Source organism: Cyclopterus lumpus, chromosome 21 (assembly GCF_009769545.1).
Source record: "Cyclopterus lumpus isolate fCycLum1 chromosome 21, fCycLum1.pri, whole genome shotgun sequence".
Classification (NCBI taxonomy): Eukaryota; Metazoa; Chordata; class Actinopteri; order Perciformes; family Cyclopteridae; genus Cyclopterus; species Cyclopterus lumpus.
Genome location: NC_046986.1, coordinates 6,926,145 through 6,998,233, shown reverse-complemented (window position 1 = coordinate 6,998,233; position 72,089 = coordinate 6,926,145). Strand labels below are relative to the sequence as shown.

Below are 72,089 nucleotides of genomic sequence, written 5' to 3'. Positions count from 1 at the left end.
TCCATGGTGACCTCAACCGGAGACCTCAGGACTCTTACTGGTTCATTCCCTATGAGTAACCTCGAGAGCAGATGATCTTAACACACAGCATTGGCTACATCGGTGACTAGGAATGCATTGTATTGAATGTGTTGCTATGGTAGTTGTTGCTGTCTTGCAAGTCTTTATTTTTTAAGATAATGTTTCCTGTGGGCTGCACGGTGGTGTAGTGGCTAGCACTGTCGCCTCACAGCAAGAGGGCCGCGGGTTCGATTCCCGGTCGGAGCGGTCCTTCTGTGTGGAGTTTGCATGTTCTCCCCGTGGCAGCGTGGGTTCTCTCCGGGCTCTCCGGCTTCCTCCCACAGTCCAAAGACATGCTGCAGGTTAATTGATCTCTAAATGTCCCATAGGTGTGAATGTGAGAGTGAATGGTTGTATGTCCCTACATGTGCCCTCGATGGACTGGCGGCCTGTCCAGGGTGTCCCCTGCCTTCGCCCTATGTCAGCTGGGATAGGCTCCAGCGCCCCGCGACCCTAATGAGGATAAGCGGTATTGAAAATGGATGGATGGATGGATGGATGTTTCCTGTTTCTGGGAGTAAAATGTGTGCACTAACCACCATCTCCACTGGGGGGCAGTATAGGGCACACATAAGTGCAAATCACTCCCCTATAAATCACTGTTTTCCTTCTCCCTGTCTTTTGGAGAGATTGTAGCTGTGGGTTTAAGTTAAGGTTCATCACAGAAACAATTTTTTTTAGGGTAAATGGATTTGACATGGATGTGCATGTGTGTTTGTGTTTGTGATCTCGTTTTATCCATCTTGTGGGGACATACATCTGATCACACAGTCGCATCGTGGGGACTCGCCTTCTTTTTGGGGACAAAGTGCATGTCCCCATTACGTAAATAATTACATTTTAGGGACGATGACTTGGTTTAAGGTCAGAGTTACTATATCTATTTTAGATACACATGATATGATATATGAAATCATATCAAATGTGGCATACAGATAGTAAAAATGTTTTCCAATGTTTTTTTTTTACCTCAGGCATGTTCAATAGCTTTGCTTATACAGACAGTAGAAGCGCGCGCGCGCGCGTGTGTGTGTGTGTGTGTGTGTGTGTGTGTGTGTGTGTGTCAGTCAGTGACTGAATCAGCAAGTGCTTTCCATCCATGTAACTATGTTTGTGTGTATGTGTCTGGGCATATACACAAGAGCATGTGAGTTATGTGTCACCCTCCATCCATCATCACAGGAGTTTAAGTATCTGAGGCTCTGCAGGTTTAAGCCGTGTGGAAGGAAACAAGGTTTTCTAGCTACCGGTTTTGTTCCGTTTTGTTTTGTTTCTTTAAATAAACAACCCGTGACTTGATAAGTCAGTCTCAATATCCTCCCCTATGGGGCCTTATGGGAAGACCGTGGCTGGTGGTCCACCGCCCTGTAACCATTAACCGCAGTGTCTGTCCTCACCTCAGCACCCTCCAGTGGTGGACAGTCGACGTATGTACACGCCTTACACACCCCGCTTCCTACATACCTCCTCACACAGATGGACAGTTTACGCAAGACATGCAGCATTTTTGCAGTAGTTTTCAACGGGAGCTTTTGGGAACAAGCTCTTTTTTTGTTAATCTGAAGACTAAATAATCAGAAGTGGACCCTCCAAACTCGGGGGGGGGGGGGTAACTGTAACTGTAAATGACGGGTGTCATTTTGCCTCAACTCTGGGATTCATCTGCACTGGGAACACGCACCAATAAACACCTGGACAAGGAGCTCATTCTACAAGCGCTCGCAAGAACACAAAGAAGTGAGAGTGATGACGACGATTAAAAAAAACACTCAAGCCGGTGAGAAAATGTTCAAAGCTGAAATATAAGCGGTTTAGTGGTCTCCTGTTTGCATTAAATGAAGGACTTTCACATCTTTCTCCTCTTTTTCTCATTCTTCACAGTGTTCACAGTATCTAGTATCTCTTGTGTTCATCAGGGTTATACACACAAGTACCTTTTCAGCTCAGGAATACCAAAGAATGTACATCCATCATTCAAAACACACACACACACACACACACACACACACACAAATCAGCTGCTTCAACCATAGTTAGTAGAATTAATTGCATTGTAGATCATAGATCGGGACCTCTTGTCTCGCTCAGTGTTTAATTACTCTGATTGAAGAGGAATGTGTGCCACATGTCATACACATACACACTTGTACACACACACACACACACACACACACAGAACCATGCAGCTTTAGTTAATCGATCAGTCGTTTGCAACTAATCAGCAACCGTTATGACAATAAATTAAACATTTCAGTCAATTATCAAATTTGAGGAGTTGCTACTTTTTTTCTGTTGTAGATTATTGTTAATTAAATATTTTTTAAACTATATTTTTATATTGTTGGCTGAAGCCGATTAACAATGTGAAGCTCTTTGGAAACTGTGACAGACATTTTTAAATATGTATTTCTAAGACCAAACATTTCATCCATTAATCAAACTAATAATTAGATCAATCAATAATGAAAGTCATTGTTAGTTTCAGCCCTCATTTGTATTGTTTAAATGCCCCCGAGCCACCAACTATTAATGTGTAAATGTCACTATGAATATATCTGCACATTGATTTTAATTGTAGTGGGAGTTGATGGTAACATTTGGAGATCAGTATATCTTCAAATCAGTAACAGTTTATATTGTTGTAACACTTAATAAAACATATAAACAAAACAATGCATGCTATCATTTTTAATAGTTGTTAGCGCATTAAGAAGTGTTGTAATAACTTCATAGTGATCCCCTGAAGCTGTAGTTAGTGTCGCTTTGGTGGATTACATCACAAAGTGCACATGTATTTATTCACTCAGTGTGCAAATTGAGGTTTAGGATTCACAAAGTGTGGTTTCTGGTTGGAATCTGGGGAAGTTGAGTTGAGTTTTAAAGCGTTTTCTCTCCGTCCCGCGATGTCTCGTCTTGGTTCGAAGCCCAGAAGATGTTCTGGTGGCTGAGATACTTGAACCTGAGCTGCCGCCTGACGTCTTGGCTCTCTGGACGCATTCCTTGTCCAGGTGCTGTGTATTTTCTTTTTCATTCTGCACGAACCATGTAAACCCTTTCCGGGGCCAAATTCACTCTTTTATTTTTTTTTTCAAACACAATAAAAAGGTTTCATCTCCGCTGGCGAGCAGCTCGAGACATCTTCATTCTTCATTCTTCTTCCTCCCCTTTAAAAAGAATATATATATACTCCGGTTCAACCTTTAACCTTTAACTCAGGGAACGAGCTTTACGAGAAGAATAGAATACATTTTAATTTCTTAACTCAAATATTAAACTAGGGAGGCCATACCATGGTGTTATTGGTTCATAGCAGCATCTTTTATGGGGGGAGAGAGGCATTTTTTGTATGGGTGATTCATCTTCCAAGACAGAGCAAATATACTACGCTATCTATACTTTTCTCAGGTTCAAAGGTCAACTTGTAGGAGGTCCGTCTGTTCACACAAACCTGTACTGTATATGGAACATGTTTGCATGTGTGTGTGTGTGTGTGGTCTAATGTTTTCATATGCGTTTTACTGAACCTCTGCTACACACTGTTTCCAAAGCGAGGTTTATTGTAAAGTCGCCCACGTAGCAACACCAAGAATACACAAGTGATTAAGAGGGAATGACAAAAACAGACATCTGAACAGTGACTCTGTTGCTGCTGGTATCGTACTATCTATCGTATATATATATATATACATATATATATATATATATATATATATGTATATATATGCAGTATTGTTTTTTATAACTTACTGTATCTTTTTTCGATGGGGAAAACGTTGTATATGGAAAACTTGTAAAGACCAACATTATAAACCAATTGTTCTGTACAATGTTTTTTTTCTATCTTTAAAAAACAAAAAGAGCCTCCCTCACGCGTCCTCACAACAACAACAACAACAACAATGTCATTTAACAATGAACGGTATAACTAAATAAATAAGAAATGCGTTCATTTTCTTGACTGATTTGCTTTTGAGATCTTCAAGGAGACCGATCGTCCTCTTCAGGCACACACATATATTCTCGTATTTGGGGATTCTACTCAAACGTCTTCTGTTACTACTTCCACACGAGGAGTGAGACAGAGTGAGACGGTTTGGGTTTCGGTGGTGAGACTTCACTCCAACTGAGAAGAGGACGCTTACAACTGTTTACAGAACCCGAGAACTGGAGAGGGCCCTTTGGCATCAGTTGGTTCCCCACTTGTACTTGTACTTCCATTGTATGCCACTTCATTCTTCTACTCCACTAAATTGGCGGCATATATTGTAATTTTATAATAAATAACATCATTTGATAGTTTACTTTTGCAGCGGCAGTGTATGGTACGTTGTTTAAAATGCAAAACAAACAAAAACAAAAAAAAACGTTTGGAGAACACATCATGGCGCTGCATTTCATCCACACTCATGTTATGCACGGCATGCGTTACCGGGCCGAGTCCCTCGGTTCGACATTAATGATGGAATAGAAAAAGAAAAAGGGCCTAATATGCAGCGTGTGCTACACACCCTGTGCATTAACTGTTCTCTCCCCCGGCTACCAGGAGTGCCAACATGTGTACGGTCATCATACAGATCATTCACAAGGCAGACATTATTAAATAGTGCTTTTGTGCGAACGCACCAGTTGTGCGTGCGGCACTCTTTCAGACTCTGAGAATACAAAAAAAAGTCAAAAGAGGAATCATTAAAGTGTTGTGCCGTGAATTTCATTTTAAAAAATCAACGTAGAGTTGTTGTTTTTTTTGGGTGGTTCTTCAGGTAGTTCCCTCACTCTCTCAGACAAGCTGATGGTCTTTAAATGTGCCGATGAGGGAGACCGGTCCCCATGTGCTGCATCCCAGCATGCTATCTGTTTATCCCGGGTCAACACCCGAGTCCTATGAACATTCCACACATACTTAACACCTCGCTGCAGAATACCCTACCCACAATGCCTTTCACCAAGCACCTGTATTTATGACTCAATACCTTACCCTTTCACCCAGTGGGGAGTACGGCTTTCATTATTGGTTAAAGGACTTTGTTAAAGTCATGAGATGAGGAGCTGGGATGAAAACATAGCCAGAACCCAGTCGTTATGCTTATGGAGCAGACATCTCTATCGGTGGATTTAAAAACGAGATTATAGCTTTCATTTCTCGAAGAGAACCCGAAACGCCACATTTCAATTGTGTTTCCCCCGTCGTTTTGATATTTGACCGGCGCTCTTATAATGACGTCGTCTCGTCTCCCGTTACGGCTTAAAGACCACCATCTGGCAATACATAGCATCACAGTTATTGATGGGAAATGTGGCGGATTTTATATCGCACTATCCGTTACGAGCCCAAATCAAAGAAAGCAGATTCGCCGTGTTTAATGGAGTGTTATTACAAGCAAACACCAGCAGGCAGAGAGATGATAAACCAATATCAGATGACAGGAACATCAATTAGTCTGCAGACTGTCTGTCTGCCTCTGACATGTCTCACAACATATATATATATATATATATACCCATATGTCTTATGGGTCTGTTTATGAATGAGCCGGTAGTACCATGGTGTGATGAGGGAGCCTGGGAGGTTCTGTACATATGTGTGTGACTCGTAGGGTTGTTTTGGATTATCCAGCATGTGTGACTTTTTACATTCCCACAAAGATTCCCTCCAACAAATAAAAATGTGCACATTTTGAGAAATATGCTTAATTGCCTTTTTTTTTAGAGAGAGATGTGTCAAAAAACCAATTGGGCCATGTCACGATTTATATAGGAGCACTTATAATGTTATAGAGAGAGTTGAGGACAGATTTTGATTTTGATCTGCAGATTTAATGGTAGAAAACCTGGCAACTTCACATGCCTTTTTGAGATGCTGCGTACAGTCAGCGTGGGTAAAAGATAGAGAGGTAAAATGTGATAATAAAGTCAACTTACAGAGGTATCGGTAGGTGTCATCTCTCACGGTCCCCTCGGACAGGGAGAAACCTGACAAAGCCACTCTGTTTGTTTTTGTTCAATTTGGTTTAGTTTTGGATAAACAGCCTTTTTTTTTTATATATATATATATATATGAGAGAAGAGAGCTTTTCGAATCGGGCTCGAACCACCGAGCCGACCCCGTACCTTTGTAAACGGACGTGGCCCCGTCTCTCTCGGTGCAGTGATGTCATCGCCGGACAGCCCTGGGTGAGAGACAGGAATGTTACAGCCTGTTGACTGAGGCAGAGGATCGGAGGCCGGAAGAGAGACCGTGCACACGTTTGTGCATGCGTACGCCCATGTGCATGTATTGGGGGGGGGGCTTTGCTGCAACACTGCTGTGTGAAGACCGTGTCTCAGTGCAGGCCAGCTGTGAGCGGGGGAGTGTGTGTGCCGGCTGTACATTCACAGCAAACTCCCAAAGCTAAATAAGCCCACGGGAACAGATACATGTACAGTAGACTGCAGCCAGATCCTCACTGGGTAGACTGAGTGGAGACTGAGGGGTTTGGGGGTCACGGGGACTGGTCATGGGGGGGGGGGGGGGTTGGCCTGAACCAATGGGAGCCTCCGGTGCGGGATACATCACGCATTTAATTCCACTTCCATCTAAATAGCACAAAATATATGATCGTGTATTTTTTTGCGTTGTCCTTAACCTAAATGATGTCGATACAAATAGCGTACGCATGACAGGCGGACGATTATTATTATTATTATTATTATTAAAGTAAAGGTTGTGGGATCTTCACCTCGTTGGAACCACAGTGTGCATTTGTTTCATGGGGTGGAGGTCTGCGATGGAGGAGGGGAGGTGGTGGTGGTGGTGGCACAAGTCCTGGTTGAGCCCCGCTGTGTGAGTAACACGCTTGTTTTCTCTAAAAAACTGAATAACAAACCTCTGGCCTTGTTGGTGGTGAGAGGGACTTTTTTTTTTGGGACACAGGGGACTCTTAAAAGCCTGTGATTTATTACTCCACCCATTGGTAGCAGGGGGCGAGGAGCGAGAAGTACCCACCCTGCAGTGTAGTAGGTGTGGGCTGAAGGGCTGCGACAGTGTGGTCATCACAACCTACGAGGAAGAGGGCGGGACTTAACAAAGTAAAACCTGTTCAGCTTGCAAAAGGATGTAGAATACACATCATACCGCATGTTGAGCCGCCTGAATATATCCACTTTTTTGTATTTTTAAAGAAATATCCAATTGTAGCAAAAAAGGCACTTGAAATGTAGAAATTAGCATTGCAATCTTGAAAGGAAGCAGAATTAGGCAAATCGTGGCATTTACACCACAAAATCGTTTAAATTATCAAATTATTTGTGGATATTATTCTCACACCACTGGCATAATTAATGCAGGTATCCGCAGCATTGAGTTTACTGAGGCGTCAAAAATATTTTTGTTGACACTACGCTTGTAAAGATGAGGTTGATGCCCAATTAAAAAAGGAACAGGATAACTGGATCTTTGTTTTAGAGTAAGCGAGATGAGGAATTTAAATGAATTCAAAAATGAAAAAGTTTGAGCTGCCGGTGGGGGAAAAAAAAAGCGTGATTTGTGCAATAGAGATATTCTCTTGATGTAGTTTGGCGTTTACTGCACCTCCATTGTTCACGTGTGGGGTCAGTGTGACCTTTAGGGTCAGCGGAGGAAGGTCAAGGTTCACCGCTCTGGGCACCGGGGCAAAAGTTCAAAATAGTAAAAGTCTTAAAAGAAAGAAAGCCTGACTACACCACTTGTTTCAAAAGCATTGTAGGTCTAACCCTGATTTACTCGCTCTCACATGCAGCTGGATGGCCGCGGGTGACATCATGCAGAGGTAAATATTGACCGAGTGTGAGATCAGAATCTGGCAAGAGGGACTCAAATATTTTCTATTATGTTGAGGTAATTAGGCAGTATGGGGACACACTTCTCTTCTCCTTTTTTTTTTTTAAGAAAAGAAAGCACTGGTTCAGTAGCATAAAGCACGTGTTGCTGAGAGGTCGTGTAACGGATCAACAGGATTTTTTTTCCGGTGCTTTTTTCCCCCGCAGGTCTAAATTCCACAGCTTCTCCGTCCCAAACGGACGAGGTGACACGGACACTTTTTTCTGATGTTTACTCCTGTTTGCACTGCAAATTCCAAGATGGCCTCGTGGCGAAAAGAGAGAGAGAGAGAGAGAGGGGTCGAGGAATGCAGCGCGCCCGCCTCACAAACTCGGATCCCCGTAAATACTGTCCAATACGGATCGGAAACCTCCGCGTTATGACTGTAAAATGTAAACGCAACAGCTGTGCAAATGTTTCCAAAAACAAAAAGAAGAGTCATCTACAGATGACCCCGATGACCCCCCCCCCCCCCCATAAAACACATCCGATGAGCAACATTTCCACACACTGCGTCACCCGTCTGAATGCCGCCATTTACTGCTTCTGACTATTAATAAGCAGCGTTTATTGTACGCGACCAAAATGAGTGTTTTCCTTCAGCCTCTTAAGCGGTCGAGTATACGGCGTGCAATTCTGTGTTTTTGGGTTAAGTGCACGCAAAATATATGCGTCCGATTGCTTCTGTTTGTAGATGGACTCTGGGTTACTTGTGCTCACTGTGTGTGTTCAGGATGAAATAATATATTGTATTCTTATAGCAGTGGAGAGCATCGTATGAACGCCCGCCTGCTTCTCATGAGCTGCACCGCAAACCTTACAACTGTCTTTATACTTGCTGTGTATTCTAAAGTAGGGAATTTAACACTTAAAGATATGTATCGTGTGTTTTATGCTCCCTGTGACATACAAAACATACTGTATAATGTACAACGTCTGTATACAAGTGGATATCACAATTAGAATTGTTATAAGGGCATGATTCGTGCTCCCTATGGCACAAATAAATAATTCCTCCTGTCGCTAATGGAATAATGTCGATTAGTGCAGCTTTAAGTCGACTCCGCAGAGCACTGGTCTGAGCACATGGGTCTACTTTCTCACGCAGCAGCATACGGGTGCAGGCCGGATGGAGAGAGGCAGTTGTGAGGCAAGGGTAAACACACACACACACACACACACACACACACACACACACACACACAACTCATTACCCCCTGGTTATCGTGTACCTTTCACACCACGACTCTAAGTGTGTGTGTTTGCGCGCGCGCGCGTGTGTGTGTGGTGCATTAATTGCATTTATATGAGTTGTGCGTTTGAGTGGGCGGGGTTGGGGAACAATTTACAAGCTCTCAAGAGATGAAAACTTCATTACAGTACGTGATCTTTGGGGTTACATTAGACACACACACATTATAGCAATAAAGCGAAAACAGAAAGTCTTATTAGCCTTTTAGATCGTTTTTTTTTTCCACCCAGGACAATGCAAACAAAAAAGGAATAATGTTTTAATACCGTATAGAAACAAACTTCTTCTTTTTTTTTTTTTATAAAGAGAGCATCATCACCTCGTCACAAAAGACTGACAGTCCTCCAGGGAGCAGAAAGCTGACTAAGCTGACACTTGGCTGTCGGAGGTGCAGCGGGACATCCACCCTTTTACACCACTGTGCCACTTTGGAACCGCACGCACACACACACACACACACACAAAGCCACCCTTAACCAGGACACACTGCTGGCCTCTGTTCTGTATCTGAGTGATTGACGTAAAGGAAATAAAAGAGAAAACACCGAGTCACGGCTGAGGTGCGGTGCACAGGGTCTCGCTGTGTGTGCACACGCCGTTTTTAATAGTTAGTGGCTGAACACGTCAGAGTTACTCAGCTGTTGTAGACAGGTGTCAAACCTGCCTTGGAAAGTGTCTGTCGTCACCGACTCACAAAGACCCTCTGAGGGAGACATTTTTAGTCCACACGGCTTCGACTGAATGCTTCTAAGTGCTCATCGGGCAGCTTTTCACCACGTTTCATGCAGAATAAATCTGTCGCCATGACAGGTGCTCGTGCAAAGATTAGAAGTCTTTTTTTCTTCTTCTTCTGCTTCCAGACAGATTCAGACATCGAGCTTTCCCCCAGGTGGAAGATGGTCCTCATATGACTGAAACTAAAAACTAAAAACGTCCTAATGAAAACAATGCTGTTTGTAGTCACAGCCCCCTTTTATTCAAACTTTACCCGAAGTAATATCACAGAAGTAAATGTGCTTGAACGCAACACTCTTGAGGCATTAACAAGGTTTAATTACGGCAATGCATTCGGTTTCATGTGTTTACTTCATCCTCTCCTGGGACGACGGCGGTCAGAAAAAAAAGGGAGTTATAATAATATAATGAAGTTGAGTATAAAGTATAAACTAAAATGTTTGAATGATAACTTTCTGTCATTGCCCCAAAAAGATAAATACATTTGGTCACCTCTGAATGTATATTTACCTATTTCTAATGTGCAGTGTGTGTGTGTGCATGTGTGTGTGTGTGTGTGTGTGTGTGTGTGTGTGTGTGTGTGTGTGTGTGCGTGTGTGTGTGTGTGTGTGAATCCTTGGTTGTTTTACAGTTCCCCAGGTGTGTGCCTGGACAGGTGATCTTTAACATAACAATACTTACATACTTTTCACAACATTAATGAATGAATCTGGGAGGTTATACATTTACTCTCGGACCAGTCTCCATCTCTCCCTTCCTCTCTCCCTCTCTCTCTCCCTTCCTCTCTCTCTCTCTCTCTCCCCCACCCATCCGAGTGGCTCCACCCTCCAGCAGATATAAGTTGTGTCCTCAAGGTGTGCGTCTGTTATGAGCACATATCCCGGGGTTCCCTCTGTGTGGTTGTCTGTCCGCCTGCTATTCTGCCCGTTAGTCCGACTGCATTGATTATTTCCCCATAAACGGCCACTCACAAAGGTAAGCACTGTCCTCTTCTCATTATATATACATATATATATATATGTATATATATATGATTCAAAGCTCTATTTGCATTACGTTTGTATGATTAATGTTAAGTATTTTCTTGTGATGTTGATGTTGTTTTACTGCTTTTTATTATTTATGATGTTAGTGTTCTTGTTCCGCTAAATTATATGGATCCAATACATGAGTTCACTTAAAGTTGGTTTTCATAAACATTGTAAATTTGGCAGGATATGCATGGTGAACATATTTTATCTGGCGAATACTATCCTCTTTTGTTCACTCTTTTTAAAATGGGATGATATATTTTGACGTATTTAAGCTTTTTAAGCTTTTAAACTGAAGCTCTGATTTAGACGTAACACAATAAAATACCAGGCACAATAGATATATATTTTCTCATGTCTATTAGTGAATTGAAAGGCCTCATAAATGGGACCCTTAGCCATGGAGTCATCATCATCATCATCATCATCATCATCATCATCATCGTCGTCGTCTCCTGAGCTAGAGGGTGTTTCCCTGACTTTGTTACTTACTTGAAGCCAAACTGTCAGATGTTTGTGACGGGCTAAGAGCAGCAGTGTGGTGAGAAGAGGCCGCCGAGCAAACACCGTCGTCTCCGGCTTTGAGCGGGCCTCTGTCTCTCCGACGTTACTCGTCGGTTCTATGTATTCAGAAGGTTTATGCTCAGGCCTATTAGTGTGACGCTATACAGCCGAAGTGTGTTTTATTTTACTGGTATAAAAACACATCTTTATTTGTGTTTTCAGGGCCGTCTCCGGCCGTTCAAACAGATCAAAAGCCTTTTTAGTGAGACCGCAGTTATTTCACAGCATGACGTTGAAAGAAAAGTTAATATATAATAAATATATATATTGGATCCACTTTCATTGACTTGTGGAATCAACACAGGTCGGCCCTCAAAAAAACTACCATCAATTCTTTCTTCTTCTCTTCTTTGATCAGATTAGATTCTCTTGTTTAAATATCACTATGTAGTTGTGTCTTTATAGTTGTTCAGAGGCCTAAAAATAAAAAGAAACACACACATTACATTGTGGGAAAATCAAACTATTCACTGCCCCTCGACCTAACGACGAGTCGTTCATCTTTTATCGTTTCTCGTGAAGCTTCTCCCTATGCTTCTCCCTTCCTTTCTCGACTTGCTGATCTTTGCGTCGCGTCACAGTATAAAACCTTGCGTGTTCTTAGCGCGTGAAAAAATGCTACAGAAGCCGGTCCCGTGCACAATAAGTTAACCTTTTCGAACGCCGTGCGCGCCTCCTGTACACATTACGCAGCCGACTTCAGGAATGCGTTGGACAAAAGGACCCAATGAAAAGCCAGAATAATGGTTTGGTGGAGGAGAGGAGTCAGAGGTAAACACTTTGCTCATTGAGCTGCACAGCTGTGGCAATCTGTGTGTGTGCGCGTGTGTGTGTGTGTGTGTGTATGTGTGTGTGTGTGTGGAGCAGCTCTATTCCTCTGGTTTGTGGACGAGGTTTTGTTTGAATGAGGACGTTTTGAGGTGTTCCTTTTTTTACATTTTTTTTTTCACTGAGAAAAACCGCATCGTCAGCGCACTCGCCGAGATATTGAGTGTGAGGTGTACCGCCGCCTCGTGTACAAACGTGTAAATGGTTTGCGGTGCGAGGGAGGAAAAGCGGCCGTGGTTTGCTCAGTGATTTAAACACTAGCTTTTGGTCAGAAGGAGGAACTCGAAGACCTAAATTGGCTGAATGAATGAATAGTTTAGGTGCTAAATGCTTCTGTAATTCCTCCTTTCAAAATACGCCCACATGGATTGTTAAATGTCTCTCACGGCTCATCACCACTGGCTTGGTCCCCTGTTCTGTGGGTTTTCAAGAGACACTCTCCAGGGGTCACCGAGTGGCTTCAGGTCAATGAACCTGGATGTTTCCCCCCAAAAAGCCCCCCGACGAGGGCAAACAGATAGAGAAATGAGGCGGAGGGCGAAGACGGTGTGTGCCGAAAAACAGGCTTCGCTCTTGTTCTGCACACGGAGACGGCGGGGGAAGAGAGTCGGTCGGTATCCGACAGAGGAGAGAGGAGAGACAGATGTGTCTGGAGACGAGAGCATAGGAGACGCAGAGCGGATATTTCCATATTGTGATATATAGAGGAGAGATTAAAAGGTGCTTTTGAGGAAGAATATGGCCTTCCCCGATATGATTGCAGCCTTTGTTAGTCTTTGTTAGCCTGTGTTAGCCTTTCTTAACCTTTCTTAACCTTTCTTAGCCTTTGTTAGCCTTTGTTAGCCTTTGTTAGTCTTTGTTAGGCTTTGTTAGCCTTTATTAGTCTTTGTTAGCCCTTGTTAGTCTTTGTTAGCCTTTGTTAGCCTTTGTTAGTCTTTGTTAGCCCTTGTTAGTCTTTGTTAGCCTTTGTTATTCTTTATTAGCCTTTGTTAGCCTGTGTTAGCCTTTGTTAGCCTTTCTTAGTCTTTGTTAGCCTTTGTTAGCTTTACCAGTTGACCGGTTTTTTTGTGCACACAAACACCATAGCTAAAGAAGTTGGAAAGTACTGTTTTCACGACAGATTTAACAACACAAATGAGACAGAAGTGCTGACAACCCAATGTTACCGCAGCGCTGTTTTTTTGTGTGACTTTTGGGCGTTCCATCCAGTTCCCCTTTTTTTATCGACCGGGAACTCGGATGCTCCGACAACCCGGTTCAGGTGGAACGCAGCATTAATTTTTAAAAAATCCACACTTCGGCGATTGGTGTTACACAGACGAAGTATAGTGCGTTTGAAGTTGTGCTGCTTTATATTTGAACTCCAATTCTGACTCAAAATTTCAAGATCGCTTCTTAACACTTAAACCTCTGTCGTAATATATCTGTCATATCTGTCTCATTGAATATGTCATACATACAGGACTGTCCAACTTCTAGCTGCGGACATGTTGCATGTATGAATGTGCAAAAAATAAGATTTTGACAACTGGTTTTGCTAACAATCGATAACTCAACTGCACCAAACCAATAAAGGGGAAACAGGGGTGGACGCACACGTTTACGTACAATGTAGACTACTTTGAGGTGGGTTTTTTTGTAGTCAGTCTGGGCCAGGCGGTGACATGCTGAGAGCTCAGCGGTGGATGACCACGCTACACGTCATGTTGGCCAGCAGATGTCAAAAAAAATCAAGAGTGCGACGATATTTGTACTCCCCCCCCCCTCCTTTTCGTCCCCTCTGGACGGTTTCCTCATACCTGATGTGTCGGCTCAACCTTGAGTGACGGGAACCTGATGGATTTGCTTCACTATTTGTTTACGATCTATATAGTGACATGAGAATATACTGTGAAATGGAAATTATATATCATAGCGTTCGTAGCCTGAGCCAATGTGCGATGACCCGCAGGATGACCCCTGATGATTTAGGTAATAGAAATATCAATCTTTGGATGGATTGAATATTGCACAAGCATACAGACTCCGCTCTCACTTTTCCTCTGCCCAGCATCATCAGGTCACAATACTTAGTTTTATGGCCAAATATCAATAAAACTACTGACAATCCCATCAGCCTCCGCTGTGTTCAGTACTCATTGGCTTCACGCTTCATAGGAATATATATACCTGCATCTCATTGTGACATTGTCCTCGTGAGCATATTGGACATATTAACGTGTCATTTCCCCCCCCCCCCCCCCTCTCCGGCTTGTGGACAAACCGGTACGGAGAGTGAGACTTCGTGGGTGACGTCTGAACCGTCTGAGGTCACGTGCTTTTTTTGGAAATAAAAAGCTCACGGGCACAACAGACTTCTTTATGGTCACTTTTTTTGTTGCAGTCTGAGAGTGGCCCTGCTGTATGAACACTCGTGTAGATCAATGTGTTTTGGGAGAAGCACTCCACGGTAAAGGAAGAGGGTGTTTCCATTACTCTGCTGGTCGCTGTGACGACGTCACGGTGTTGCCATATGACACTGAACAGACCCTCGTTGTGCGGTGCAGCTGATCTGTGGCTCGCAAGTTTTGTCAAGAGTATTTCCAACCCTTTAAAACCACCCAGGCGCACACACACACACGCGCACGCGCGCACTCACGCGCATACTGACACCGTGCCGAGATGTTCCTAAAAGGCAGTAAAACGGTCTTATTTATTTTTCTTAAACCGTTTTATGTATATATAAATAAATGGTCATATCATAATATACATATATTGCGCTGCTATGCCTGGCCCTGTCTTCTCTCAACTTAAAAAAAAAAAAAAGCATGTTTATTTGAACTGTTTGACATTTTTATAAAGTTTACAATTTCTGTAAACGATGTTAATTAAATGTATGCAAGTCGAGAGGAGAAAACACGATCAATACTCATTTCGTTTTGTAAAGTGATCTTTTATGAAAATGGGTCGAAAGTGCACTTCCTGCTGTTTGTCATCATAATGAATCACATTTAAATAAAATATATTAATGTACAAAGCTTTTTTTTTTTTTTTTGAAAAATGACACAATGTGCAATAATTTCATATCCCCCCCCCCAAAAAAAACATTAAAAAAAATGATTTAAAAAAATTAAGTCATTCTGCTTTACGTTTGGACACTTTTGTGCCGTAAAAAACCTTCTCTATCATGTTGTGGAAAGCATAGAATAGTGACAATCAATAAATGGTGAAAAAGAATTTATAGTTATATGTATTTATGAAGTTAGACGTTATCCGTTTTCATAATATAATGATTAGTCTCCTTATTAGTAGAAACCTGGGAACCCTTGAGGTAACAGAAAAGGTTCAACGCTCAAGTCGTCATACCTTTTAGAGATCAATTATTATCTTCTCCATTTCCTTTACTTACGTGTATTTTCTTTTAGACCTCCCATTTTTTATTATTTTTTATGAGGATACTGGGAACAGACCACAGCTTCCAATAAAGCAGGTAAAAATAGGCCGGGCATTCCTCCCGAACTCTTTGGCATGTTGGGCTTCTGCCGCCGGGGGGGGGGGGGGGGGGGGGCACTAGGTGGGCTTCTTTCAAAGAACCGCTCTCATGGGGAGAGACAGTGGCACCGGCGTGTCAAAGTTACCATTCGACTGGGAAAAAGGTCAGAGGGCAGAAAAGATCCAAGGAGCCAGTGGACCCTAAGGGCCGGGGTTTAGGATGTGAATTAGAAATAATAATTAAAGTGCGGCGCTGGGATGGAAACTGGAAACTGGAGACTGACACTTGAAAAGAAAAGTAGACACCCAGAAGAGGGTTCTACTTGTTAAGTTATTGTTCATGGTTAAGTTATTGGTCTGCTTTGGGAGCGAGGGAATCCCATTGCCTTCGTTACTGACCATTTAAAGCGGAGAGCTTTGGGGTTAAATAATGTCTTTGAAACATTAATATATATACGGTTTGAAGGTGCACATGGAGCGCAACTCAGTTGTGTCTCTTGTTGGATCAGACATCATCTGACAGGCAGCTGCAGGCGGCTTTAGATATTTCCTCACTGATCTTTGTGGTAAATCTCTAGACTTTTTTTTGTGGGTGTCAAATGGTGCCCACGAATGCTCTGACTCAAAGACCTTTTTTTTCCTTTCACGGTTGTAAAAGTAGACAAAACGGGTTCCAATCCCTCTCGGTGCAGTGTGTGTGTGTGTGTGTGTGTGCGTGTGAACGGAAGTGAACACGAACCCAGGCTGTTGCCCGGGCAATGCAATTCAGTCAAAACAACTCCCAACTCATCAAATATCGAGCAACGACGAGTCTGATACCAACGTACGGCAACTAACTCCATTGTAAACGCGCCCCGATCGCCATGAGGCGGGGAGGGGGGGATCAAACAAACACAGGACTTTCACCTAGGAGACCGCTGTTTGTGTCCAGGGCAAAAACTCAAAGTAAACATTGACATGTTGTCACAATGGTCTCTTTGAGTTGTCAGTGATTGGTTTTTCACTTGTTCGTCAAGTCAACCAAGCTCTCTATTCCTAAAGCTGACTGGGTGGTGGTACGGCCTAAAATCTAACTTCCTGTGAAGACGGACGGGGGGGGGGGGGGGGGGGGGGGGGGGTTGATCAAGTGTCGGTATTTGACCTGTTGGAAAACGAGAATGTGTTGGTTGAATCGGTCGATACCAGCAGGAGCGGCGAGGAGGACGCCATGTGAGTTAACGGGGAGGTCGCAGAAATACTTCACACACTTGTAAAAAGAAGAGGAGAAAAAAAAAAAAGCTTTAGTGTCAGGCAACGAATGAATGTCACCAGCAGGATGTCACCACACATCTCAGACAGTGGGACTGATTCATTATGGGACTGATATAATAATAATAATAATAATAATAATAATAATAATAATAATAATAATAATAATACTTCGAATTCATGTAGCCCTTTTCTAGACACTCAAAGACGCTTAAATGTATATAATAATAATACTTCCAATTTATACAGCGTTTTTCTAGACACTCAAAGACACTTAAATATATATATATAATAATAATAATAATACTTCCAATTTATACAGCATTTTTCTAGACACTCAAAGACGCTTAAATATATATATAATAATAATAATAATAATAATAATAATAATAATAATACTTCGAATTTATACAGCGTTTTTCTAGACACACAAAGACACTTAAATATATATATATATAATAATAATAATACTTCAAATGTATACAGTGTTTTTCTAGACACTCAAAGACGCTTAAATATATATATATATATATATATATATATATATATATATATATATTATAATAATAATAATAATGTAAGGTTCTTCAGCCTATGGGCATCACATGTTCACATTACATCAGGTTTGCATACATGGAAAGTTGGAAAAATTTGAAAAAAAGATTTGATGTGACATTAAATGTTGCTCCCTCTTGTGGACAACTATAGTAAATGCAGTTTATCCCCACCTCCTGTATCCTATTGTATTGTATTATTTGTTGCAGATCACCATATTAAAAGCCTAAGCCGTATCACCACAGAGCATCTCCACTCACAGAGTGCACTTTCATAACAGCTTCTTCTCAGCCGCAGTAAGATACTAGCAAAGGAAATTAAAGGTTGATTTAAATACCACGCACAGCAGTGGACACTTGGCACATACCCTGGCACTAAATGGACTGAGTTACACTGTGCAATCTTTTGTAAATGTTCAGCTTGTAGGGAAATCACTCTTATTATATGGACTGGCACTGTGCAATATGTTACACTTCTGTACATAGTGTCCGTAGTTTTTTTTACACTTGATATGTGTCATGTCTATGCGGGGTGTATGTATATATTTATTGTGGTATAACTGCTGCTATTTGAATCTATCTAATTAATAAGTGTTTTTTATTACCTCTGTGCCTTTTTCTTGTTTTCCTTTTAAACTGACTCATTGATCATAATGCTCAAATACTTATTATTTCCTTTTTTAAGGTGCAAATAGAAAATAAATCTCCTCAATCTTTAATCTTAAAGGGGTCATATTTAAACTAAAGGCAATTCAAGACATAGTTATATGAGAATCAAACTGTGCAAAATAGTATTCTGAAAGTAGGACTTTGGAGGACTTACTTTTTAATTGAAGTATGGGTGCTTTTCCTAATTAGAAATATACAGCTAAGTCTGCATTGTTCAGTCCAAAATATATTAGATTGAAACGGTTATGGCCGACAAATAAATGTTGTTTAGGCATAAGTGACAGTTTTGTTTCATGGAAAATGGTATAGTAATAATTTCCCAGTGGGTGATACTATTTATGGTGGTCTTATAGAATAATAGCATACATATTCAATAGGTAGAGATGGCTACTTTAGCTAATTGCAAATGGCCCACATTTAACCCGCTTATTTATTGCAAAATCCAATATTACATAAACACACCTTCACACACACAAGTGCAACTCACTGAAAATAGTGACAAGACCATTGTGTAGCTCAAATGTCTATCCAGCAGAGGGAGCGTAACCTCCTGTAGCTGCATTTTGCAAATGAGGTTGTTATGACTCGTCTCGTGAACTTGAAGGTTCATCATATTCCATGAAAATACTAAAGCGCTAACATACCAATGTGTGATCTACTCACTAATGTACAGATCCCTCCCTCATATCTGGTCCTCTCTATCTTCCATACAGGCCTTGGCCATGCGTCCCCTTCCTATCCCACTGTTGCTGACACTTTTACAGATTGCAGTACTTACTTATGTGAGTTCTGGGGCATACTACGGACACAAGCAACACCCTCAGCCATACCAGCCGATGCAGCACCTCCAACACATGGGCAGAGAAAACTTTCCCCAACAACAGTACATTGGCAAGGAGGTACCCTATATGCAGTATCCCCACTACCGGAAGGAGCTACCCCAGATGCCTATGCACAAGGGCAAAGAAAACCCTCGTAAAGGGGGCGGATATAATGGTGGCCAAGACAAAGGTGAGTCATCAACAATCTTCCATGAACGTATATATTCACATCTTGAACACATGTGCTCAAACCCAACAAGGGCTCAGTCATTTTTCAATCGAGGCATATATTAGTAATTTTCTGTTTCTTCAAGAACCAGAAAAGGAATATTAAAGGCAAGTACCCAACTGAGTGGGGATTACATGTGTGTGTGTGCGTGTGTGTGTGTGTGTGTGTGTTTGTGTGTGTGTGTGTGTGCTCAATTGATAATCAAAATGTTGTCTGTGTATCTCATTCCTCACAGGTCTGACAATCCCTAGTGGGGCTGAAGGTATTCCCCAAGGAGAGCAAGGCCCAGCTGGACCACCAGGACCAGAGGGACCTGCGGGACCTCCAGGGAATGGACAGCCTGGACCTGCGGGACAACCTGGATCTCCTGGTCCACCAGGAGGGCCCGGAATGGGAAAAACAGGTTTGCCAGGACTGTCAGGCAAGCCAGGAGGAAATGGTGAGGCTGGACCACAAGGAGAAATGGGTCCTAGGGGTGAAGAAGGGCCAGCTGGGCAGTCAGGGCCTCAGGGTCCCCCAGGACCACCTGGGCTGCCAGGAATAGGTAAACCAGGGGTACAGGGATTACCGGGCCAACCAGGGTCCAAAGGAGAGCCAGGTCACAAAGGTCTGCCAGGACTACCGGGATTACCTGGACCCAAAGGTGATAAAGGAATAGGGCTGCCCGGACAACCTGGTCACAAAGGGCTCCCAGGGCCCCCAGGACCTGCTGGCCCACGAGGGCTGCCTGGTTTTGGAAAACCTGGCTTGAATGGGGCACCAGGGCCACTAGGACCACCAGGACATAAAGGATATCCTGGAGAGCTAGGACCAGCTGGGCCACCTGGTGAAGGAGGACAGCCTGGCCCACCAGGTCAACCTGGTCATGGAAAACCAGGTCAAAATGGCCTGCCAGGACAGCCAGGTATGCCAGGTGGGAAAGGCCATTCAGGACCACCAGGTTTGCCAGGAAAGCCAGGGCTTCCTGGATTTGGTAAACCAGGACTCCCAGGACCAAAGGGTGATAAAGGTATGGGTGGGTCCCCTGGACTTCCTGGACCAAAAGGAGATAAGGGCCACGGAGGACTGCCTGGCATGCTTGGACCCCTTGGACCAAATGGTCCACCAGGTCTTCCAGGCCCTACGGGAACCCCAGGAGGTTTAGGTGCACCTGGTCCTAAAGGTGACTGTGGAGAAGGAGGACATAAAGGGCTTAATGGAGCTCAGGGTGACCCTGGTACCTCTGGGTTACCTGGTAACGATGGTCTGCCTGGAGAGAATGGAGAGCCAGGACAAAGAGGTCCACCAGGACCGAGTGGTGCAAAAGGAGACAGTGGACATAAAGGTCTACCTGGTACCCTTGGTACTCCAGGACTTCCCGGGCCAAAAGGACAAAGTGGATTTACTGGCGAGGTCGGTCCTCAAGGTCCGAAAGGAATCCCTGGAATGGATGGCACAGCTGGACCAATCGGGCCTCCTGGTGTTCATGGGCCCAAAGGAGATAGCGGTCTACCAGGTCAACCAGGCATTGCAGGTCAGGGGAATCCGGGGATTTCAGGACCCATAGGACCCCAAGGGAAAGAGGGCTCACCAGGAACCCCTGGACAACCAGGTACACCTGGCCTTCCTGGACCTCCAGGCCCACCTGGAGTGTCTGGGCAGTCTCCCGACATGGCAGGAGTGCTCTCTGAGATGGGCCCTGAACTCGATGGTGTTAAGGCCAGTGGCTATGGTAAGAAGGGCAAGTATGGAGGCAATGAGGCTGAAGTAATGGGTGCCAGTGGATTGGAAATGCCAGCTTTCACAGCAATAGTGACAACTCCCTTTCCACCTGTGGGCACTCCAGTCATCTTTGACAAGCTCTTGTACAATGGTCGCCAAAACTACAACCCCGAGACAGGAGTTTTCACCTGTGACATGCCTGGCATTTATTATTTTGCCTACCACGTTCATTGCAAAGGAGCTAATGTGTGGGTGGCTTTGATGAGGAACAATGAGCCAGTGATGTATACATACGATGAATACAAAAAGGGATTCCTCGATCAAGCGTCAGGGAGTGCAGTACTACCTCTACAACCTGGGGACACTGTGTATATTCAGCTGCCCTCAGATCAGGCCTCAGGACTTTACGCTGGGCAGTACGTGCACTCCTCCTTTTCTGGGTATTTGTTATATCCGATGTAAAACCACAAAATGCAGGGGGAGAGATCAGCTTCAGTGAAAACAAAGTGGGAGCATATTTTTGTATGATATAAAACATGATCAGAAATCAACTTGGACTCAGCAGTCTTTGTAAAGTAAAGTCAACAAAATATTGATCTTGTCAGCTGCGGCGAGGGAGAAACCGGAAGAATGCCGGTCTGTATGTACAGCAGCTTTGATACTGTAGTCTTATAGTCACATGATTGGAAGAGCAAAGATTGTTTTCTAACAGCTTAGCGTATATATAAAAAGGCATTGAAAGAAAGGGTCCTCAGAAGTGTTTGCATGCCAAAAACCCATAAGAATACACATTTAACCAAACATATAAAGGCAACATGTTAAGTTTATGCCAAAGAGGATGAAACAAACTGTACAATTCTGGTTACACAAAGGCACATTTTGTTCCTGCACCTCCCCAAAACTGGCAGCTACCCCATGCAGCAAAGAATGTGAAATACAGTAGATAATCAAAAAGGCATATTCATTTTTAACTGTATGTTGTTGTTGTTTTTGCATGCATGCATGCATTTGTATTAATACAGTTTCTGTCCCTTGATTTATAGTGGCAAGCATGTAAAATGACCTTAAGGATGGCAATGCATTGGAAAGCTTTGCCTTACAACAATTTGCATACGTCTAAAAGTTAACACGTATCTGATTATTTAACCTGCAATGTCTAAATATCTCAAGCTCCCACATTGATAACCGTAAAAATGATTAAAATGTTAGCAAAATACAGTGTGAGAGCAACCTAAAGGACCTTTACAAGGCCTTGTGTATACACAGGTAACTGTTATTGGCGGTGAACTATTATGGGGCGAATTGTAAGAGCACAACAAAATTTGAGGGTCAGAATTTAAATAAAGAGTATGAATGTAATTAATTGGATGCTTTAACGTTTGCTTGTCAGAGTGCAGATAAGTGCAGAGGTCAAACAAACACACCACATTGCCCTGAACTATAAACACTACTAGCATTAGTATGAGTGACACATACTGAATATCATAAAGCATAAAGCCTGTAAACATATGTAGTTATACAGTTTTAACTACAATATAATACTCAACAGGGATTAAGCAGCGTTTCAGTCAAATACTCTAATGTAAGAAAAGATCCAATGACTCTGCATTTAGCTTCATTTCAAAGCAAAACATTATTTAGAAACCAATTTAAATTAAATGTATTCTTACTTACTCTATTAATCTAAAGTTCAACTGACTATATTGTTTAACTGTTTTGTAGGCTTAATACATGTTTAGTTGTAATAGCAGTATGATTATTCATAAGAGGGTGTTCTTTGGAAAGGATGTACGTTAACGGGAGGACCCGGTCATTCAGTCCCCCTCTGGTGTGATTTGCGATAAAATAAATAAATAATTAAGTTCCACAGCATCCTTGGTGAGCTACACGCAGTATGTTTTGCAAGTATTGAATGTTGCAGCAATTCATAACAACAGTTATGTAAATAATTTATTATTTTATGTGCTGGTGGCTGATCACCTACATGCAATGACGAGGTCATAAAGCATGACGACCTCTGAAGGAAAATAAATGTTTTTTTGTTTTTGTTTTTTTAACTACGGTGCTAATGTTGTCGATGTTTTTCACGTTTGTCGTTGTTATTTCTAAAGTTGTTTTTTCTAAATAAAAATTGTTTAATTGAAAAACACATACTTATATTGTTGACATCTCTATTTCTACGCCGGTAGAAAGCAAAACAAACCAATTTGACTGATATATCAACCCAAAAACAGCAGTTCTGTTTGGTAACGTTTATTCGTGAATGTATAGAAGTCATCCTGATAACCACGTTATCATTCATAAGCTCATAGCTCAGTCTAAATGCATGACCCAAGTTACTGGGCGAGATCGAGTCTTCTGTCTCTCCGCTGCAGAGGCGGATACTGTGCACGCCCATTTCCATAAGTAAAAGAAAAAGATAAGATGAAAATGTAGCTGTGGTAATAAAAATGTTCCCATGGTGAGTCATAATTATGAGGTAGAAAGCCTAAATTATGAGATACTTAACCACAACATTCAGCCGCGGCTCTTTGGCAGAGTTAAACCTCTATTGTGAGTACATTGAAGACGACTAAAAATAATGTTAGGGGCCGGTCGGGCTTAATTGAGGATTAGGGACACCTATGATTCATTTGGGTTCAACCATCACACCACTGTCCTGGCGCTCCCTTGAGATATGGAAACCTTCAGCACTATGATGTCGACAGGTAAGCAAGTACAAACACACCTACAGGAAGTGGGAGAAGCAAGTCACACACGCTGAAGATGTACCTTCATTTTTGTACAATTAACCCTTTACAGGGCACTTATTTTCACAATACACTTACATACATTCACACAGGGCACATACAGTATAATACATACATACATGTATATATATATATATATATATATATATATGTATATATATGTATGTGTATATATGTATGTATATATGTATGTATACATGTATGTATATGTGTATATATACACGTATATGTATATGTGTATATATACACGTATATGTATGTGTATATATATGTGTATATATGTATGTGTATATATATATACACATACATATATATGTGTATACATATGTATGTATATATGTATGTATACATATACAGTATATATGTGTATATGTGTATATGTATGTGTATATATGTGTGTATATATATATACTGTATGTGTATATAATATTTATTTATTTTTATAATTATAATATTTATTATTTTTAATTAATAAATATATTATAATATATCATTTTAATTATAATATAATAATAATATAATAATATAAGTGATAGTGTCACTGAAAAAAAAAAAATATGTTTTTAACTAAAGACAATTAATTAGTAAGAAAATTAGTTTAACTTTGCATGGACGTATTCATTCGCTTTCACTGACAACGATGCTGGCTTACCTGTATAGTTGATATGTGGCGAAAACATAATTTAGCAAACAACAACATATTTAATGTCGAAAGACACTTCTGGAACAAACACAAAAACATGCTCAGGCCCTAAGTAGGCGTTCTATTACTATAAATGTTTACACATTTATGAATCTTTTTCATTAGTGGTGTGAATTATTGGCAAACCCTATTTAACCTCAAGCTACCTACCTTGCCATCTGGTTGAATCTGCCTTCTCTTGTTTCAGCTCTGTGTGCGTACAGAGGTCATGCATTCAGCGGCCTTTGAGAGAGATGGCTGTTAGGTAAACAACGCGCCACTGAATAGTGGGTGAGAGAGGCATTTAAAAGCAGGGTGTGTGTGTGACCGGGGGTGTGTGTGCGCGTGTGTGTGTGTGCGTGTGTGAGATCATTAGATGGAAGGGTAAAACTGTACTCTTTCCACTGCACGAGCACTAAGAAGTTGAAAATCGAAACGATGTGCTGGACATTCGTCCACCTGCTGACCCTGACGACACTCAGCTGTCTGTCTGAGGCGAAGGTTCCCGTGGGCTGCCCGGACTACCAGAGGGCCTTTGGGGGCTCCTGCTACGAGTTTGTGGATCTCCAGCACAGTTTCGTCAGTGCGCAGGCTTGGTGCGAGCAGCGCGGCGGACACCTCGCATTCATCCCCGATGAAGAAACTCAATATTTCCTTCAGGGACTCTCAGACCCCGAGAAGGACGTGTGGCTCGGACTGGCACCTCATACCGATCCAAACTTGCAATATTCTGCAACCCTTAAAGGTGAGAAAACCGTGTGGAAAATGTGTGTTAAATTACATTACTGCTCTCATGCAGATGCCCATCGGTGTTTATCCACCTGAGATGCATGAGTTTAATTCTGATTGTAACAAAATGGTCATGAGCAAGTCTATGACTATTAGATTTTACATTATATTTATGGTAAAAGTCTTGTAAATTATGGCTAATTCTGTACAATTGTGTCCAACTTCTTCTCTGCTTGGACTGTGCCCGATGAAACACTAAGTTTCATGTTGTTAATTGTGAGTTAACCGTGTGGAATTGTTGTCTTTTATCTTTGTTTTAACAGAAGAGCAAACTGGCCATTCGATATCAAATTTATTTAAGAGTAGTTGAGAAATAAAGATCAAAATAAAGATCCCTGAACATAGTTTTGTGTCTGGTGTCATATCAAATTTCACCAGCCTCCATATTTAAAAAAGTTATCTCTCTCTCTATATATATATATATATATATATATATATATATATATATATATATATATATATATATATATATATATATATATATATATATATATATATTTAAAAATATATATATATATAAAAAATATATAGATATATATGTGTGTGAGAGCAGTAAACCCCAACAGTGTGAACTGACCTGCAGTAAAAGCGGTGAATTCTATATATATAATAATATATATAATATAATGTCAGACAAAATACGACTTCCTGCTTGCCACAGGTCAAGTCATCCTACATCCAGCCACTTCAGTTCAAACCGTGCACACACATTCGTACTGTATATGTTTAGTCGCCGTGTGTTCCATCCTCAGGTGCTCTCTCTTGGCTGGATGGTTCACCTGTCACCTATTCAAACTGGGTGAGCCGCCCACCGCCAGGAGCAGCTTGTGGACACGCGCAGAGACAGTCGGGCTTCCAATGGGAAGCCACGCGAGACTGCAACCAAAAACTGCACTTTATCTGTCAGTTTGGTAGGTATTCTGACTCGCACATATACAAAAAGAAAAAAAACACACCTCGATGATGAATTACCACTTTGCATTGCTTTGGTACCTTGTCCCCCCTCAGACGCTGGGAGATCCATCGTGTGCGCGGGTCGAAACCCGTCTCTGCAGTGTGGTTCTGGTCAAGTCTTGATGATCGATGGCGGCTTCTACGGTCGTGAGAACATCCATTACTGCCGATCCGCGCTCTCCCCACCGGCAACGTCCGCAGGACACCGGTGTGGCTGGGTGGATGTGGTAGAATCATTAACAGGTAAGACGTGCTGAAATTTAGAATTATTTCCATGTCACGTAGTTGTTCATATGATGATAATAATAATAATAATAATAATAATAATAATAATAAATACTTCGAATTTATATAGCGAAAAATATAATAATTATTATAATAAATAAACATTATAATAATAATAATGGTCGACATACAAGTATGTGTTGTAAAAAGTGGCTAATTCGGACCTGTTAAAGGATCTGAACTACACAATAACCACTCTCAGCTTCATAATAGTTCCTTTTATTCTATATGCTGAGCTCAATAGGAAAATAAATCTGAATAGGAAAACAAACACTCATGAAAAGGTTCTGCATGGATGAAAACTGTGATGACACTCAATCCATGTTTGAGGGAAGCGATTGCCAGATGTCACATATTGTCGCTAAAGACCTTTATTTGCCCATTAGGTAATAAACCAACACAATGATAACTTAAAAGCCTTAAAGATAAATCAATGATATCCATCCAGTAAATATTGACTTGTGTATTTAACTAATGGCAAAAGCAGACTTTCCATCCATTCATTGTCCAAACATGCTGTTCGGGTTCTTGGGACACAGAAGCTTTTCCCAGCATGCATCGGGTCAGAGGGAGTGCACATGCTGTACAAGTCAGATTTTAAATTTGAATTAATCTGACTATCCTGTGCTTGAAGAAGCAGGAACGAATTTCAAACTGCTGCATTGCACGCTCAATTATAGTGGTTACATGTGCAAAAGACTTTTTTATGACAATAGTCATCAATACTGTTCATTGTCTGGCACTTACGCAACTTGTTACTATACTATGTTTTCAGTATTTTATAATGACCTTAAAACCTAACTCTTTTCAGTTGGATGCAATCTGCAACTTCACCACTAGGTGCCGCTAGATCCTACATACACACTGCTCCTTTAAACGCAGGCTAAAGGTCATTAGTTGAGGAACACATGTTGTTATTAGAGTTCTCACTGCTAAATATCAAGTATTGATTTGTAAGACTTTCAATAATGCCATCCTCATTGCCGTGTGTTAACAATCGTAGCTGATTATCAGCGGTATTGGAACAAAGTAGAAATACTTTGTTACTGTCCCTGTAGCTGTGTCTACAGTGTATGAATGTAACATGATTATAAGTCGCTTTGCATAAAAGTGTCAGCTAAATGACCTGTATTGTATTGTATTGTACTTAAGTAGTTGTTTTGGATATCTGTACTTTACTTTACTATTTATATTTCTGTTTACTTTTACTTCACTAGATTTTGCAAAGAAAACTGATACTTTAGCTCCGATACAATTCCCCTGAAACCTTCGTTACTCGCTACAAAATCAAATCTATCTTTAGAAAATAAATGAATAATCATGAGACCAACGTCGGGGACTGCGGTGGAACTCAGAGTCCAAGCAAGCAGGTTTGGCAAAGGGCAGAGGTGGGGGGGGAAACAGGTGTCTGATCTTCTAATTGAGCAAGCTATACACGGTGTATGCTAGGCTAACATTGCTAGGCTAACGTTCGCTAGCTATCGTAAATCAAATGAGACAATTAACGATAGTGTAGTAGACAGACCGCTAGCGAGTTAGTGAGCTGAGGAAGTGTTGACAGTTGTGAGATTGTGAGTCTTCTTAGCTATAATCATTGCAGCACTAACTAGTTGGCTAACGTTAGCTAACTTAACAACAGCTAGCTTTAGCCAACTAGCGCTGCAATGCTAGTGTTAGCTAGCTAGCGCTAGTTGGCTAACGCTAGCTAATTTAACGATAGCTAGCGTTAGCCAACTAGCGCTGCAATGCTAGCGTTAGCTAACGTAACTTAACGTTAGCCACCACACCACAGGATTGTTAGGAGCCGCGAGAGCGCAGCATTACGATTTGATAAGTCGTTGTGCGCAGTCTGTGCGCACACAGCTGTCTGTGAAGCTGAACACACCTCTACCTGCGGCAGCGGCCCATGAAAGGCTATTTAGCATCGCAGGACGAGTCTTCAGCCCAAGAAGAGCGAGACTGAATTCTTGCACTTTTGAAAACCAACTTATTTTGCAGATGAACAGGACATTTTTGAGTTTCAAGTAATGACTGGGTTGTTACTGTCAGTGCTGCTTTAGTGGGGTACTGTATACGCCACTGCTGATTATGTTCTCCTTGTGTTAAACCAGCTCACTGCCACGGCCGGCAGGTCTGCCAGATTGCTGAAGTAGTGGATTCCCTTGTTGAACCCTGTCCTCAGCGGGGGAGCTACCTGTCTGTGGACCACCACTGCAAAGATGGTAGGTCACAGCAAATGTAACAATGTTCTATATCTTTAAAAAAAAAAAAAAAAACACATCTGATTTGACCTATTCCACCCTTTATTCACTTGTCAATCTAGATTTAAAAAGCTGAAACAAGTCCTGTGTTGTATTTTTAGATCTCTTCTTGGGTCCAAAGTAGTTTCAGCAACCAACTAAACTATGACTTTAAGTTAGTGCTCATTCACACAGAAATATAAAAAAGGAAGACGGAAATAAATGATGTATTAAATCTGTTTATTTCATAGTGTAATATCGTGTGAATCGGCAAAGCGGCAACAAAACAAAAACATCCCGATACATTGATGGTCTCCGATGTCGCCTTGTTGATGCTGTATTAGATATTACATATTTGTAAAAATGGTTGATTTCATGGACTTTGCCTTTTTTACATTTCTGCTCATTATCTCCATCCAGGACTCACGCTGTCAGTGAGCACCGTGGCGGCTGTTCTTGACAACGTCGCCATCAGCGTGGAGTGGCTCTTACGTGCGCCTCAGGGAAAGCCCAGCTGCAAGCTGAGCACAGGAGACGGACGAGTTATTCACCTGCATAGTCCAGAGGGGTGAGTGGTGACGATTACTGAGGGGCTGAGACTGCGTGGGTTTCAAATAAATAACACTCGGCCTGTAAAAAAAACAGTTGTATGATGTCCCACATGGATGCTTTAGGGGAGGGACACATGTACGCAAACAGTCCATAAAGAACTTGAAAAGAAAAGTAAACGTTCCACTCAAATGCTGCTTCAAAGCCATACATTATGTTAGAAGTGTTGGTCAGTCCTTGCCAATGTACTTACTGTACAAGCCCATCACATCCTTACTTCCTACAGCTTTGCATCAATAGGGTTCAAATGTAGGCATTTACGTTCCAGCCCTATAGCCAGAGGTCCTAACAGATGTGCTCTAAGTTTACATGTTGTTCTTCTTTTCAGCACTGGGTCATAGTGTTTGTTACCGCACACTGGTTCTTTGTTTTCATAATAATACTTGCTATAATACATACTGCATAAGAATACTTCCCCCCCCCCCACCCACAGAATGACCATTTGTGTATGAATTACTCACTCTGAGTCAGAGATTCTTGAACAAAGCTATTGTTTTTTACGCATGTCTCCACAACGAACGGAGAAAAGTATCGATGAAATTAAGAAAATAGGGTCCGCAACAATAGCACAACCATATCAAAACATCCGTTTAATATCTACGATGGTGTGGATTCCTGTCCAGTGTGTGTATACAGCGTATTTTCTTCTCCATTATTCCAGTCTTTAAGTATGAATGTGAACACATCTTGGCAGGTTTGTGAGTGACCTATGTGTCAACCTGTACTGTGTATGCCTTTTTTTCTCAGGTTGGAGAGCAGCGAGGTGCACAAGTACACTCGTCCAGGCACATTCGTTGTGGCGGTTGAATGCACCAGCAGCGGCGTTCACGTAACGGCTCGGAGCGCAGTTGACATTCAAGAACCCGTCACAGTGTTCGGTGCCGTCAGGTGCTTCGCCGGGCGACGCTCTTTTCACGCAAACGGCTGTAAAACCCTTCGCAGGGAGACGTTTCTCCTTCAGATGGTGGTAAAGGCAGGTGGGTGTCATCATTTATCCTGTCCAATTGGAAATCACTGCATCAAGTTTCTTTAGTTATTTTTGCTTCCCATTATATTGACATCTCTGCGGCCGACATCTCCAAAACTAGGCAACTCACACCAAAACATAAAGTTGAAAAAGAGTTTGTATTTTTGACTTCGGGGTGAATTATCCCTTTAAATGCAATCCCTTTGTTTTCTCGTTTCTTTCTGAAGGTTCACATGTGACCTACAGAATCCAGAGTGGTGACACATTGTTGCTGCGGTCATCCGTATTTAGAGGAAACGTCCCACAGAACGTCACAGTGACTCCAGAAATGACGGAGCATTTTGGGCCCGGCTGCCACCGGCTGACCCTCTATGCATCGAACATGGTTACGTACCATGAGGTGTGCACACACCTGCAGGTACATTAACATCAACCGAGTGACGGGTCATTTTCTATCAATGAAACAATAAGCAACATGATGCTTCAATCCTTTATGTTTATGTCCTGATTGTGAAAGAGGGGTTATGAATATGAGAGTTAAAGTTGACATTTTGATCATTTGATTAAGGAGTTGATTGTCAAGTAAAGGCCTCTCTAAATTAGAAATGTTATAAACCTTTAAATAAAGCATCACCTAATATTGCTTTTTCACTTGCGTCTTTGAGCGCATGTCTAAAAGAAAACAATACTGGAACACACTAATAAAGAAACATAGCTCTCTACTGCTACTAGTGGTAAAAAAATGAAATGCTTCAATATCAGTATTTTTGAATTAACAATAGCCCAATAAGAAAATACCCCAAAAACTTGAGAGATTGCTATTGTTGATAATAATAAAAAATAAATATTAATAGCAGTGATAATAATAATAATAAAATAGTAATAATTAAAATAATAATATTAATAGCAGGGATAATAAATAGTTGATTAATAGTTGACTATTTACCAAGAATAGGTTTTCTGCATATATTTTGGGTTGTGAGTCTTCATCCTTCACTACACTGCAGTGAAAGATGACAACCCTTGTGATAGTAATAGCAGGGATAATAAAAAAAATAATAATACAAATAAAATAGTAATAATTAAAATAATAATAGCAGCGATAATAATAAATAGTTGTATTTACCAATAATAGGTTTTCTGCATATATTTTGGGTTGTGAGTCACACCAGTTACACCAGTAACTATTTAATAATAACTTACATCAATAACAACAACTGAACAGGCTGGCAGAGCCCTGCGCGTGGATGAGTTCAGGTGCAGCAAGGAGGGGAAGTTGACGTGTTTCTCCTTTTTCTAATTCTTCGTGCACTGCAGATGTGCGTGTTGGAGAAAATAGGCGGGCTCCAGGCCTCTGTGTTGACAGACGGGGGTGATTATCTACGCTCTCCAGGTCTCACTGTTGGTGTTTCCCTGGAACGAGGAGCGCCGGTGCTGCTCCTCTTCTCTCTGACCGGAGACAACAGCTCACACCACGAGACCAGAGAAATGAACACAAGCAAGGACGTCTTTCGTATCGCGAATCCAATTCAAGGTACGAAAAACACACTCAAAACGGTCTGAAAAAAAGCACCATTAGGAGTATTTGATTCTGATTTATTTTTTGAACGTATGCTTTTCTACAGGACCCGTACATGTGAAACTCAGAGCATGGAACGACTTCTCCTCTTTGGAAGTGGAAGTGTTTGCTTTCTGTGGCAAAGATTCAGTCACTAAACCAAATGGCCGCGGTTACTTGAGACCGGTCATTCTTTTTCTTCTTTTTATACTCAAAATATTTTATATACTTGCTCCTCCAACTCTCAAAATCGTGCTCATAATAATTGTTGATTATTTTCTTGTACTGCATTTTAATATAAATCCTTTTATTTTTTTTTCCAGAGAAAGAAACGCATTAGAGTGGCCAGATCTCCAAGGGACATCATTGCAACGCCTTCAAATTCAGTAGCTACCAAAGATCAAATCATTACGCTTTCGTTAAAGGATGCATCCAAACAAAATGACCCCAAAATGAAATACGAGTGGGCATGCAGTAAGAATTGTGCTTTTTAATACTCTTTCTCAACCCAAAGATTAAGTTTTAAATGTTTTGTAAGTTTCATATTTAATTATTCTAAGTTTCATAGGGTAACATATTTTGATGTGTTGTTTACGTTGATTGTCTGAGTCGCAGATGAAGCCACAACATTATATTATTATTATTATTATAAGTATAAGTAAGTTTGTTAAACCCAACTACCCTTGTTAGTGTAGACACCTTTTAAAGCTTTCCATTTATGGCAATAATGATGGCAAATTTAACTGTAGCAAGTTTAACTAACTTTACGATGTGAATTGTTGAAAAACTGGTTCAGGCTGACTTTTTAACATTGACTCATATTAGAAGAATCTTGTTAAATAAATGTTAAAAAAGGGACATAAACATGATTTTGTGCGAAAAAAACTGACCATCCTCACCATATTGATGTAGATCACATGGAAACTAACAGCTTTGTTCATGCATTTTAATATTAAGTATTGTATTATTGATTTAGTACTCGTAGCATGTGTGATAAGGATACTTCTAATGTAATGTAATGTACGGTGGACATTACAAGTGCACGCACCACCAGGATGGACTTACTCCGCCCACCGATCGCACGTTTCAGCACCATGGACAGCGTTTTAGCACCATGGACAGCGTCTCAGACACCAAGACCATTATCTGCCATTTATTGTATATTTCTACCTGACCATCTTAATATCTTTTATATTATTACATTACATATAACAATTTCTTCTTCTGCTCCATGAACACACTTTAGGTGGGGGGTTCAGCTAATCTCCTGGCCTATATAGTGCTCATGTTTTGTTTAAGATAATTAGTAAATATAAGATCTGCTTAGCCAAAGGTAACATGTGTACATACATTTTATATTTCCAAAAATATCCCCAAAGAAAAGCTTTATTCTTAGCCAGAATAAGCTTTTCTTTATTCTAGAAGAGACAAACTCATCACAGGCCGACGTGTATAGAAAGAAATTAGATGGGGTTTTTTAACAATATTAGTATCTTCAGAAGTTCACATGAAAGATATGTCATACCTTTCGATTATGCCAAAAAAAGACGTGACAAAATATACTTTTAGTTTTAAAGCAATACGGTTCATATTTTCAGGTCCAAATCTGAAACAAGTCATTAATCACAATGAATGGATACAGTCTATATACACACACACTCACACACACACACACACACACACACACACACACACACACACATAACGATCATAATTAGTCCTGCATGTTTTATATAAGCGTGTCAATCGGTTATTGCAGTAGAATAAATGACTTCTTCCTTGTCCATTTACAGAGAATCCATGCAGATGCCAAGGAACTTTTCCGGGACTGGATTACACCATTATTGAAAGCTGCCTACCAGAGCCATTTCAATTTTATAAATATGATTTTAATGTGATAAGAAAAGATAACAATCGTGTGGAGGAAACAAAATCTATATGCGTCACCGTTACCCCTGAGGAGAATTTGCCAATACGGTAATTGAATTGTTTTTATTAACATGGAGTTTAAGCTGATATGTTTTTTTTTTTACCAGACAGCTTTTGTTTATTAGAAGTAAACACTCTTTTCTATGTGCTTGTTGTTCCACAGTCTCACTTGCACTGAAGGCTGTGACCCCATAAAGACGAACACGGCTGCAACAATTAAAATGGATTGTGTCCTACCACAGTGTCCAGTAATTGTGTGGAACATTGAGGACTTGAGAGAGGAAAGGGATTGGCCGGTAGGTCCGATGGCTGAAAGATCAGATAATAGTAAATATATGAAGAAAAAAAAAAATAATAATAATTTTTATTGCATTTTAATTTATTACAGGATGAGACAAAAGACTGCTACAAAAAGGCAAAGACAAAGCCACTCTTAAAGAAACAGGATGGTGGGGCTCATTACTCTGTGGATTATGACACTCTCAAACATGCCAAGCATCACGTCGTCGTGGTGATAACGTCCGGTAGGTGCACCTGAAATAATGTTAACGCTGCTCCGTGAATTATCTTGCGTTTGGTCTCTGAACCATTTTTTTGTGTGTGTTTATGACGTTTAAATCATGCACTAAGATGAGTTCCACTTCATGGCAGAGCCACCGGTAATATTTTGATTATGAAGGATTTAAATGTTGGTCTGAAACGTTGACTCTCTGATCAACTCTAGCCAACCTGTGTTTGCAAAAGAGCACCTGTGTTTCTTGGAAAATAATACACTACACCTTTTTTCCTTTTTTAAAGTGGGCGTCGTACCACTTTACAAAAAATTCACCATAGATGCATCAAAACCTAAAAAAGAAAAAGAAAATAGTGACACCAGCAACTCAAAATCACCTGGAACCAGTGACACCACTACCACCCCCACCTCAAAATCATCTGGAACCAGTGACACCACCGGCAACTCAAAATCACCTGGAACCAGTGACACCACCCGCAACTCAAAATCACCTGGAACCAGTGACACCACCCGCAACTCAAAATCACCTGGAACCAGCGACACCACCCCCACCTCAAAATCACCTGGAACCAGCGACACCACCCCCACCTCAAAATCACCTGGAACCAGTGACACCACCCGCAACTCAAAATCACCTGGAACCAGTGACACCACCCGCAACTCAAAATCACCTGGAACCAGTGACACCACCCGCAACTCAAAATCACCTGGAACCAGCGACACCACCCCCACCTCAAAATCACCTGGAACCAGTGACACCACCCGCAACTCAAAATCACCTGGAACCAGTGACACCACCCGCAACTCAAAATCACCTGGAACCAGCGACACCACCCCCACCTCAAAATCACCTGGAACCAGCGACACCACCCCCACCTCAAAATCACCTGGAACCAGTGACACCACCCGCAACTCAAAATCACCTGGAACCAGTGACACCACCCGCAACTCAAAATCACCTGGAACCAGCGACACCACCCCCACCTCAAAATCACCTGGAACCAGCGACACCACCCCCACCTCAAAATCACCTGGAACCAGTGACACCACCCGCAACTCAAAATCACCTGGAACCAGTGACACCACCCGCAACTCAAAATCACCTGGAACCAGCGACACCACCCCCACCTCAAAATCACCTGGAACCAGTGACACCACTACCACCCCCACCTCAAAATCACCTGGAACCAGCGACACCACTACCACCCCCACCTCAAAATCACCTGGAACCAGTGACACCACCCCCACCTCAAAATCACCTGGAACCAGCGACACCACTACCACCCCCACCTCAAAATCACCTGGAACCAGCGACACCACTACCACCCCCACCTCAAAATCACCTGGAACCAGCGACACCACCCCCACCTCAAAATCACCTGGATCCAGTGACACCACCCCCACCTCAAAATCACCTGGAACCAGTGACACCACTCCCACTGCTAAAACCAGTGCTGCGTCTCCACCATCAACCCGCAACAACGTCGGTGGCCTCGAGTGCAGCATATCGCCGCGGAGTGGAACCACCATTGACATTTTCACTCTGACTTGCAAAACTGAACCCCCTTGCACTAACTGTCAGTATTGTTTTAAGACCGATGAAGGTGAGACACCTGTGAGAAGAGAGCAGACGTTATCATACAATAACTTTCAGAGTGCGTGAATCTATTGTTTTGCTTTACCGCGGCCAGGTGGCCGTCTGCGTTGCAGTAACAACGACGAAGTGAAGTCTGTCTTCCTTCCTCTCGGAGACGGCAGTTCCAACTACGACCTGATTATCACGGCAACGGCACAGAATGGCAGCTTTGTGTCTAGCGCCACCATAACTGCAACGGTTCGTCAAAAAAAAGATGATTTTTTTTTTCCAATGGAAACGATTACATTTGTTTTTCCTTTTTTTTTTACGCTGCGGTAAGAAAATTTCTTTTTTTTCTCTCCTCAGGTGCTGGATTTCACGGCGACCTCAGATTCTTCAGTCAAGGACGTTAAGGCTTCTGTGGAGAACACCGTGGCTCAGCTAAAGAAACAAAGTCTACTGTCGGCAGAAACCGTGGGACAGCTCGTCAGCTCTGTGTCCGATAAACTGAACGCTCAATCCGAGGAATCGAGCCGAGCTGCTAGGCAAAAGGTGCGTGCCTATTAAAAATGGTGTAAACAGTCGAAGACTGCAGAGGTTCAACAGGATTATACCCAGGGATGGTTTAGCCTGGCCTAGTTCTCAGGGTAGATGCAGGGCAACAGGGAAGAACTCAAACTTACACAGTCAGGTAGACATCCAGGAAGGTTGTTTTCCATGTTGTCTACTTTACTTTTTTTTGTGGAACTTTTAAAAGCAAGTGGAAGCAATGTTTCTATTTCAGTCCGCTTCCCAACGCGGGTCACGCGGGTCTAGCGAGGCCTGGACATGTTAGTCGGCTCCCGAGTCTCCATGAGTGGCTTCGGGCTCAATGTAGAGCGCAACGATTTGGCTGAAAACCCTTATTTATTTATGTAATTTGGCTTTCAACTGATGTCATTCTGCACATTATTACTGTTTTTACAAATATCTGTATTTTCTCATTTTAATTATCCTTATCCGCCACTTTACACTTCTTATTTTCAACTTTTTTTGGAAAAAGAACTTTGAACTCTTGTGTGAAAAGTCTTAAAAATAATAACAATATGTATTATTGTACATGTTTTAATGCGTTTGTGTGTTGAAGCTTCGGGAGAGGTTGCTGGACATCATGATCGACGCAGTAAAAGAAGCTCCGTCCAGCACTCCAGAAGAAGTTCGCGTGATAGCAAGAGGACTCGCTGCTGTCGTCCAGAAGGGCACTGAGCTCAGCTCCTCTGCTCAGGTACTGACCTTTGACCTCCACACTGACACTATATATATATATATATATATATATATATATATATATATATATATATATATTGTGTATTTGAGGCAGGATATTAGAGGTGAGATATCTTAACGGTTACGTCTGGCATGAACCTCAAAGAAATGTGTTTTGTGATCCCAATAATTGGTTCCCGTCTCCAGGAAGAGGCTTCTTTACTGTTCGTCGACCTGAGCTCGCATCTCCTGCTCATGGATGTGAACAAAAGCGAAGACAACATGAATGTAGTTCACGCCGCAGCCAGCAGCATTGTGGAGGGAGCAAGCGCCATCCTGGACTATTCTTCCAATGTGAGTGTTGAACCGTAGAGACCATGTTGATGGGATGTACTTCTCCGCCACCTTTTTTAAGAGCCCTTAAAAAAATGGATTAATCTGTAGCCCCTAATAGTACAATCAGACCATATCCCTCTGAAATATGATTGTCTATTACCAAGAACCTGGTGTCATCGTGTACCAGGGGCATAGTCCCTAAATATCCTTATTGTCTGAATGGCTAAATTAGCGACGTCGTTATCCTTTGCAGAAACTCGTCTCCGATGCCCTTCTCCTTTCTCTGAGCAACACGCAGAGTGCACTGTTGGCGTATAACAATGCCGACAAAGCGCCAATCATCATCCAACAAGCTCACGTGTCTGTGTTTGTAAATAGGTATGTTATTTTTTTCATTTATAGTCAAACATTTGAATAAATGAAAAAAAAAATGCTTTGAATTGCTTTCTGGTGGAGATGTTAGATGACGAGATATCCCTTGAATGTCTATGTGGTAAATATAAGACTACAGCCAGCGGCAGGTTAGCATTGGTTAGCCTGGCTCTCCAGGAAAGGAGCAACATCTGCCTACCAGCTCCTCTAAAATGGTTTATGTGCAGATATATTTTGTGGCCTGGAATCTGTTCTTCACCCGGCCGACACTATTCAGGCACACTAAAACACTCGTTGGTGTTACAAATAGCCTGTTAATTAGTAAGCTACCTGTTTGCTTTATTTATGCTAAGCTAACCATTTGTAACCACTGCCTAAATGTATTTCCCTGGGAATATACTGTGTGTGTGCATTTGGATTAACGGGGAGGAACTAATCATCCAGCTTTTAAGTAAAAATCACGACTGACTAATAACTATCTAATTAACCAACTAACGTATTTGAGTGTGTGTGTATATCTTCTCCCTCAGAGTGACACCGGGACGCTTACACACACAGATTATAAATATTCCCAACCGTTCCAGCTTCACATTTTCTCTCCCAACTCTACCCTCCGATATACTACCTTCAGAAGAACCAGTGGATATACGAGTGAGTGATGTTAATATATCAATTTTAATTGTTGTTGTTGGGTTTTTTTTTATACAGCCCAATATCACAAATCAATTTGCCTTGAGGGACTTCATTGGTTCATGCCTTTTTTTTTTTATCTATATTTTTCGTGTTTATAAAAATGTAATTGTATTACTGATGTGTTTTCCTGTTTTTTTAAAGCACCTCCTACCTAAAAACAAACAAACACACGTTATTCACTCCATGCCCAGTCGGCATGAATTCAGCTCAACTGCAGAGCTGCTGCCTCCCAGACTTACATGTTTTACTCAAATTTATGATGTGCAAATGTCAGATTTCCACACAGTCAGAGAAAGTAACACTACCTGGTGAATAATGAGTAATTAAAGCGTGTTAGATGAATGTTAGATCCCATGTTTTTTGACCTGTTTATGGAGATTGAAACCTACTTTTTGAATACATTTGCAGATGCTGAGTTTAGGCAAAAACCCATTTTCCTGGAATGAGAGAGGGAACATCAGTGGCCCAATAGGTGCTCTCTCCCTCTCGAGAACAGATGGCTCCAGTATCCCTGTGGAGAACCTGAGCGAGGACATTAAGGTGAGTGTCGGTTACAAGGTCACAAGGTGTGTTTATTGACATTGTACAAAACAGGGTCGCACAGGGTCGTCGTGACATATTACATCAGAAATGTGCGTGCAGGAAGGTGCCGAGGTCTGTTTATTGCTTAAATGCGATCTGTACCTGGTATCATGGCAACAACTGTGTAGATGTTATTGGAATTATATATTTATTTGTTACTCCTTGTCCACAGATTCTTATGCCAAGGCCTGTTGGAGAGCAGGTGAACACCTCTTTTTTGGATCTGGGGAACTACAGCACGACGGCCATAAACGTTCCTTCAGGCAACACTACACTGGTGTTAAAGGTCCAGTAACAATACATTTTAATTTCCACCTTCCGAGATGTGTCATGAGCACTTTAAAATAATGGTGTTGGTCTACGTTGACACTATGAAGTAGTTTTAGCACTTTGGATGTCTACTAGCAAAACAATGAGAGTGCAACCGGCCCAATTGCTGAAGCGATACATTATTCTACTGTTACTAATGATATTTTTGGATTTAAAGATGGCGCCTTCAAAAGAGCCTTTGCCCTTCAAGCTGTTCCTCGGTCACATGGACTACCCCACTGAAACAAATCATGTTGCTATGACAGAGATGCCTCACCAGGGCGCAACACAAGGTAATAAGCGTGTTTACCTCCATGTTTTTTTTTTTTAAAAAGGTGATTTTTTTCGATACATTACTTGTGTGTTTGACTCATATAGAGGAGCGATACACTTGGCTACTCGACCCTGAGGATTTAAAGGGAAACAATGGAGTGCACTATCTTGTCGTGAGGCCCATTGTAGGTCCGGGTATAAAATCCATCAACGCCACACTATCAATAACCTCCTTCGCCGCCGCGTGTAAATTCTGGGATGAATCGGCATTGGAGTGGAGCACTTTTGGCTGCAGGGTAAGTACAGTCGTTTTTTAATCCTCCTGCCGCGCGTCTCCCGCGCGACGATGACGGTTATTTGTCGTTCTCCACACCTGAACAAGGTCGGTGTTCATACCACACACTCAGTCACCCAGTGCCTCTGCAACCACCTCACCTTCTTCGGGGGCTCTTTCTTCGTCACTCCAAACCTCGTCGACGCGTCACGCACCGCCGAGCTCTTTGGGACTTTCACCGAAAACCCCGTGGTGGTCTGCTTTGTGGGGTCCCTCTTTGTGGCCTATCTCTTGGTGGTCGTGTGGGCACGACGGAAAGACATCCACGACACCGCCAAGGTAATGTGTCCAGCACATAAATATAATTAATTTACCCCAAAATGTAATCCTATTTATTCATTTATTGTTGTTGGCAGGTGAAGGTAACTGTGCTGGAGGACAACGACCCCTTAGACGAGCACCGCTACCTGTTGAGTGTCAGCACTGGGCATCGGAGAGGAGCCTCCACCTCCTCCCAGGTTTAATGTGTTGTCAGTTCAGAGATGCATTTCATTTCTATTAGGTTTTGCTTTAATTTCTTTATAAGTAGATCATTCACGTTTTTTTTCTTTCTATTTTGCTTTGGTTTTGGCTCGGTTCTCTTCTATAAAAATATCTTGAATGTCGTCAATTTAATATTAGAAAATATAGCAAAACATTTTTTGTAACATTGTATGTTGCATCACTCATTTTCATCACATTACCAACAGTTTAACAATTACTCTTATATGGGATTTTCAATTGTGTGCAATTCAAATAAATTGACATTTCATGCAACTTAATGTTTTTATTCTTAATTATTTGTCGATTCCACGATGTTTTATTTAAATGCGCTACGTGACTGTGTTACGATATTTGTTCAGGCTTCCCGATGTTTGTTAGTTAAAGTGGAGGTCTTGTTACAGATGTATGTAAAGTGGTTTTGTTTACGTTTTTTTAGAACTGTCCATTAAAACCGTTTCAGGTGACGATCACTCTGCTGGGTGCCGAGGGAACCAGTGAACCGCATCATCTGGAGGACCCGAAGAAATGTGTGTTTGAGAGGGGCGCGGTGGATGTGTTCCTGCTAACGGCACCCTTCTCCCTGGGAGACCTGCAGGGCATCAGACTGTGGCACAACAACTCAGGAGGCCACCCTGCCTGGTAGGCAGTTACAGAAATCTAACGAAAAGTCTATCTTTTGTCTCATTAGAAGCTATTAAACATAAGCCATGGCATTTCCTCTAATATAATGAATATAATATGTCTTGTTTCACTATATTTCTGAGGGTGAGGATGATTACTTTCTTTTCAAGCGAACACAGCCTTCAAATATGATTCAGTTCAGTTGCCTCATGCTTCTTTTTTGTTCTTTCTCAGGTATGTTGGCAACGTCGTGGTTCACGATGTACAGACGGGGCAGAAATGGCATTTTCTATGCAACTCCTGGCTGGCCATAGACATCGGCGACGGTTCCCTCGATAAGGTCGTTCCTGTTTCCACGGAGATGGATTTGAAGAGGTTCAGGTACAAGATTGTAGTCGCAAGCACACCATTGAAGCCTGAACGTGATACCCGAAACAGGGATGTTAATAATCAGAGATGAAAAATCAAATACAGTACGGCAATATTTGTTCAAAGCAAACCGTAACTCAGGCTGTCCTGAGATTCATTTGAATAAATCAACTGTAAATGAGCCGTTGAAGTAAAGAATACTTAATACACTCACCGAGCTGAGTGGGCCCCAGTACAGTGTGTTCTGTGTTTTATGTTTTATATATGGTTGCAGAAAGGTGAATCGTTCATTTGAATCGAACGACATAGACGACTAAAACTTTTTTTTTAAAAGTTGTGATCCCATTCCCTCACTAATTGGTTGCTCGTGACGGTTTTGACGTTTTTTTTTGTTTTTTTTGTTCCTCCCTTGCACGCTTTTGTCTCTCAGTAACTTGTTCTTCATGAAGACCGCAAAGGATTTCAGCGACGGACACCTCTGGTACTCTGTGATCAGTCGACCCCCGAGCAGCTCCTTCACGTGTGTTCAGAGGGTTTCCTGCTGCTTCGCACTGCTGCTCTGCACCATGCTGACCAGCATCATGTTTTATGGCATCCCGACGGATCCCTCGGAGCAGACCATGGACCTGGGTACACAAAAAGAACTTGTGTGTTCATGTTAACTCATTAATTAATATTTAATAAAAACGTGGGTTTTTATTTAAAATACATACATGTATCAAAATACATATCTTTTATCTCGCACTCTTTTTTAGGTCACTTTGAGTTTACCTGGCAACAGTTCATGGTCGGAGTTCAGAGTTCCCTCATCATGTTTCCCATAAACATCCTCATCGTTAGCATCTTTCGAAACGCTCGTCCTCGAGAGACATCTTGTTGCAAGCGAAAAGCCAAAAAGACGGATGAGAATTCTTCCTCACAGGCGACCAGCGCCAGAAACGTTAATGTCACTGTAGATACCGTCGTTAAGGTAGGGGCTTCATGTGGTAGGTAGATATTTAAAGTGTATGACCTGAATATTCAAGCACAGAAATTATATATAAATCTTCTATATCACCACATGCGCATGTTCCAAAAAGTGATGGATACGTAAATAATTCAAAATTATATTATATAGTTGGTATATTTTTAAAAAAAAGAAAAAAAAAAAATATATATATATATATATATATATATATATATATATATATATATATATAATCCTTGGTATTTGAACATTTTCTTCTTCAGGATATCACAAGAATTGCCAGTTCTCTGTCAAAGACCATGAAAAGCAACGCACCGTGCACAGAGTGTGAGTTTGGGCCTGGACAACAAGTTGATATCAATGCTGTTCTGTCCACGGTGGAGGACTTCATCAAACTCAATAACAAAACCATCGACGCAGCCCAGCCCAGAACGCCACCAGGTGTGTGTGTGTGTGTGTGTGTGTGTGTGTGTGTGTGTGTGTGTGTGTGTACCTGCTGTGCGTGGTAGATACTGTGACACTGTATAGAATAACTGTCTTTATTTGGTACAGTGCAATTCATGAACATACAGTGTCCAGAGAGATTGAAGGGAAATAACAAGCTAGCTCTATGCTCGCTAGCATAGAGCTAACATACAGTTCACTGTGTATGTAATGTGTAATTATATGCACATTTTCAGAGGGCAGTCCTGGGTCAACGGTGGAGGGGATTCAAAAGAAGAGCAACAAAAGCCAGCATCTGTACCAGCAGCTGTGCCACATTGACAAAGAGCTGAGCCTGCTGGGACCCTCGGGCTTCCCCAGCCCACACAGCTACAGCCGGGCCCTGCAGCAGATCCAGGGCATTAAGGGCTTTCTTGAAGACCAGCTCTTCACAGTCAGCTGCGTCAAACCGGACGAACTCACCCAGAAGAAGTACGGAAGACACACTGGTGGATTTACATGGGTTCGCCCATTATGTTCGCCCATTTTGTTTTTTTTAAAGTGAAGAATTACTCGCTTTTTTTTGCTTATTTCAAATGTCTGGCAGTAATGTTTCATGGAAAATGTCAACATTTTGGGGGAAATGAGCGTGTTCACTTTCTTGCCGAGGGTTTGATGTGAGGATCAATACCACTTTAAAGTGTTTAAAGCTAGAGTTAGAGGATGGTTAGCTCAGCTTAGCATTGCCTGGTCAAAAGTGTTTAACCATTTGCCTCCCGACACTTTTAATAGGGCTGTGCAATTAACCAAACTTTCAATTTCAATCACGATTCCGGCTTCCAACGATTATGAAAACAATTATCGTGTCACAATAACCGGGGCGGACTGTCCTCAATGCGACCCACCTGAACCCAAATGTGGACCCGGTGTCCAATGTGTTTAGGATTACGCTGTTTACTAGAGCACACCATTGTTTACATGTGTACAAAGTTCATCATAGAACGAGTCGATCAGAGTTTTTCTCATAGATGATGCATGTACTGTATGTAGGCTGCACCATTTTCTTTCTAAATGCACGATGTTTCCAAAATATTTTATATACTATAAAATAATCACAACTTCCGATTTGTCTTCGCAACGATTAAAGAAAAAGAAAAAAAGGTGGATTTTGTTAAGTTTTGGACGGATCCAGGCTAGCTGTTTCCAGTCTTTATGCTAAGCTAACGACATACAGCTTCATGCTGAGAATGCAAACCAGAGCAATCTGTAGACGATGGACTAAAACCTTACAAAATCATAACGTGGTATGATGCAACCGTTTTAAGATGTATTTATTTTTTTATTCTCGCCGTATTTGAGTGACAGGTGTTCTTTCGATTGCAGGCCGAGCCCTGCCGACAGCACCGACGGGCATCACGATGGTGGTCAGGAGAAAAGGGGCTGCTGCCACGGAGGGCTACCCTGGTGGTTTGTGTTCGTGGGCTGGCTGCTCGTCATCGGATGCAGCTTTGTAGCGGGATATTACACGATGCTTTACGGGTTAAAATTTGGGAAGCAACGCTCTGTGAGCTGGTTGGTGTCCATGATTATCTCCTTTTTCCAGAGTGTCCTCGTCCTTCAGCCGTTGAAGGTGAGAAGGAGTTCGCTTTCAAAGTCCATTCTTTGTGTTTTTAGAAAACTTAATTTCACAATATTAGCATATTTTAAACTCATTCTTTGCTAGATATTCGAGTTGGGGAAATTAAAAACTGCGCTTCCACGTCTTTTACCACAGATGCTGTGTCTCGCGGTCTTCTTTGCACTTGTGATAAAGAAAGTCGAGGAGGACGATTTCCAAAATATGGAGTTTGAAAGAAATCTAGGTGAAAGATAAACGCTCCCGAAATACACTTTATTTTATTGGTTCATCATCAGAAGAAACGAATAACTCTTCGGCCCACAGGTGATCGTAAGGAGCAACACGCGGTCACACGGGATCAGAGTCTCTACGAACCGCCTCCTGCCGCAGACGTCGAGGAGATGAGAAGGAAACAGATTGTGGAACAGAAAGCCTTCGCCCTCCTCAAAGAAATATTGAGTAAGTATAAAACGCTTTCCTGTGGCTAGAAATCCGAGTATATGAATCATTTATTCTATTAATGCAATGCAAATAATTATATTAGGCAGCTCATGAAGCAAACATAGACTCCACAAACCATTTTAACTTTGCTATCGGTGTGCAAGTCCACAAGAGCTAGCATATTATTTAAAATATAGATGATGGAAATGAATTATATTGTTATTTGTCAGCCCAGTCGCCAGGAATTTATGTTTCTCTTTGAATGTTTCTGCGAATCCTGTCTACGTTGAGCAATTATTTAGTAAATGATGTCATCAAGCATATTCTTCATACATGGGGTCAGCAAATACTAAACCAACTACAGTGTATAATTGTATTTATACAAAAAAAATGTTTACTTTCACTTTATTTGGAGCCATTAACTTTTTTCCATCGTATGGCTCAACATGCACGGTTCTGCACAGCTGGGAATAAAAATCCTCAATAGTTGCAGCGTCTGCTTTGATGAACTCTAATGTGCCGTCTCGTTGCAGCCTACATGGGGTTCATGTGGATGCTGCTGCTGGTGGCGTACGGCCAAAGAGATCCCAATGCCTTTCTCCTGAACCGTCACATCCGGGATAGCTTCGTTAACAAGACCTCAGGCAGCATGAGCCTTAGAGACGTGTTCACCTGGGCCAACACGTCGCTGTTAAGTAACCTTTTTGGAGACCGTGCAGGTAATAATGCATCCCTCATACGGAGGAGGAGCCCTGTTGTTTAAATCGTAGTAACCAAAGGGTTTTGTGTCAGAGCTGCAGAGAAGGGTATGTGGTTTTTTCTGAATTATTATTATACACGCAAGCAGTTATTTAACAATTTACAATGCCTCGTGTCAAAAGAGTGTTGGTGGGAAAGCTGTTTTAAAATCACGGTTGATGTAGCTCAGTTCTTATTTTATGTATCGTTCCAGTAGTGAGGACTTTAGATTTGCACCCAGACAAAATTAATTCCCATGCAAAAATATCACTGAGGTAACTTCCAGTACCAAATGGGTAGAAAGACAATGAGGTTTTTTTTGACCGCGTTATTAACAAAAACATTGTTTGGTTATAGTGTATTTGTGAACGGTAACAATTTACCTTTTTTTTTTTAAAATGCCCTTTTTAGATTTTGAAATAACGGTCTGCAAATTAGCTCCAGCTAGCTCGAGCTACATGACATCCCTGAATAGGATAAGTGGTTCTGGGTATCGGGTGGATGGATAGATAAATAATGCTAAAACCACGCAGACACTGACTGGATCAACTTTACTTGATTTAACGAGTAGTATTTTTCTATTTTTACATTTATAACATGCTTGATAAAAAAATAACCATATTTGAGTTTGGCCAAATAACCCAACAGTAAGACTCAAAGCATTGGATCAAAACATTGGTCAATCCATTGGTACTGGCTCATGTTAGCCCAGTATTGCACAACAGCTATAATGACGCAATCTGACTCTTTTGGCTTCGACCGGGCTAACTGTGGTCAAAAACATTGGACGCACACACTAAAAAGCTGACTTTCATTCAGCACTGCTTGAGGAGAAAAACACAAAACAAATAAAATGTTGTGTTCCAGGGTACATCACGGATGGAAACTCCAAGCTGGTGGGTAACGCTCGTCTTCGTCAACTGAGAGTGCTGAGGGACTCCTGTCAGATCGCAGGCCCCATGCTCCAGTTTGCACCGGACTGTAATGCTCCATATTCGTGGGAGGTGGAGGACATGGGCTCCTACGACACTGGCTGGAACCGCTCTGAGAGGGATAACACCTCTACCAGCCCGTGGACGTACCAGACGCAGTCTCAGCTCAGGGCTTATCCCATCTGGGGCAAAATGGTGCTCTACAGGGGAGGTGGCTATGTAGCAGAGCTCGGCCCGGATCTACAAAATGCCAGCAGGTATGCACATTAGCAATATGGGATGCAACTGGTGTAAAATACTATTTGAAGTGCAACACGTGCATATAGAGAACAGATTCAGTACAAATATTCTCGTGTGCTTCCCATCTGCAGCACCCTTGAGTACCTGTTCAGGAATACGTGGCTGGACGTGTACACAAGGGCGGTCTTTGCAGAGTTAACCGTTTATAACGCTAACGTGAACCTCTTCTGCATCGTCACACTCTTGCTGGAGACCACAGCTGTAGGTAAGGTTTAGTGTTTCCCTTTTGAAAAGTGCAACATTACTCTACTACCCGGCTGGCTTGGTGCAGATTCGTCAAAAGGTGCAATGTGTAAGGTCTGACCACAGCGGCAGCATTTCACCCGGCGGATGCAAGCTAACTGCTAACTGGCAAAGTCGCCTCGTGGTAAATCAATCTAGATTGTTTTGGTGTGAGTGGCCTTATAGAATAAGACTATAGGCCACAAATAATAATTTTTTTTAAAAGTCTCTTTCCAAAAATCATGACTAAAATGTCAGCCAGATCTTTCATATTGCACCTTTTTTTTTTTTTTTTTTAAAGAGAATGCTCAGGGGGATACCTGACGTTACTGTAACACCAATCTGTGCGTGTCGTACCAAATCTGTTGGATTTTGTTGCTTCTTTTCAATTCAACTGTAATTCCCCGCCCTGAACATTGGTGTACGGTACTCTCGGTAAATGACATCATGATAGTCCGGGTGTGCTTGACCAATATTGTTCCTGTTGATTTCACAGGAGCCTTTCAGTTCCACAGCGAGCTGCGGAGCGTCCGTCTTTACCAATCCACCGGTGGTCTTCACATCTTCGTTATGGCAGCTGAGATCATGTACCTGCTTTTCATCCTCTATTACATGTTCCTGCAGGTACGCACGAACATAACTATCACAACATGTGCAGACAGGGCTCATTGGTCTGTTCCAACTTGGATTGGAGGTGGTCTTTAGAAAATCTTCTATTTATTTTACTAGGTTTCTTTTTTTTTTTTACATAATTGAGGGATATCTCTGTTTATACTTTTCTCACTTTTTTTTCATGGCAATTTGGGTTTATTATTCATAGTTGTTGTTCACCATTAACTGTGATTTCTGAGACAATAAGGTCACATTGTGTGTCCTTCCTCGCGGCCCCTTTAGACTGTTTTGTGATGCACGGATTCACGGTTAGCTTTTTTGTTTAAATATTTTTATTACAAACTGTTTTTTTGTCATATTACTGGCATCAACCAATCACGTGGCAACCGATCAAAATGTACGTGGCACCTTTTTTGAAGTTCACCTGGAAGTTCGGATATGCTCATGAAATCAGATCGCACTTTACGAAAAATGTCTCGACGACAAACCACGAATCAAAAATGAATGTAGGTTAAATAAACATGAATAAATGAAAGAGACCAGTGAAGGTCAAACATCTACATCCAGCCTCTTCATGAGAATGTGATTTCAATTATGAAAATAAAGTATATCGTGCAGAACGCTTGTACTTTTTAGTAAAGGGTTGATTTTCTTTCTCCCTTATATGATTTATGGAACAAAACCACGCTCATGACAATCCTCTCTCTTCTCTTTGGCCGGCAGGGCAAATTAATGCAGCAGCAGCGCTGGTCTTACTTCAGGAGCAAGTGGAACCTTCTCATGCTGACGATCATCTTACTGAGCTGGAGTGCCGTGGCTGTCTTCGTCAAGAGGACCCTGCTCGGGAACCGCGACATGACCTACTACCAGAACCACAAGGACCAGTGAGAAGATGCACCGTGCTAAAACATGAGCGTTGAGCTTGCGGGCCAAACGCCTTCACAAGTGTGGAAGATGTGCGGTGGGCTTTACATTGTGGTTCTGCTCCAATCCTTCCTGCGTGCGTAGATTTGCCAGTTTTTACGAGACGGCCACAGCGGACTCGGTGCTCCAGTACCTGATCGCCTTCTTGGTCCTGCTGGCCACCTTCCAAATGTGGCACCTGCTCAGACTGAACCCCAAGATGAACATGATCACCGCCGCGCTGCTGCGGGCCTGGAACGACATCTCCACTTTTCTTGTGGTCATTGTGATCCTGCTCGTGGCGTATTCCGTTGCGGTGAGTGACTTGAACCCTTTCCCAAGACCTTCCCCCTTTACAAAGATCTTATGATCCAGATCTAAATGTTTTAATGTTTATATATATATACGCTCAAATAAGTTTAACCTTTCCCCCTGCTAGAGGGTATACAGGGATTCAGATATTTAAAATGTGTGTGTGTGTGTATTGGAGTTATTGTGCAGTGGTGGTGGTGCTTAAGGAAGGATTACTTGAATACATCCACACATTTTAATCTTCTATTTTTTCAGTATATATTCTCAATAGTTAAAATGACAATTGGGTGATTCTCAGCCCATTATCTCCAAAAAAGGATCTTTTTTTTATTACTGACAGAAAATATTTGAGTGGTCCCTCCGTGGATATAATTGTTGATCTCTCTCTAGTCCAACGTGATCTATGGCTGGAAGATGTCCTCATACAGAACTTTGATGGATGCTCTCCTGACCGTCATCAGTATGCAGATAGGCATCTTTAACTATGACGAGGTAAGTGAGCTCCTCCCCCGCTCAGAGACGTGCGACGTGAGATACGTAATAATAGGATTGTACTACTAAACGATATCCATGTGCATGAAGAAGGATTGTTCCTCATCAGCTCAAGCTGATATTGATATCTCACTGATGCCAGGTCTTGGACAACAACCCCGTACTTGGCGGATTACTCTTTGGTTCCTGCGTCGTGTTGATGACGTTCGTGGTGCTCAATCTTTTCCTCTCGGTGATCCTGGTGGCGTTCCACGAGGAGCAGATACATCACAAGGTAACGCTCATCGCGAGTCATCACGAGCAACTAATCCAGGACCAAATTTAAAGTCTCATTTAAATTTGTTTTGATGCAGTATATTGTTTAAGGCATACTGTACAATGTTTCGGGGTCATACGGCCAAGCCTTTTCAAGAATATGGCAGTTCACCAAGAACCCTATCCAACAGATTAATATCCGGGTTGAGCCAATAATTGTAATGATAGTAACATTAACCTTATTTCCATGTCTTCTGGGTGTGAACGGGGGCAACTGTCGGCGTCTTTAAACACTGACGGTACGTCATATGTTTTGTTTAAAGCTTTGTTCACTGCTACAAAGTGGCCAGAAACCATCGTTATTAATTGTTAATAGTAATTATACAGTACAGTACAAAAACCGCGTGTGAAACAATTCAAACAAGTGACTACCAGAGCAACGACAATGCCAAAGTGGTTCTGGAACGACCACATCGTTGCTGCTGCAAATAAACAGTGCAAAGTCACAACAAGCCTTTTATCAATAACCCCCCCACCCCATCAGCATCTCTCCAGTTTGTCTTGTCACTCTAAAATGATGTTGTCATCCCTCCTCTCTCGCCCAGCCTTCAGACGAAGAGGAGATTGTCGACCTGATGCTGAAGAATATCTGCAGTTTCTTTGGGATCAGATATAAAGACACAAAAGACACCCGGGGGCCCGATGTGAACGAGGACGCCGGCTTGGCCCTGAATAGAAGCCGAAATCCGCCTAACGATACCTAGATTCATGGGGAAAACTCAGTAAACGCAGAGCAACTATGCTTTATTTAGTGTATTTGTGTTCACATTTCTTGTTGTTTATTACTCTTTGCTTGACCTGGGAGGTCATCCTAAATTACTCTCTGAAAAAATATTTAATCAAATAAAAGGAAATATATGCATATACTGATGTTTAGAATGGCCTGATACAAAAGCTTGACAGAGTCCAGTCAAATGTCTGAGAGAATGCTCCTTCATACTGTTGAATGATGGTAGAACAATATGAAAGTCTAAGAGTATACCTGCTTAAATATAACCTGCTTAGACGCTATATGTTGTATAATCCTTCCTGTATAATCTATCCTGTGTAATAGGCTCCTTCAGCTAATATCACCTGATGGATGGATTATTTAAAATCTTCATTTATTTTGGGGCGACTATGGGTCAGTGGTTAGCATGCCCGTCTTTCAATCAAGAGGTTGGCAGTTCTATCCCCGCCCTAGTCGATGTGTCCTTGAGCAAGACACTTAACCCTGCATTGCTCCCCCGTAGCTGTGTCTACGGTGTATAATGTAAAGTGTCTTTGAGTATCTTGAAAAGCACTATATAAATTAAATGGATTATTATTTAGGTATGACATTTGAGAGGAGTAAACTGTGTCTCTGGAGTTTGTGAGCTGCAACACAGGAGACGATCCAGATGTGCCCGACCCTAAGGGTGTCAAAAAACAACAGAGCAAGAGTTATTCACAGGTGACTTTATTTAAACTGAACCAGAGTTTTCCAACACAAACCAACAGATCGTTTCTCTATGAATTGCCGCGGAGTTAGCCTGGCTAGCTAAACTAAGCTAAGCTAAGAACGTGCGGTGTGCACGTTCTTAGCTTAGCTTAGCTTAGTTTAGTCGCCGACGTGTAGAATAGTTGTAGCGGTCCGTAATCGGTGCATAAGAAACACCGCTGCCGCCAATGTGATCGAGAGTTCTGGGTTCGTGTGTGAGGTTCACTTATAACATGTTAATAAACGGAGTCGGGAGATCAGACATGTCGTTCAGGGCTTCACTCTTTTATTTGTTCCCCTCAAGTCCAGTTACCTTTCCTCTCTACGGCAACCCCCAATGGACATATCATCTCCAACACACGAGACAGTCTGTTACGGTACTATTTTATTGACATACAGAGCGGAGTGATCAGGTGTATGGGATGTCACAGGGGGGCGTGTACAGTCCGCACGTCCTCATGGAGTTGTAGAACCCAGTCAATCACAGTCTCGGTGTTATGCTATTGTTGAGCTAATACAGTTAGCCGAAGATACAACGGTCTCCGAACCTCATTCTACACACAACACTACAAGTCGTCCACTTATATGCGGTTGAATCCAGCAACGTGGACCAGCTGCTGAATCACGTGATGTCGACCAGCTGTTGAGTCTAGAGACGTGGACCAGGTGTTGAGTTTAGAGACGTGGACCAGCTGTTGAGTCTAGAGCCGTCGACCAGCTGTTGAGTCTAGAGCCGTGGACCAGGTGTTGAGTTTAGAGACGTGGACCAGCTGTTGAGTCTAGAGCCGTCGACCAGCTGTTGAGTCTAGAGACGTGGACCAGGTGTTGAGTCCATCAGCGATGTGGATCTGCCCGCGATTGATTTGGCCATAGGTGATTTATTGTAAATACTTTTTGTATGGACTATTTCTACATATACGATATATAAAAAAGAGTATATATAAAAAAAATTATATAAAAATAAAATATATATATATAAATATAAATATATATATATATATATATTTTGTTTTGTTTCATTTAATTTTGTTTAAGTAGTTGGTTGTTCAGCCTCAATAGTTATTTACTGATCACAGTAAATATCCATACACCACTAGATAGGCTACTTGTACCTGCTCATGCTCTCTAGGTGACAGAGACCGTTATGCAGGATGGTCTCGGGCTTTTCCCGTAACCATGTAAACCTCAACCTAGCAGCGTATGTACTGGCGCTGATTGAGAAGTGCACGCGCTTCCACGTGCACTGCGCCCAACGCCTCTGCGAGGAGCGCATGTGAGCTTTTGACGCCAAGATCAACAACGAGAACATGACAAAGTGCCTCCAGAGTCTTAAAGAAATGTACCAGGACCTGGCCACGCGTCGCATCTGCTGCCCCCTGGAGGCAGAGCTTCGCCAGTACAACGTGCTGCTGAAACTCAACGACGGTGACATCCTACGGTCAGTCCATGGAAGCACAAATGAGTAGACATGTTGGTGAAATGTCATTGAATTAATTGTCTTTGTTTGAGTAATTAGCATGTTTCAACAATTGTATACATCTGCTACTTGATGATTTGGGGCGCATGCTTGTTTGCATTGACTGGAAAGTTTGAGATTTCTGAAAAAAACTAATTTTGAGAGAACTGCCTTTTAAAGATATATATTGTAAAATGAATTACACTGCATGTGAATAGGGTAGAAAATATAAAATCACCACAAAACTTGTTTTCTAAAATGTGATGTTTGAAAATGCAAATTAGGCATTATATAATATAAATGTTTGGGGAATTTAGGGAAAATCTAAATATACAAATGGACAAAGTAGTAAAATGAACATCTGAATGTGTATGTGTATGTTTTCTTTCCACTAGTCTGAAAGAAAATGTGTTCTGGTAGCAAAATAGCTCAAACTCTAAATATCAGCTGAGTCGGATAGCCCATCAGGAGCCAGATCTGCCTCTGGCCCAGAAGAAGTCCGATGTCATCCTCGCAAAGAAAACCGTGTTGTTTGGAGAGGTGGTGAATGGAGGCCCCCTCCACAACCCCCTCCACCACACCCCTGTCTGCAGCTTTGACTCCCAGAACCGGTACCGCGGTGAGGGCCCTCTGACTGAGGCCACTCCAAGCCAATTTAAAGGTAATTGCTCCTTTTCCCCCTGACCGTAACTCTGACAGAGAGTCTTTATTCCTCCAGTTAGCGGACAGTATTGTTTATTTCATTTTTATTCTACTTTTATATATTTTTATTATACAACAAACACATTTTGCTGACTTGCAATCAGCTGCCTTTTCTCTCTCTGGGGAGGCTGCACTTATGTCTTTTAATGCACATTTAAGTACGTTGTTTTTGTATAAACAATTCATTGAACAGATTTTGTATTGTTGAGTAATGAACTCGTCTGACAGCTGAATAAAAGTGTATTTTTTCAAGTAAACTTCCCATTTAGTCCATTTGTCATTCAATAATTTAACAGGCTCAGGGCGTTGGATCATCTTAAGTCGATATGTGAGGACACGTGTGTAGCGTTTGGTCGTGCGAGCGTTCTGATTGGAGGACCTCGTGGCAGACCCGCCTATTTCCCCGCCCCCAACCGGTTCGTGATTGGACAGCCGAGTCTCTGCTCATGTCTCCACATGTGCGCAACTCCTCGGACGGCACCGCGAGGTCTTCTGGGAAATGAAGTGTGAACTGTGATGAAAAGTAACCCGCACTCGATTTAAAAGGACTACAATTCCCAAGAAAAAGAGCGGAAGGGGCGGAGCTTTCCAGAGCACCGGAGAAGAAACTCGTTTAGGCAGCGGAGGATTCAAGTCCGTATCTATCAAACTAAATTATGACGGAGGGAACGTGAGTATTTATGTTTTAATTTCATGAATAATGTCCCAAAGAACTACTTTGGTTTCAGTGTTTTTCAGAAGAAACAATGACGTTTCTTTCAAAAGATGTGCAGGAGCTCTTTGAACTCACGTAAACTGGAGCTAACTTAGTTGCAACAGGTGTGTCGAATATTGTATTGCTGTGATTTTTACCATTATAGGGAGTTTTTTTTTTTTAACATTGTGTCAGGTGGGATATGTCTTATCAAAAAATACTACGTTTACTTGAGTGCTTCTAATTCATTCTAAATTAACTTTATTTTTCTTCTGTCTTATTTCAAAGGGACATATTGTTATTTAAAAAAAATTCTACATGCAAAACCCTTTTTATATGCAGTTATATGATAAAGTATAAGATCCATTGTTGTAGTTGAAGCAGCCCAACCAGGTCCAACATTATAGCTACTTACTTGGTAATGGATCCGTTATTATAATTAAATGATAAATACTGGTACTAAATGAGTCCTTTTGACTTCTGGTAATGTAAGTACATGTTGATTCTAACTCTGTAGTTGTACTCAAATCTAATACCTAACTTAAAAGCATTTGATCCTGAGAGAACGACACAAACAGTTTGACAAATGATAACAAGTTTGACTATTAAAATGGTTTATGGATGTTCAAAAAATTACCTCTATTATCAACTGAATTATTGGTTTCCCTCTTCACCAGCTGAGTAAGTATTTTATAGTAGCTTGCATATATTACAAAGTATACAAGAATCCAGTACTGAATAGTCAAAAAATATCTAACTTAAAATACTTGACGTTCTCGTAGGCACCTGCGGAGGCGAGGGGGGCCGTACAAGACCGAGGCCGCCACAGACCTGAGCCGCTGGAGGCTGAGTAGCGTGGAGGGCAGGCAGACCTGGTGCTATGTGGGAGATCAGGACCCCCCTGACAGAGAGCAGACCATGCTGGAAGCCCATTCCCTGGGCTTGGACACGGTAGGCTCTGCATCTTTTTTTACTGTTTTTAAATGTTGTTTTAAAAGAAAGAAAGAAATGCTTGGTTGGTGATTATTACTTATTTCCTAAATTTTGCATTGCTCTGATTCCAGTAGACTCTGTGCACCAACTGAACAACAGTATAAAACAGTGAGAACAACGTGTGTGTGAATGATTTCAGATATAGAATGTCCTTATCATGTTAGGAAATAATATACTTCTTAGACTTCTAATGTACAAATATAGAATAGAAGCTTCAGCTGTTTCTGTTAATGGTCATCACTTGTATGACATGTATCTGGTGTTCATTTCTGGTCCCCCATTCTCTCCACAGAGTGTGTTTGTGTCCGGCTCTGAAGCTGCCCACACGGCTGTAGACGCAGCTCTGAAAGGAATGCTCTTCTACAGCCACCTCCAGGCCGAGGACGGTCACTGGGCCGGGGACTACGGCGGACCTCTCTTCCTGCTCCCAGGTAGCCAAATCACCCTCCTCCTCCATGTTCTTATTTTTCACACCTTTTAATCTGCAGCAGCAATGTTTTTGTCCTTTTTAAAAAAAAATAAGGGATACATTTTATTCAAAGTTGAAATTAAAAGACAAAGTCCATTTTTAAACATTGAATATCACATCCACAGTTATATTGTGCACCTACTAAATTCAACAAACATTTTTACAAAAGAATCTGTCTGTGCATATGTCGTCTAGTAACAAACAATTTGAACCACTAATATCATGACATCCATCCTTCAAACAATATGCAACTGTAAGCAACAAGGGAGGTGTGAGTGGAGTCCTCTGTTGCTCAGTACTGTGCTAAGTCCGCCCACTTTGTAGCGGTCCAATCAAATGTAAAGGATTAGATTTAAAAATACTTCTTCTAACTATACTCTCTGTGTGTGTGTGTTATTGTCTAGTCACATCATTTATTAAACTTATAGAGCACCTTTTGAAGAAGTAAAGGTACCTCTATGTCATGACCTGGGAGGCATAATCGGGATAATCTTTATGTTTCTTCATTTTTTTTCTTCTTCATATGAAACAGGTAGGGGAACAAAGTTTTGTTAGTACAAGTTACTTTTATTTTTTCAAGATGGAAAAAAGTGTTTGTTGTTGTAATACTAATTCCGTCCATAAGAGGCATAAGTGCACCACTGTCCCATATTCCAAATAGGATAAAAAGCATTCATGTTTTTCCCAAAATGGCAGATTAGTGCTGACTTTAAATGCATTTCTAGCCATAAGAAAGACATGACAGTAATGTTAGATTACTACCAGCACACAAGGGGTACCTTCTGTTTCGAGGTGCATGAGGAAAATATTAACTATTGTAGTCCTGTGTAGAACATGGACTAGTATTAGTATTACAACAAGCACTTAGAAACAATCCTGAAGTTGTATTACACCTGTGGAAAAATAAAAGTAACTTATCCTTCTTCTACCAAAACCCTTTTGAGTCATTAACTCAGGAGAGAAAACAATTGAGAGCAGACTTAATAAATGGATCGCTTGCCTCTCAGACAGATGATGATGATGATGATGATGATGACGACGATGATGATGAAAATACTAAACAGAATTCAGCAGAGTCATGACGTGTTTTTTTGTTGTTGTTTTTGCATGTGTCATCTTGTCCCTGTATCGGCGTCCCATCCCCGTGTTTCAGGTCTCCTGATCACATGCCACGTGGCTAAGATCCCCCTGGCCGAAGCCTGGAAGAAAGAGATGGTGAGGTACCTGCGCTCTGTGCAGCTGCCGGATGGAGGCTGGGGCCTGTAAGTCAACACCTGGTTTGTCTTCTATAGATATATGTGGTGATTGAACTGCTATGGGAAGACCAGTGTAGTCGTTACGAGAAGTGTCTGTCTGAAACATTGCTTTTTTTGGCAGCACCGTTGACGTCTGTTGCGTTCTTTTAGACATATCGAAGATAAGTCGACCGTCTTCGGCACGGCGCTGAGCTACATCTCATTGAGGATCCTGGGATTGGAGCCGGATGATCCAGATGTGGTTCGAGCCAGGAACAACTTGCACGGCAAAGGTGGGAACAAATGGGTAGAAATGGCAACGTCAGTTGTTGTTTTATTGTTTTATTATTATTATTATATGTTGCTATTATATGTCGCACACATACATAATTACAGTTAGCACTAATTACTGATAATCTGTCTTTACACTGGCAGAGGATACTGAAAACCCTTTAAAATGGGGAGTATTTTACTGCTTTGTGTTAAGTAAAGGCGTAATATTTTAATGTTAGCTATAGTTCATGCTTATAGTAATAACCATATTAGTTATTCATGGTAGTAGCTTCGTACTGAAGCTGCCGTGTGTTTTTGTTTTGTACAGGAGGGGCTGCGGGGATTCCCTCATGGGGCAAATTCTGGTTGGCCATCTTGAATGTCTACAGCTGGGAGGGAATGAACACACTGCTCCCAGAGATGTGGTAAGTGGTAACATCCCATCATGTCCTCTTCTAGCTGAGCTAGGTGGAAATACAATTACGTTGCCCACAAGTCTTCTGTCATTGCGACTTTAAGATATCATATATTGTTATCGTATCGTTTTTCTTGCGTTTTTCTGTCAATAAAAGGTCTTCAGCCATGGAGGTCTACTACTGCTCATGCTAACTACGATCATGGGAATGAGCCTGAGAACAAGACTTTTTCTTTTATTCATGCACCACTGAGCAAGCTTTATAGAAAAATTCAGGGTGCTGCCTCCAGATCTCTTTTTACATCTATTATATAAAGACAAGATATCAGGAGTGACGCAAAATAACCACTTTGTGCAACAGATGACATTCAGTGTTAGAACAGTCCATTTAAAGTTGTAATGAAGCAATGTTGGTTTTTCTGAATCGTGGTCAAACATTGCGTCTTCTGCATCAATTCAAGGATAATATATATGTCATTTTTTGTATCTGTTCCAGGCTGTTTCCCACTTGGATGCCGGCCCACCCCTCTACCCTGTGGTGTCACTGCCGCCAGGTCTACCTCCCCATGAGCTACTGCTACGCGGTCAGGCTGGCCGCAGAGGAAGACTCCCTTGTCCTCAGCCTCAGACAGGTGCTGAAACCATCTCATCCCACTAGGGCGCGTCAGAGGAGAGGCTCTGCTTTTCTCTCCTGGATGTATTTAGTGGTTTGCTCCCACGGCTAAATATAGTATGGTATGATGGTATGGGCTGAGAATGTAGCCCAATGCCCAAATATGTTGGATTTACAATGAAATAAAACATTCTTTAGAAGCTGGAAATATTCGCTCTATAAGTGACTTTAATATCTAATCGATTAGCAAAGTGGTTGCCAAATAATTTCCTGGTGATTTTAAGTTATTCAATAACTAATTGATCAATTAATTGTATCATCATTATTATCATTATGTGTAGAAAAAGTGGTAGAAGTATACTTTTTCTGTGATGCACCTTTTAAACTGTGCAGAAGGGAGCAGCCCAATGCACTTTCTCTTTTATTTTGACAGTCTTGGACTGAAATTGGATTTGAAGCACTTCTTCTTTAGATAAACACAAGATGCATCTCACACACACACACACACACACACACACTATATTCATACATGTGTAAACCAAATGTCGTCTTGCTCTTTGTGTCCTAGGAGCTGTATGTCCAGGACTACGCCACCATCAACTGGCCCGCTCAGAGGACCAATGTAGCGGCATGTGACATGTACACGCCTCACAGCACACTGCTCACTGTCGCCTACAGTAAGTATGCACAACACAGTGGGCACCATGATGATGAATCCCTACGATGAGATTCAATGCTTTTGACCATAAAGGCACACGTGTCTTGCACATTGGCAACGCACTCGAGACATAAAACACCCAGAGGGGAAAAACAGGAGGCGTAGCCATGGCAACCGGAGGATTTTTGCAATGATAAAGAAAGAAGTGCTTTTCATTGGAATTTCCCTAAAAGCTGCCCAGTAGATCCCTCCCCTAACCTCGTGACTCTGTTCCTTTCTGCCCGCAGTGGTGTTGAACGTGTACGAAGCCCACCACAGCGCCGCCCTGAGAGGAAAGGCTGTCAAAGAACTGTATGAACACATCCAGGCCGACGACCGCTTCACTAAATGCATCAGCATTGGACCGGTAGATACAAACAATTTTAAAAACAAAGATTAATCAAATAAAATAATAATAATAATATGAAGAAATTGAGGGTCAGAACATGAAGTGTTGGCCTTTCTCCTCAGATCTCAAAGACTATCAACATGCTGGTTCGCTGGTATGTGGACGGCCCCTCCTCTCCGGTCTTTCAGGAGCACGTGTCCAGGATCCCAGACTACCTCTGGTCCGTCAGACGCTTTCTAAACAAACCACTGATCGGAACAATGTGTTATATTCCATGTATTTCTATATATAATGTGTACATTTGCAATTCTCTGTGTTCCAGGTTGGGATTGGATGGCATGAAGATGCAGGTGAGAATGATTATGAGGGTTTCGCACCCTAAAGGTTCACTTTTTAAACCCTTAAAACTAGTTTAACTTTTCAGCTTCCAATTCAATTTGTTGAGCCTATTTGCGGTTCCACACTTTGTATTTTGTCTGTGAGATTTTCATTGTTTGACTACCTTGGGCCCTTTTTTCGTTGTCCACAGGGGACCAACGGGTCTCAGCTCTGGGACACTTGTTTTGCTGTACAGGCTTTCCTTGAGGTAACGCACACATCATGTTTTCAGTTTTGTCAATGCAAGCAGGCATATATATATATTTTTAAAGCAGTTAGAGCCCTGAAGTTTGGCCTACAATCCCGGTTGAGACGTATCATAGAGCGGTAACTGATTATAATTAGTTGTTTGTCGGGTGTCTTTCAGGCCGGAGCTCAAGATAACTCCAGACTAGCCGAGTGCCTCCGAGACGCCCATCAGTTCCTCACCATCACACAGGTACCAATCTAAATATTTTATTAGTATGATCCTAGATATTGTCCTCTCACCCTTTCTGGAATGTAATGAAACTAGATGGCGGTGCTCAAAGTTATATACAAATATATAAATACATTTGAGAAAAAAAACGGCCCGGTTATTCAAGATAAATCCACGGGCCAGAAGGAAGTGTGCATCCATTAATGGAGGAGAAGCTCGTAGCTAAATAATACTGTAATAATACATCTCGTGCTTCCAGAATCTTCTTGTCCGTGAGTAGATGCACTCTTCCCTTCCCAGTGATCATTTTGACAAAGACAAAGATCAAGTCTGCTTTCTTATGCCTGACTCGTTTTTCCACTTTTTAACAGATACCTGAGAATGTTCCTGAGTACCAGAAGTACTACAGGCAGATGAACAAGGTGCAACTAATATCACACAAGAATCCCCTTTGTAACACTCTTCAAATTGAGAAATAAAATACTTGAATGCCTTTCGACACGGAAGGCAATAAAAACAACTTCTTTTCTTCACCTGTTGCTGTGCATGTTAAAAGTTTGTTTTATTGTTTTGTTTTTTTAAATCTCTGCATTTGTTGTTGTTGTCAGGGAGGCTTCCCCTTCAGTACCCGCGACTGTGGCTGGATCGTGGCCGACTGCACGGCAGAGGGCCTGAAGTCGGTGATGCTGCTGCAGGAGCTTTGTCCCTCCATCGGCCAGCCTGCCACCTCGGAGCGCCTGTACGACGCCGTCAACGTGGTGGGTCTGCAGGCCGAATGCACACGGCTGGCTGGAGGACTCATTGACCTATTAGGAAGATTCACGCTCTCATTAGTTTAGGTCTCTTTGGTAGTGTAAGCACGGACATGCGGCAATCCAAACAGTCTTTTCCTCGTACACATGTGAAGTCTTTCGTCACCCGAGCTCCTTCACCGAATGTCCTTCTCCTCCTTGTAGTTGCTGAGCATGAGAAATTCTGACAGTGGGTTTGCGACGTATGAAACAAAGAGAGGAGGGAGACTCCTGGAGCTGCTCAACCCTTCCGAGGTGTTTGGTAGGTTTGTTCCTGTCAGAATTAGACATAATGATGAGTAACTGGCTAACAAGTATTCAAAGGGCATGACAGAAAGGAGACTGAATTGATTTCTGAGAATCACAAAAATGTTCACGTGATAATTACAGCATGATGCAATGGTTCAAGATAGAACATGCTGTCCTTGTAAATGAGTTCAGTTCACTGCTTAGTTTTCCTAGTATATATATATATATATATATATATATATATATATATATATATATATATATATATATATATATATATATATATATAAATAAAAGTGTAGATATATATACAGTCCATCCGGAAAGTATTCACAGCGCTTCACTTTTTCCACATTTTGTTATGTTACAGCCTTATTCCAAAATGGATTAAATTCATTATTTTCTCCTCAACATTCTACACACAACAACCCATAATGACAAAGTGAAAACTGTTTTTTGCAAATCTATTAAAAATAAAGAACGAAAACATAACATGTACATAAGTATTCACAGCCTTTGCTCAATGCTTTGTTGAAGCACCTTTGGCAGCAATTACAGCCTCAAGTCTTCTTGGGTATGATTCCACAAGCTCGGCACACCTATTTCTGGGCAGCTTCTTCTTTGCAGAACCTCTCAAGTTCCATCAGGTTGGATGGGGAGCGTCGGTGCACAGACATTTTCAGATCTCTCCAGAGATGTTCAATCGGGTTCAAGTCACATTCACAGAGTTGTCCCGAAGCCACTCCTTTGTTATCTTGTCTGTGTGCTTCGGGTCGTTGTTCTGTTGGAAGATGACCCGTCGCCCCAGTCTGAGGTCCAGAGCGCTCTGGAGCATGTTTTCATCCAGGATGTCTCTGTACATTGCTGCATTCATCTTTCCCTCAATCCTGACTAGTCTCCCAGTTCCTCCTGCTGAAAAACTGGTTTCATCCAGACATGACGCTTGGCATTCAGGCCAAAGAGTTCAATCTTTGTTTCATCAGACCAGAGAATTTTGTTTCTCATGGTCTGAGAGTAGGGCTGCACGGTGGTGTAGTGGCTAGCACTGTCGCCTCACAGCAAGAGGGCCGCGGGTTCGATTCCCGGTCGGAGCGGTCCTTCTGTGTGGAGTTTGCATGTTCTCCCCGTGGCAGCGTGGGTTCTCTCCGGGCTCTCCGGCTTCCTCCCACAGTCCAAAGACATGCTGCAGGTTAATTGATAGGCTCCAGCGCCCCGCGACCCTAATGAGGATAAGCGGTATTGAAAATGGATGGATGGTCTGAGAGTCCTTCAGGTGCCTTTTTGCAAACTCCAGGCGAGCTGTCATGTGCTTTTTACTGAGGAGTGGCTTCCGTCTGTCCACTCTACCAAACAGGCCTGATTTGTGGAGTGCTGCAGAGATGGTTGTCCTTCTGGAAGGTTCTCCTCTCTTCATAGAACACTGGAGCTCTGTCAGAGTGACCATCGGGTTCCTGGTCACCTCCCTGACTAAGGCCCTTCTCCCCCGATCGCTCAGTCTGGCTGGGCGTCCAACTCTAGGAAGAGTCCTGGTGGTTCCAAACTTCTTCCATTTCCAGATGATGGAGGCCACTGTGCTCATTGGGACTTTCAATGCTGCAGACATTTTTCTGTACCCATCGCCAGATCTGTGCCTCAATACAATTCTGTCTCGGAGGTCTACAGATAATTCCTTGGACTTCATGGCTTGGTTTATGCTCTGATATGCACTGTCAACGGTGGTACCTTATATAGACAGGTGTGTTCCTTTCTAAATCATGTCCAATCAATTGAATTTAGCACAAGTGGACTCCAATCAAGTTGTAGAAACATCTCAAGGATAATCAGTGGAAACAGGATGCACCCTGAGCTACATGTTGAGTGTCATGGCAAAGGCTGTGAATACTTATGTACATGTTATGTTTTTGTTCTTTATTTTTAATAGATTTGCAAAAATTTGCAAAAAACTGTTTTCACTTTGTCATTATGGGTTGTTGTGTGTAGAATGTTGAGGAAAATAATGAAATTAATCCATTTTGGAATAAGGCTGTAACATAACAAAATGTGGAAAAAGTGAAGCGCTGTGAATACTTTCCGGATGCACTGTATATATATATATATATATATATATATATATATATATATATATATATATATATATATATATATATACATATATAAACACACGGGGGTCTAAGAACAGAGGATGTCAGATTGTATATTATATTATATACAGATTATAAAGCTATCTGAGAAAAAATTGTGATATTGGGCTATACAATTTAATTGAATTGAATTGATGCTCATGCTGCCGGGCCTGCCCGTGTTACTCAACCTGCAAATATGCAGTTGTGAAAAGGGAAACAAAGAAAGAGCCAAATATAAACATGACATTTCGGTCTCCTTTCGCAGCACTCAAAGGCTGGAACACTTTTTCCATCACGCTGTGGACGTGTTACAATATTTTTTTGGGGTCTTTTCCATATCAAAAGGTCAAAAGCGTTGCCATGTTTCCCTTTTTAAAAAGAGGATGCAGCGTGTGTTGTGAAATGTGATGTTTATTAGTAACCCCCTCTCTCTCTCTCTCACTCTTACTCTCACTCTCACACACACACACTCACACACAGGTGACATCATGATAGATTATACCTATGTGGAATGTACCTCAGCAGTAATGCAGGCTCTGAAACACTTCCAGAAGGCATACCCTGAACATCGTGCGGAGGAGATAAGGTATACTACACACACACCGTGTATTAGTTTGAATTACTAATTCCGACTAATCTGATGGAGTGAATGAAAATTGTATAAAACCTCAACAAAATAACATAAAACCTGGCATTAAGCATCGAAACCTAAATCAATTCTCTTTTTCAGGTCCACTCTAAGAGGAGGACTGGAGTACTGCAGGAAGGTGCAGAGGCCTGACGGATCCTGGGAAGGGTGAGACCACCCCAGTTCACAACCAGATCTCCTCCCCAGTGGTACAGGTCGTGATTTAATATTTAAAAACATAATCCTCTTGTCCTCAGGTCTTGGGGAGTGTGCTTCACATACGGAATATGGTTTGGCCTTGAAGCCTTCGCCTGTATGGGCCACGTGTACGAGGACGGGTAAGTGTTCCCAAACCGTGAACATCGCTTTGTGACCCACAGCAACAGGGGAACGCCACCTAAATGAACAATTTGAATATGTTATTGAGCTATAATATGAGCTACTACTCTCTAGTCTTAAGTATTAAGTCTGGAGCTGCTCCATAGACAATGAATGAGAGACTGATTTATACCCAAAATGAGCTTTATGCTATTGGAGTAAGTGGCGTTACTTATATACACTCAATGTCATCCACAACATCTTTCCCAATTCATTGTCTCTGAATGTAAGGCACACACTGACTTTGGGAGACAGTTGTTCATCTTGACTCATATTTTAGAACTTTCTCACCACAGGAATAACATGTATGAATTCTGTAGATGGACCTCGTTCCCCTTTTTAACCTGCCGAGCCACACAGGACATCCGTGAACTTCTGGCCCACGTACTTAAACTGTGCCTCTTGTTTCCAGGGACGCGTGCGTCGAGGTGCAGAGAGCCTGCCGGTTCCTGCTGGACCGGCAGATGCTGGACGGAGGCTGGGGGGAGGACTTTGAGTCTTGCGAGCAGCGGCGCTACGTCCAGAGCGGCAGCGCTCAGATCCACAACACCTGCTGGTCTTTGTTAGGCCTCATGGCCGTCAGGTAAAGCAGGTTTCAACTCAGAGGCTTACTGGGTATAAGGGGATCCGGTTTGGCTAATTAGCATCTGGCTTTGGGTTGGTCCGGGCTCAGAGTAAGAGCTCTCCTGTTGATATTAGTTGTGTGGGATGTATTTACATGTTCACGTATTTGCCTTTGCCAGTTTATTCACCTGGCTACAAAAGAAACGTGTTAACCGTAAATTGGATCGACTCTAATTGCATTGAACTGAAGCCAATTAAATGAAATTGAAACCTCTTGCGTGTGTGTGTGTGTGTGTGTAACCAGGCATCCTGACAGGCGGGCCATTGAGAGAGGAGTGCAGCTGCTGATTGACAACCAGCTGCCCAACGGAGACTGGCCACAGGTGATTCCCGTCACTCTCCTATCGATTATTAACAACTAATAAGAAGTGAATCCAGTGACGGTATGAAATATGATGTCGTATGTTCTGTCCCTCGCTGCCTCAGGAGAATATTTCGGGCGTGTTCAACAAGAGCTGCGCGATCAGCTACACCTCCTACAGAAACGTCTTCACGGTCTGGACGCTCGGTCGCTTCTCCACTCTTTACCCCGGCAGTCCGTTGGCTGGGAAGGTGAAACTGTGAAGGACTACGTGCTCGTGTGAGAAAACAGGCCACGTTCAGTCCATCGTTGGGTGACGTGCATCTTTTTTGAAACATTGAAACTGAAAATACTTTTATCTGTGTCTTCGGGAGTCGAGTCCCATCAGATAAAAAAGTCCCGCTCTTCATTCTTTGAATTACTTTCACGCGTTGACATTCCAGGACGGGCTCGTCCATCACAGCAACTCCCTCGAAAAAAACATTTCGCAATAACACGCCGCTAATCCAAGAGACACCCACAGTTCATGTGCTCCGGTTTACTAAGTGCATTAAAACATTTATATCCATGTTGCATGAGCACGTACTGTATGTAAATCTCCTATTGCCCAATAAATCACAATACTGGTCAATTCTGAATTGTTACATTGATTAGGCCAAACAAAGGTTTTTTCTGCAAAACACCAAACGCAGCGACACAAACGTTGACTTCTTTCGGAGCCTCCGATGTACGAACTTCTGTTTGACCCTTCGCGCAGAATGAGGAAGTGGTTGCACCACCTCCTCCTCCTCCTCCTCCTCCTGCTGCTGCTCTGGCTATGTTCTCCTATTGTTGAGGGTACAGTGGAAGTGGCAGCAGGGTTTCAAAACGTGCAACCTTTCAGTCTCACTTCAGTCGCTGTGTCTCCTCTACCGGTCATTCATTACACGCCCGATGTATTCAGTGGTGAACAAATCTGTGCCCTTTGACCCCCTTATTTCTGTCTCTGGCACGCCTGATATGTCTTAATTTTTTCAGAGTTACAGGTGTGGTGTTGGGGAATGTTTTGGAGAGTTTGTTTGTTTTCTTTCGTCGCTGAGACACGGCTCTGTGTCCGGTTGAGCTAGTGTGTCTCCTCTTTTTATGTCTGCTGATAAGAAAGCCGGTTTTTTAAACTGCCTCCCCCACCTTTCTCACGTGTCCTCTTCTGGAGGACAAATCTGGATTCTAATCGCAGTATAAATCAGTTGATTTACCCAAAATGTGCTCCTTGAATGAAAGAATTGACTCGTTTTTGGACCAGGCCTTTTAAGGTGAGCGTGTTCCACGTTGAAGGAGGAAGAGGAGGGTAAAACCTATACATGTATTCAAATATTATTCCTGTGGATATGTCAAAAAAAAAAACAGTTCTTCGAATGTTCTTTGTACAATTCAGATTTCCACTCCAAAAACTCAAAAAATGTGAGACTTCATTTGACTCCCTAAAGACTTGACCTGTGATTTGACCCCATCAAGTCTTAACCTGAGCATTTTAGATACGACTCCTAAAAGACTTTCCTTGAGACGCTTGACATGCGAGGCTCAACTAAACCTGAGACTTTAATCCCTAAAGACTTGAGTCTGAAGGAATCCTCGACCCACAGAGTTCATTTCTACACGAGTTACTCACCCGTTGTTACTTTGCCTCTTCAGTGAATGAAGAAGAGTCACAACACTGACTTTAAACTCAGAATTCAGACTTGAATCTCAGAATTGTGATTATCGTGTGTGTGTGTGTGTGTGTGTGTGTGTGTGTGTGTGTGTGTGTGTGTGTGTGTGTGTGGACACAAGAGGATTGACAGCTCAGACTCGAGGAGAATGTACCAAAACAAAAACAGGTTTTTCAAACTCAAAACTTGTGTGTGTACTTTATGGTCCAGATGATGCACGCTGCCACTCACAATGCAAATATGTTCTGATAAAAGAAGGAGGGGCTCTGCCCTGATGGACTGATTTAGGCTCAGCTGGAGCTTCACATAAAAGGAGCAGCAGGTAACAGCTGTGTCAGCAGACCTGCTGTCCAGCACACAGTGAGTTTTTTATATATATATATATATAAAAAACTCATATATATATATATATATATATATATATATATATATATATATATATATATCTGCATGCATGCATGTTGGTGTTGCTTTTGGTATCATTATTAATTGATGTCACCCCTTAAAAAGCATTTGCTGTTACTTTTGAATCTTTAGTTATTTGTCGTTTGACGAGACATTCAACTGCCTGCAGGGGATCTTCGGGAGATGTCCGGACGAGGTAAATATCAGTTTCTTTTGGGTTGTTCTCTCCTCTTTCTTCCAAATGTATTGCATGTGTATTACATACTTGACATTCGAGTTTTACGACAAATTACAGGGGGGCACTGTAAAGGAGGAGGCCGTGGTGGTCACGGCCACGGGCATGGACATAAGCATAGACATAAGCATGGACATAAGCATGGACATGGGCAAGAACAAGAACATGGACATGGGCACGGACACGGTCATGGACATGGGCAAGAACAAGGGAAAAAGTGCAAGCGCAGGCACAAGGGAGGTCACAAGCATCTCAAGTGTCACAAGAAAGGAAAGGAGTGTCACGGGGTAAGATTACGACTCAATTAATTTACAACAGAAAGGGGATTGTGGTTCAGAATTGGTTGCCATCAACACCCGTTAACAGCCAATTACAATTAGATGGAATAACATGTACGGATGTAGAACTCACACACACACCTACCTATACACATACCTACAAATAAAACATCTAGACAGTAAGATTCTCAACTAAGATGCTCAATAACTGATGTGCATCCCCTTAAATAACCCTTTAACCGGCAGGTGTGGTTGCTGGGCAGTCATCATTTAAACATGTTTGACTTTTCTTTTTTTTTAAACAATATAATCTGTCCATTTCTCCAATTTTCTCAATTTTCTCCTTTGTGTTCTTTCTAAAGCTTCCTCCCAAACTCCTGTCACGTCTATAGAAGATATATTTTTACCAGGTGTCATCATCCATATTTTATTTCTCTCTAGTTCCACCAGTCCGTTCATATGTAAAGTGTTATCTGACACAACTAGCATTTTTGTGAATATGGGATATTTAGTTGTTTTTTTTCCCATTGATATAAAGTGTTCAAACGTGTATAAAATGGGTTTCTATACGGATTAGTACTATAATAGGGCAAGGAAAGCGTATCAATAAAATATTCTTATTTTGTGAGGGTTATTTTCTCCAGGGCTAGGACTGAACAGTGTTATTACTTGTGTCTTTTTGTATGCTGCAGTCCTCCAGCAGCTCCTGCAGCAGCAGCTCCAGCAGCAGCAGCAGCAGCAGCAGCAGCAGTGATTCTGACTAGATGACGACTCCACCGCCTGCAAACCTTTGCCAAGGATAACAAAATTAACTGAAAAGGTTCTTCGCAACTCAATCGTCGCACGCCCTGAGACATTTTTTTTTTTTTTTTCTTCCAAAGCTGACTGTTTCCATTGTTTTGCATTGGCTTTGTGCCCCCCCCCCCAAAAAAAGGTAAATAAAGTGAAAACGGAGACGATTCTCTCAACACCGCTTCATTTTGGTCTTTATTCTGACTTATTCTGAAGACGTGTCACTGGATTCAACTCAACCCTTTTTGATTTTCCCAAACTTTTAGTTAAGTCCCTGCATGTCCTGTCAAGTTATGTTTTATCTATGCAGCTCGATTTCACAAATCTGTCCAGCATACAACAGCCTCTCTCCCCTCAGAGCCCTTCAAATGGGTGCTGGTGGAGTTTGTAAAAACACTGAAACGGTCCAGGGGGAACGGTTACGTCATCAATAGGAACACAATATCAACAAATGAGTTGAGGCTCAGCCCCATTGGCACCGCTTCTATAGTTGAGGCGTGGCTTCATTCACATAAAAGGCAGAGCCAGCTGAATGCTGCGGCTGTGGATCTGAACTCCAGCACACGGTAAGTTCATTAATATCTATCTGGGAATAACATACATGATGTGTGTGTGTGTGTGTGTGTGTGTGTGTGTGGACCAGCACTTGCTTAAATTTACCACCTTGTAGGAACTTTAAGTTCGGTTTACAGTTGTTTGCTTAGGAAGCGCCGTCTTTAAACACCTTGCGTTACCGTAGCCACACTGACACATAGGCACAGCTCTGTAGGGCCCTTAACAAATACAATTAAATTAATATTTATGCATATGCAGACTAATTGCTCTTGTTGAGAGTGGCAGTAATAAACTATGAGATATATGCAAGTAAGAGACACTAGTTTACAGGAAGCTTTTAAACATTGAAAAACAAATCTGAACGTATGGATTGAATAATGACTATAATGCTAAGATGCAATTTATTTATATAAAACAGAACAATGACCAGATATAGGTCGTAAGAGTACAATAAAGGCACACACAAAAAAAAAACAATTGCCTCATTAAGTGTGAATTCAAGAGATGTCAGGTGGTTATTCAGATTCAGCTGAACCCATCTGGGTTACCATCAACTGACCGGTTACACCAGCTTTACCAACCGGACTGCATTTGCTTTGTTTAGACACAATATCGCATTTGAGGATTTAACACATGAATTTACATTAAAAGTGATTTAATTTGGGGATTTGTGTCTTCCTTCAGTTTCAGGGTTTGCATCTGGTATTGTGAGATGTACGGGAACAACAGAGGTAAAGCCCCCTCTTTTTTACTTTCACTGAAACACCATCCCCGTCCTTCATATGAAACGTTCTTTATTGCATCGAACATCAAGTGTATACAAACTGAATGTGAACAATAATGAGCCCTGTCCCCTTTTTGTCCAACTAGGAAACCAGTATCCCTCTGGCTGTCAACCTCCGCCAATGCCAGGTGGACAGCATCCTCTTTATCCACCAGCCCCACCTCAACCCTGCCCTCCTCAGCCATGCGGGCCACCTGTATACTATCCTGTAGCCCCACCTTGTGGAGGGTATGGACCTAGCTATGGTCATGATGGGCAAGGACATGGTCATAGTCATGGTCCTTGGCCTGGGCCTGGACACGGACACGGACATGATCATGATCATGATCATGGACATGGACACGGGCATGATCATGGACACGGACATGGACACGGGCATGATCATGGACATGATCATGGGCATGGGCATGGGCATGGACATGATCATGGACACGGACATGGACATGATCATGGACACGGGCATGGACATGGACATGATCATGAACACGGGCATGGACACGGACATGATCGTGGTCGTGGTCGTGGTCGTGGGCACGGGCATGGTCATGGGCATGGGCACGGGCACGGTCATGGGCATGGGCGTGGTCATCACGGTCACGGGCACGGCCACATGCATAACCATTGCCACAAGAAAGGAAACAAGTGTCACGGGGTAAGATTCAGTTGCTCTACTGATCGTTGTAAAGTCTCTATTCTACCACCTGTACCACAGTCCACTGGTAATTAGAAGGAAAAAATAAAATCAAAGTTAAAAAAGACAGTGTGCAGAATCAAAACCATTCAATTTTGATTAAATGTTCATGAATGAATTGGTCAATTCTTTTAAAATGTTAAAGTTGCCAGTTTAGTGGGTACAAAATAGTACAACAGTTTTGTTTCTGAACCAGATGTGTGCAGTTGGTTTAAAGCTGGTTCAAATCTTACCATGACGTCATTTGGTCCAATTTGGTCCCTTTTACCGTCAAAATTGCAGAAATAATTCATTTTATTACATGTTCAATAATGAGAGATCACCATGAGAGTGATAGCAATCGATATATTTGTATCAAAGCAATAAAGGTGTCCCTCTGCTGCTCTCTTCAGCTCTACAAACCAACTGCAGGCTACACTTCTGGTTCAGGTTGAAGGTGGTTTGAGTGAAAGTTATCACTAAATTAAATGTCAATGTTTCTTTCTGCTTTAGTCCTCGAGCAGCTCCTGCAGCAGCGACTCGGACTAGATGGAGACGATCCGCCTTGCTCACCTGGAAAACCTTCATCCCGTTACCTCCCAGTGTGTTCAACGATACACACTTTCTCTGACCGCCGACATATTAAAGCATGTTATGAAGTGTTCAGACAATACATGTCCCTGCGTTTCACGGTCGCCCGTGTGTTTTGTGCACCAGACATTGATCGTATTGTTTCCTTGTGATAAACAACATTAAACTGCTTGCTATTTGTTATTCCTACAGTGCAGTTCCCTGCCTCTTCAGTTCATTTGACCTTACTTTACCATTACACTATGTGTGTGTGTGTGTGTGTTATCTATCAGTGTGTGCTCATGTTATTTACCCAGGGAGCGTTTAAAACTACTGCTGCATTGTTTTTCCAGCAATAGTTACACATCCTGCCGCTCCCCGGGACATTCACGTCAAATCCTTTTTTTTTCTTTTTCTTTTTAAAATAAAATCATTTGCTTAATCACTGTGAAAACTTCTTTATTCGTGCTATTTGTATACTTTTAAAATCAGTGTCATCAATGTGATTAGCAGCACCTCTTAACAGTGTGAGGCAGAGGAGCTGCTGCCTTCTATGGACCCAAGCTCTCTCCCCTCTGGTCCAGCCCCGTGTGTGTGTGCGTGTGTGTGTGTGTGTGTGTGTGTGTGTGTGTGTGTGTGTGTGTGTGTGTGTGTGTGTGTGTGTGTGTGTGTGTGTGTGTGTGGCGTCCCAAGCTCTAGTTTACTACTAATATCTCGTTATATTAAATATTCCTGGCTGCATGTGTACTTTATGGTCCAGATGATGCACGCTGCCACTCTCATACAATAATCGGGGGCGTAGTGGTGTCTGCATATGTCTGATATTCATACTCACGAGTCTCACGATCAACAATAAATACAAAAACCATCATATCACTGTGTAACCGGACGATAACAATTTATGGATTCACAACAATGAGTTGCTATTCCAGCTTGTTTTTTAAAGTGCCTACATTTAATGTCACGCTCCTTCCCTTCCTGAATGAATTTGTAGAGTCCGTGTTGGTTGTTGAAGAAGCTAAACAAGCTGTCCACCATTTTAATTGAAAAAAAAATGCAACACCATTTTAATGTTTTTAACAGCCGTATTAAATAGTGGCTAAAAGAGAAGCAACGTTGTTCTCA

At 42.0% G+C, this 72,089-nt stretch overlaps 3 protein-coding genes across 3 annotated transcripts; all 3 read left to right on the top strand.

Moving 5' to 3' along the window:
* Positions 1–18,959: 18,959 nt before the first annotated feature.
* col8a1a (collagen, type VIII, alpha 1a) lies at positions 18,960–21,459 on the top strand. Its single transcript, XM_034562128.1, has 2 exons — positions 18,960–19,257; positions 19,532–21,459. Exons 1-2 carry the CDS (start codon positions 18,969–18,971, stop codon positions 21,457–21,459), a joined length of 2,217 nt encoding a protein of 738 aa, XP_034418019.1. The 5' UTR covers positions 18,960–18,968.
* A 3,408-nt stretch (positions 21,460–24,867) lies between these two features.
* On the top strand, positions 24,868–50,446 carry LOC117750542 (polycystic kidney disease protein 1-like 2). The gene is made up of 39 exons (XM_034561799.1): positions 24,868–25,174; positions 25,971–26,129; positions 26,227–26,415; positions 28,569–28,679; positions 29,118–29,265; positions 30,054–30,283; positions 30,501–30,691; positions 31,591–31,807; positions 34,559–35,878; positions 35,966–36,108; positions 36,217–36,402; positions 36,977–37,114; positions 37,303–37,449; positions 37,685–37,809; positions 38,388–38,454; positions 38,905–39,036; positions 39,251–39,364; positions 39,566–39,680; positions 39,766–39,956; positions 40,043–40,273; positions 40,351–40,452; positions 40,938–41,116; positions 41,333–41,479; positions 41,898–42,097; positions 42,223–42,437; positions 42,731–42,875; positions 43,115–43,349; positions 44,295–44,487; positions 44,632–44,719; positions 44,800–44,934; positions 45,450–45,635; positions 46,522–46,843; positions 46,958–47,091; positions 47,605–47,732; positions 48,444–48,604; positions 48,729–48,939; positions 49,326–49,427; positions 49,570–49,701; positions 50,288–50,446. Exons 1-39 carry the CDS (start codon positions 24,868–24,870, stop codon positions 50,444–50,446), a joined length of 7,635 nt encoding a protein of 2,544 aa, XP_034417690.1.
* A 3,480-nt stretch (positions 50,447–53,926) lies between these two features.
* On the top strand, positions 53,927–68,561 carry lss (lanosterol synthase (2,3-oxidosqualene-lanosterol cyclase)). The gene is made up of 25 exons (XM_034561306.1): positions 53,927–54,029; positions 54,836–55,004; positions 55,339–55,477; positions 56,669–56,777; positions 56,922–57,043; positions 57,352–57,448; positions 57,935–58,070; positions 58,620–58,728; positions 58,997–59,115; positions 59,220–59,317; positions 59,420–59,447; positions 59,627–59,683; positions 59,843–59,914; positions 60,265–60,315; positions 60,502–60,651; positions 60,850–60,946; positions 63,537–63,642; positions 63,787–63,852; positions 63,942–64,022; positions 64,475–64,645; positions 64,931–65,009; positions 65,113–67,035; positions 67,213–67,276; positions 67,376–67,602; positions 68,286–68,561. The coding sequence occupies exons 1-22, from the start codon at positions 54,016–54,018 to the stop codon at positions 65,248–65,250; spliced, it is 2,208 nt and encodes a 735-aa protein (XP_034417197.1). The 5' UTR covers positions 53,927–54,015; the 3' UTR covers positions 65,251–67,035; positions 67,213–67,276; positions 67,376–67,602; positions 68,286–68,561.
* Positions 68,562–72,089: the final 3,528 nt, after the last annotated feature.

What these genes read in the sequence shown, in the direction of transcription:
- col8a1a (XM_034562128.1), top strand. Translation starts at nt 18,969, where the DNA reads ATGCGTCCCCTTCCTATCCCACTGTTGCTGACACTTTTACAGATTGCA. An exon ending in TAATGGTGGCCAAGACAAAG is followed by an intron (nt 19,258 to 19,531) that starts GTGAGTCATCAA and finishes CATTCCTCACAG; the next exon opens with GTCTGACAATCCCTAGTGGG.
- LOC117750542 (XM_034561799.1), top strand. Translation starts at nt 24,868, where the DNA reads ATGTGCTGGACATTCGTCCACCTGCTGACCCTGACGACACTCAGCTGT. An exon ending in CCAGCCCAGAACGCCACCAG is followed by an intron (nt 42,876 to 43,114) that starts GTGTGTGTGTGT and finishes GCACATTTTCAG; the next exon opens with AGGGCAGTCCTGGGTCAACG. An exon ending in TCTATTACATGTTCCTGCAG is followed by an intron (nt 47,733 to 48,443) that starts GTACGCACGAAC and finishes TTTGGCCGGCAG; the next exon opens with GGCAAATTAATGCAGCAGCA.
- lss (XM_034561306.1), top strand. An exon ending in ACCTCTCTTCCTGCTCCCAG is followed by an intron (nt 55,478 to 56,668) that starts GTAGCCAAATCA and finishes CCCGTGTTTCAG; the next exon opens with GTCTCCTGATCACATGCCAC. An exon ending in TTGTCCTCAGCCTCAGACAG is followed by an intron (nt 58,071 to 58,619) that starts GTGCTGAAACCA and finishes TTTGTGTCCTAG; the next exon opens with GAGCTGTATGTCCAGGACTA.